Source organism: Lolium perenne, chromosome 1 (genome assembly GCF_019359855.2).
Source record: "Lolium perenne isolate Kyuss_39 chromosome 1, Kyuss_2.0, whole genome shotgun sequence".
Classification (NCBI taxonomy): Eukaryota; Viridiplantae; Streptophyta; class Magnoliopsida; order Poales; family Poaceae; genus Lolium; species Lolium perenne.
The window spans coordinates 13,746,952-13,819,040 of NC_067244.2; the positions used below are offsets into that span (position 1 = coordinate 13,746,952).

General features: G+C 51.8%; 1 protein-coding gene and 1 pseudogene across 1 annotated transcript; both read left to right on the forward strand.

The window, feature by feature from the left end:
• Window positions 1-33,672: 33,672 nt before the first annotated feature.
• On the forward strand, window positions 33,673-35,499 carry LOC139836036 (putative disease resistance protein RGA1). The gene has a single exon (XM_071826149.1). It carries the CDS (start codon window positions 33,673-33,675, stop codon window positions 35,332-35,334), a length of 1,662 nt encoding a protein of 553 aa, XP_071682250.1. The 3' UTR covers window positions 35,335-35,499.
• A 1,741-nt stretch (window positions 35,500-37,240) lies between these two features.
• Window positions 37,241-40,107, forward strand: LOC139831464 (uncharacterized; annotated as a pseudogene).
• The last annotated feature ends 31,982 nt before the right edge of the window (window positions 40,108-72,089 follow it).

The window sequence follows — 72,089 nt, forward strand, 5'->3', positions numbered from 1 at the left end:
GGTATGATCCTTGTTTCCACATGTACCTATGACCTAACCAAGCTCAAACGTAGGGCATACGCCACCGGGGACCACCGATGGGATGCGGTCAAAGGGGTAGACTAACAAGGCGGGTCAACAGTAACTAGGGTTTCGTCGAGAAATCGAGCATCGGACCTAGGGAATGGCCCCAAAAGTTGTGTGTGTGTTCACATGGCATGCACAAAAGTGATTTGAGATGGTTCTATATCCAATGCTACCCCTCCGGGTGTGCCCGGCTCCTCGGACATGGGGTTCCTACACTTAGGCAGATTCTCGCATGTATAGTAGGGAACTCCTGAGGTGAACCGGAGAGAACCTTTGGGATCATAGGGGCTGATCCTTGTTTCCACATGTACCTATGACATAACCAAGCTCAAACGTAGGCATACGCCCACCGGGGGACCCCCGATGGGATGCGCTCAAAGGGTAGACGGCGCGGTCACCGTAACTAGGGTTTCGTCGAAATCGAGCATCGACCTAGGGAATGGCCCCAAAAGTTGTGTGTGTCCACATGGCATGCACAAAAGTGATTTGAGATGGTTCTATATCCAATGCTACCCTCCTGGTGTGCCCGGCTCCTCGGACATGGGGTTCCTCACACTTAGGCGTATTCCCGCATGTATGTGGAACTCCTGGAGGTGAACCTAGAGAGAACCTTGGGATCATAGGGTATGATCCTTGTTTCCACATGTACCTATGACCTAACCAAGCTCAAACGTAGACATACGCCCACCGGGGACCCCGATGGGATGCAATCAAAGGGGTAGACGGCGCGGTCAACGTAACTAGGGTTTCGTCGTAAATCGAGCATCGGACCTAGGGAATGGCCCCAAAAGTTGTGTGTGTCCACATGGCATGCACAGTAAGTGATTTGAGATGGTTCTATATCCAATGCTACCCCTCCTGTGTGTGCCCGGCCTCCTCTGGACATGGGGTTCCTACACTTAGGCAGCATTCCGCATGCATAGGTGGAACTCCCTGGAGGTGAACCGAGAGAACCTTGGGATCATAGGGTATGATCCTTGTTTCCACATGTACCTATGACCTAACCAAGCTCAAACGTAGGCATACGCCCACTGGGAGGACCCCGATGGGATGCAGTCAAAGGGGTAGACTGGCGGTCAATGTAACTAGGGTTTCGTCGTAAATCGAGCATCGGACCTAGGGAATGGCCCCAAAGTTGTGTGTGTCCACATGGCATGCACAAAAGTGATTTGAGATGGTTCTATATCCAATGCTACCCTCCGGGTGTGCCCGCTCCTGGACATGGGGTTCCTACACTTAGGCAGATTCGCATGTATAGTGTGAACTCCCTCGAGGTGAACCTGAGAGAACCTTGGGATCATAGGGTATGATCCTTGTTTCCACATGTACCTATGACCTAACCAAGCTCAAACGTAGGCATACGCCTCACCGGGGACCCGATGGGATGCAGCCAAAGGGGTAGACTAAGCGCGGTCACCGTAACTAGGGTTTCGTCGTAAATCGAGCATCGGACCTAGGAATGGCCCCAAAAGTTGTGTGTGTCCACATGGCATGCACAAAAGTGATTTGAGATGGTTCTATATCCAATGCTACCCCTTCGGGTGTGCCCTCCTCGGACATGGGGTTCCTACACTTAGTGCGGTCTCGCATGTATAGGGGAACTCCTGAGGTGAACCGGAGAGAACCTTGGGATCATAGGGTATGATCCTTGTTTCCACATGTACCTATGACCTAACCAAGCTCAAACGTAGGCATACGCCCACCGGGGACCCCGATGGGATGCAACAAAGGGGTAGACGGCGCGGTCAATGTAACTAGGGTTTCGTCGTAAATGGAGCATCGGACCTAGGGAATGGCCCCAAAAGTTGTGTGTGTCCACATGGCATGCACAAAAGTGATTTGAGATGGTTCTATATCCAATGCTACCCTCCGGGTGTGCCCGCTCCTCGGACATGGGGTTCCTACACTTAGGCAGCATTCTCGCATGTATAGGTGAACTCCTCGAGGTGAACCGGAGAGAACCTTGGGATCATATGGGCTGATCCTTGTTTCCACATGTACCTATGGATCTAACCAAGCTCAAACGTAGGCATACGCCACCGTGGGGACTGATGGGATGCAACAAAGGGGTAGACTGCCGCGGTCAACGTAACTAGGGTTTCGTCAAATCGAGCATCGGACCTAGGAATGGCCCCAAAGCTGTGTGTGTGTCCACATGGCACGCACAAAAGTGATTTGAGATGGTTCTATATCCAATGCTACCCCCTCCGGTGTGCCCGGCTTCTGGACATGGGGTTCCTACACTTAGGCGATTCCCGCATGTATAGGGGAACTCCCTGAGGTGAACCGGAGAGAACCTTGGGATCATAGGGTATGATCCTTGTTTCCACATGTACCTATGACCTAACCAAGCTCAAACGTAGGCATACGCCACCGGGGACCACCGATGGGATGCACAAAGGGGTAGACTACATGTCAACGTAACTAGGGTTTCGTCGTAAATCGAGCATCGGACCTAGGGAATGGCCCCAAAAGTTGTGTGTGTCCACATGGCATGCACAAAAGTGATTTGAGATGGTTCTATATCCAATGCTACCCTCCGGTGTGCCCGGCTCTCTGACATGGGGTTCCTACACTTAGGCAGATTCGCATGTATAGTGGGGAACTCCCCTGAGGTGAACCGGAGAGAACCTTGGGATCATAGGGTATGATCCTTGTTTCCACATGTACCTATGACCTAACCAAGCTCAAACGTAGGCATACGCCCACCGGGGACCCCGATGGGACGCAAGCCAAAGGGGTAGACGGCGCGGGTCAACGTAACTAGGGTTTCGTCGTAAATCGAGCACGGACCTAGGGAATGGCCCCAAAAGTTGTGTGTGTCCACATGGCATGCACAAAAGTGATTTCAGATGGTTCTATATCCAATGCTACCCTCCTCCGGTGTGCCCGCCTGGACATGGGGTTCCTACACTTAGGCGCATTCGCATGTATAGGGGAACTCCCTGAGGTGAACCGGAGAGAACCTTGGGATCATAGGGTATGATCCTTGTTTCCACATGTACCTATGACCTAACCAAGCTCAAACGTAGGTATACGCCCACCGAGGGACCACCGATGGGATGCACTCAAAGGGGTAGACTACACGGTCAACGTAACTAGGGTTTCGTCGAGAAATCGAGCATCGGACCTAGGGAATGGCCCCAAAAGTTGTGTGTGTCCACATGGCATGCACAAAAGTGATTTGAGATGGTTCTATATCCAATGCTACTCCTCCGGTGTGCCCGGCTCCTCTGGACATGGGGTTCCTACACTTAGGCAGATTCGCATGTATAGGGGAACTCCCTGAGGTGAACCTGAGAGAACCTTGGGATCATAGGGGCTGATCCTTGTTTCCACATGTACCTATGACATAACCAAGCTCAAACGTAGGCATACGCCCACCGGGACCCCGATGGGATGCACTCAAAGGGGTAGACGGCGCGGTCACCGTAACTAGGGTTTCGTCGTAAATCGAGCACGGACCTAGGGAATGGCCCCAAAGTTGTGTGTGTCCACATGGCATGCACAAAAGTGATTTGAGATGGTTCTATATCCAATGCTACCCTCCGGTGTGCCCGGCTCCTGGACATGGGGTTCCTACACTTAGGCAGATTGTGCATGTATAGGGGAACTCCCTGAGGTGAACCGGAGAGAACCTTGGGATCATAGGGTATGATCCTTGTTTCCACATGTACCTATGACCTAACCAAGCTCAAACGTAGGCATACGCCCACCGGGGACCCGATGGGATGCGCTCAAAGGGGTAGACTACATGGTCAACGTAACTAGGGTTTCGTCGTAAATCGAGCATCTGACCTAGGGAATGGCCCCAAAAGTTGTGTGTGTCCACATGGCATGCAAGGTAAGTGATTTTAGATGGTTCTATATCCAATGCTACCCTCCGGGTGTGCTCCGCCTTCTGACATGGGGTTCCTACAATTAGGCAGACTCGCATGTATAGGGGGGAACTCCCTCGGAGGTGAACCGGAGAGAACCTTGGGATCATAAGGTATGATCCTTGTTTCCACATGTACCTATGACCTAACCAAGCTCAAACGTAGGCATACGCCCACCGGGGGACCACCGATGGGATGCAGTCAAAGGGGTAGACGGCGCGGTCAACGTAATCTAGGGTTTCGTCGAAATCGAGCATCGGACCTAGGGAATGGCCCCAAAAGTTGTGTGTGCCCACATGGCATGCACAAAAGTGATTTCAGATGGTTCTATATCCAATGCTACCCCTCCGGTGTGCCCGGCTCCTGACATGGGGTTCCTACACTTAGTGCAGATTCTCGCATGTATAGGGGGAACTCCCTGGGAGGTGAACCGGAGAGAACCTTGGGATCATAGGGGCTGATCCTTGTTTCCACATGTACCTATGACATAACCAAGCTCAAACGTAGGCATACGCCCACCGGGGACCCCGATGGGATGCAACAAAGGGGTAGACGGCGCGGTCAACAATAACTAGGGTTTCGTCAGAATCGAGCATCGGACCTAGGGAATGGCCCCAAAAGTTGTGTGTGTCCACATGGCATGCACAAAAGTGATTTGAGATGGTTCTATATCCAATGCTACCCTCCGGGTGTGCCCGGCTTCCTCGGACATGGGGTTCCTACACTTAGGCGATTCTCGCATGTATAGTAACTCCTGAGGTGAACCGGAGAGAACCTTGGGATCATAGGGTATGATCCTTGTTTCCACATGTACCTATGACCTAACCAAGCTCAAACGTAGGCATACGCCCACCGGGGACCCCGATGGGATGCACCAAAGGGGTAGACGGCGCGGTCCAACGTAACTAGGGTTTCGTCGAAATCGAGCATCTGGACCTAGGGAATGGCCCCAAAAGTTGTGTGTGTCCACATGGCATGCACAAAAGTGATTTGAGATGGTTCTATATCCAATGCTACCCTCCGGGTGTGCCCGGCTTCTGACATGGGGTTCCTACACTTAGGCGTATTCGCATGTATAGGGGGTAACTCCCTGAGGTGAACCTGGAGAGAACCTTGGGATCATAGGGTATGATCCTTGTTTCCACATGTACCTATGACCTAACCAAGCTCAAACGTAGGCATACGCCCACCGGGGGACCCCCGATTGGAGGCAGTCAAAGGGTTAGTCTGCGCGGTCAAGAGAACTCGGGTTTCGTCATAAATCGAGCATCGGACCTAGGGAATGGCCCCAAAAGTTGTGTGTGTCCACATGGCATGCACAAAAGTGATTTGAGATGGTTCTATATCCAATGCTACCCTCCGGGTGTGCCCGCCTCCTCGGACATGGGGTTCCTACACTTAGGCGTATTCTCGCATGTATAGGGGGAACTCCTCTGAGGTGAACCTGAGAGAACCTTGGGATCATAGGGGCTGATCCTTGTTTCCACATGTACCTATGACATAACCAAGCTCAAACGTAGGCATACGCCCATCGGGGACCCCCGATGCGGATGCAGTCAAAGGGGTAGACGGCGCGGTCAACGTAACTAGGGTTTCATCGAAATGGAGCATCGGACCTAGGGAATGGCCCCAAAAGTTGTGTGTGTCCACATGGCATGCACAAAAGTGATTTGAGATGGTTCTATATCCAATGCTACCCCCTCCGGGTGTGCCCGGCTACTCGGACATGGGGTTCCTACACTTAGGCAGATTCTGCATGTATAGGGGAACACCCTGGGAGGTGAACCGGAGAGAACCTTGGGATCATAGGGTATGATCCTTGTTTCCACATGTACCTATGACCTAACCAAGCTCAAACGTAGGCATACGCCCACCGGGGGACCCCCGATGGGATGCAGTCAAAGGGGTAGACGGCGCGGTCAACAGAACTAGGGTTTCGTCGTAGAATCGAGCATCGGACCTAGGGAATGGCCCCAAAGTTGTGTGTGTCCACATGGCATGCACAAAAGTGATTTGAGATGGTTCTATATCCAATGCTACCTCCTCCGGTGTGCCCGGCCTTTCGGACATGGGGTTCCTACACTTAGGCATTCCCGCATGTATAGTGGAACTCCCTGAGGTGAACCTGGAGAGAACCTTGGGATCATAGGGTATGATCCTTGTTTCCACATGTACCTGGCATGACCTAACCAAGCTCAAACGTAGGCATACGCCACCGGGGACCTCTGATGGGATGCGCTCAAAGGGGTAGACGACGCGGTCAACGGTAACTAGGGTTTCGTCGTAAATCGAGCATCGGACCTAGGGAATGGCCCCAAAAGTTGTGTGTGTCCACATGGCATGCACAGAAGTGATTTAGATGGTTCTATATCCAATGCTACCCCCTCCGGGTGTGCCCGCTTCCTCGGACATGGGGTTCCTACAATTGTGCGCATTCCCGCATGTATAGGGGGAACTCCTGAGGTGAACCGGAGAGAACCTTGGGATCATAGGGTATGATCCTTGTTTCCACATGTACCTATGACCTAACCAAGCTCAAACGTAGGCATACGCCCACCGGGGACCACCGATGGGATGCACTCAAAGGGGTAGACGGCGCGGTCACCGTAACTAGGGTTTCGGCTGTAAATCGAGCATCGGACCTAGGGAATGGCCCCAAAAGTTGTGTGTGTTCACATGGCATGCACAAAAGTGATTTGAGATGGTTCTATATCCAATGCTACCCCTCCTGGGTGTGCCCGGCCCTCGGACATGGGGTTCCTACACTTAGTGCAGATTCGCATGTATAGGGGGAACTCCCCTCGGAGGTGAACCGGAGAGAACCTTGGGATCATAGGGGCTGATCCTTGTTTCCACATGTACCTATGACATAACCAAGCTCAAACGTAGGCATACGCCCATCGGGGACCCCGATGGGATGCGCTCAAAGGGGTAGATCGCGCGTCACAATGAACTAGGGTTTCGTCGTAAATCGAGCACTCGGACCTAGGAATGGCCCCAAAAAGTTGTGTGTGTCCACATGGCATGCACAAAAGTGATTTGAGATGGTTCTATATCCAATGCTACCCCTCCGGTGTGCCCTGGAAGCTGACATGGGGTTCCTACACTTAGCAGCATTCTCGCATGTATAGGTGGAACTCCTCGGAGGTGAACCCAGAGAACCTTGGGATCATAGGGTATGATCCTTGTTTCCACATGTACCTATGACCTAACCAAGCTCAAACGTAGGCATACGCCCACCGGGGGACCCCCCGATGGGATGCGATCAAGGGGTAGACGCGCGGTCAATGTAACTAGGGTTTCGTCAAATCGAAAGCATCGGACCTAGGGAATGGCCCCAAAAGTTGTGTGTGTCCACATGGCATGCACAAAAGTGATTTGAGATGGTTCTATATCCAATGCTACCCTCCGGTGTGCCCGCTTCTGACATGGGGTTCCTACACTTAGGCAGATTCAGCATGTATAGGGGGAACTCCTTCTGAGGTGAACCGGAGAGAACCTTGGGATCATAGGGTATGATCCTTGTTTCCACATGTACCTATGACCTAACCAAGCTCAAACGTAGGCATACGCCCACTGGGACCCCGTTGGGATGCATACAATGGGGTAGACGACGCGGTCAACAGAACTAGGGTTTCGTCAGAAATCGAGCATCGGACCTAGGGAATGGCCCCAAAAGTTGTGTGTGTCCACATGGCATGCACAAAAGTGATTTGAGATGGTTCTATATCCAATGCTACCCCCTCCGGGTGTGCCCGGCTCCTCGGACATGGGTTCCTACACTTAGGCGATTCTCGCATGTATAGTGGAACTCCCTGAGGTGAACCGGAGAGAACCTTGGGATCATAGGGGCTGATCCTTGTTTCCACATGTACCTATGACATAACCAAGCTCAAACGTAGGCATACGCCCACCGGGGGACCCCCGATGGGATGCAGTCAAAGGGGTAGACGGCGCGGTCAACAGAACTAGGGTTTCGCCGTAAATCGAGCATGGACCTAGGGAATGGCCCCAAAAGTTGTGTGTGTCCACATGGCATGCACAAAAGTGATTTGAGATGGTTCTATATCCAATGCTACCCCCTCCGTGTGCTCCGCTCCTGGGACATGGGGTTCCTACACTTAGGCGCATTCGTGCATCTATGGGGGAACTCCCTGAGGTGAACCGAGAGAACCTTGGGATCATAGGGTATGATCCTTGTTTCCACATGTACCTATGACCTAACCAAGCTCAAACGTAGGCATACGCCCACCGGGGGACCCCCGATGGGATGCAGTCAAAGGGGTAGACGGCCATGGTCAATGTAATCCAGGGTTTCGTCGTAAATCGAGCATCGGACCTAGGAATGGCCCCAAAAGTTGTGTGTGTCCACATGGCATGCATGTAAGTGATTTTAGATAGTTCTATATCCAATGCTACCCCCTCCGGTGTGCCCTGCTTCTGGACATGGGGTTCCTACAATTAGGCAGATTCTGCATGTATAGTGTGAACTCCCTCGAGGTGAACCGGAGAGAACCTTGGGATGATAGGGTATGATCCTTGTTTCCACATGTACCTATGACCTAACCAAGCTCAAACGAGGGCATACGCCCACCGGGGACCACCGATGGGATGCAACAAGGGGTAGACGAGGCACAAGGTCAACGTAACTAGGGTTTCGTCGGGAAATCGAGCATCGGACCTAGGGAATGGCCCCAAAAGTTGTGTGTTCACATGGCATGCACAAAAGTGCGATTTGAGATGGTTCTATATCCAATGCTACCCTCCTCCGGTGTGCCCTGGCTCCTCGGACATGGGGTTCCTACACTTAGGCAGATCTCGCATGCATAGGGGAACTCCCTGAGGTGAACCGGAGAGAACCTTGGGATCATAGGGGCTGATCCTTGTTTCCCACATGTACCTATGACATAACCAAGCTCAAACGTAGGCATACGCCCACCGGGGGACCGATGGGATGCAACCAAAGGGGTAGATTGCTGAAGGTCACCGTAACTAGGGTTTCGTCGTAAATCGAGCATCGGACCTAGGGAATGGCCCCAAAAGTTGTGTGTGTCCACATGGCATGCACAAAAGTGATTTGAGATGGTTCTATATCCAATGCTACCCCCTCCGGGTGTGCCCGGCCTCCTGGACATGGGGTTCCTACACTTAGGCGCATTCTCGCATGTATAGGGGGAACTCTCTGAGGTGAACCGGAGAGAACCTTGGGATCATAGGGTATGATCCTTGTTTCCACATGTACCTATGACCTAACCAAGCTCAAACGTAGGCATACGCCCACCGGGGACCCCGATGGGATGCAACAAAGGGGTAGACGGCGCGGTCACCGTAACTAGGGTTTCGTGAAATCGAGCATCGGACCTAGGGAATGGCCTCCCAAAAGTTGTGTGTGTCCACATGGCATGCACAAAAGTGATTTGAGATGGTTCTATATCCAATGCTACCCTCCGGGTGTGCCCGCTTCTCGGACATGGGGTTCCTACACTTGAGCGTATTCTCGCATGTATAGTGGGAACTCCTGAGGTGAACCGGAGAGAACCTTGGGATCATAGGGTATGATCCTTGTTTCCACATGTACCTATGACCTAACCAAGCTCAAACGTAGGCATACGCCCATCGGGGACCCCCGATGGGATGCAACTCAAAGGGGTAGACGGCGCTGGTCAACGTAACTAGGGTTTCGTCAGAATCGAGCATCTGACCTAGGGAATGGTCCCAAAAGTTGTGTGTGTCCACATGGCATGCACAAAAGTGATTTGAGATGGTTCTATATCCAATGCTACCCCCTCCGGTGTGTGCCCGCTCCTCGGACATGGGGTTCCTACACTTAGGCAGAGCATTCTCCGCATGTATAGGGGGGAACTCCCTGAGGTGAACCGGAGAGAACCTTGGGATCATAGGGGCTGATCCTTGTTTCCACATGTACCTATGACATAACCAAGCTCAAACGTAGGCATACGCCATCGGGGACTTCCCGATGGGATGCGCTCAAAGGGGTAGACTTGCGGTCAACGTAATCCAGGGTTTCGTCGTAAATCGAGCATCTGGACCTAGGGAATGGCCCCAAAAGTAGTGTGTGTCCACATTGCATGCACAAAAGTGATTTGAGATGGTTCTATATCCAATGCTACCCTCCGGTGTGCCCGCTCCTCGGACATGGGGTTCCTACACTTAGGCAGATTGTGCATGTATAGGGGGAACTCCCTGAGGTGAACCGGAGAGAACCTTGGGATCATAGGGTATGATACTTGTTTCCACATGTACTCTATGACCTAACCAAGCTCAAACGTAGGCATACGCCCACCGGGTGACCCCGATGGGATGCGAGTCAAAGGGGTAGACGGCGCTGGTCACCGTAATCTAGGGTTTCGTCGAGGAAATCGAGCATCGGACCTAGGGAATGGCCCCGAAAAGTTGTGTGTGTCCACATGGCATGCACATAAGTGATTTTAGATGGTTCTATATCCAATGCTACCCTCCTGGGTGTGCCTGGCTTCGGACATGGGGTTCCTACAATTAGGCGATTCTGCATGTATAGGGGGAACTCCCTGAGGTGAACCGGAGAGAACCTTGGGATCATAGGGTATGATCCTTGTTTCCACATGTACCTATGACATAAACAAGCTCAAACGTAGGCATACGCCACCGGGACCACCGATGGGATGCGATCAAAGGGGTAGACGGCGCGTCAACAGTAACTAGGGTTTCGGCTGTAAATCGAGCATCGGACCTAGGGAATGGCCCCAAAAGTTGTGTGTGTTCACATGGCATGCACAAAAGTGATTTGAGATGGTTCTATATCCAATGCTACCCTCTCCGGTGTGCCCCGCCTCCTCGGACATGGGGTTCCTACACTTAGGCGATTCTCGCATGTATAGGGGGAACTCCCTGAGGTGAACCGGAGAGAACCTTGGGATCATAGGGGCTGATCCTTGTTTCCACATGTACCTATGACATAAACAAGCTCAAACGTAGGGCATACGCCCACCGGGACCTCCCGATGGGATGCGATCAAAGGGGTAGACGGCCGCTGGTCAATGTAACTAGGGTTTCGTCACAAATCGAGCATCGGACCTAGGGAATGGCCCCAAAAGTTGTGTGTGTCCACATGGCATGCACAAAAGTGATTTGAGATGGTTCTATATCCAATGCTACCCCTCCGGGTGTGCCCGGCTCCTCGGACATGGGGTTCCTACACTTAGGCGCATTCTCGCATGTATAAACTCCCCTGAGGTGAACCGGAGAGAACCTTGGGATCATAGGGTATGATCCTTGTTTCCACATGTACCTATGACATAACCAAGCTCAAACGTAGGCATACGCCCACCGGGGACTCGATGGATGCGCTCAAAGGTAGACGGGCGCGTCAACAGAACTAGGTTTCTTTGGCTGTGAATCGAGCATCGGACCTAGGGAATGGCCCCAAAAGTTGTGTGTGTTCACATGGCATGCACAAAAGTGATTTGAGATGGTTCTATATCCAATGCTACCTCCTCCGGTGTGCCCGCTTCTCGGACATGGGGTTCCTACACTTAGGCAGATTCTCGCATGTATAGGAACTCCCCTGAGGTGAACCGGAGAGGAACCTTGGGATCATAGGGTATGATCCTTGTTTCCACATGTACCTATGACCTAACCAAGCTCAAACGAGGCACACGCCCACCGGGGACCCCCGATGGGATGCAACAAAGGTAGACTAAGCGCGGCCAACGTAACTAGGGTTTCGTCGTAGAATCGAGCATCGGACCTAGGGAATGGCTCCCAAAAGTTGTGTGTGTTCACATGGCATGCACAAAAGTGATTTGAGATGGTTCTATATCCAATGCTACCCCCTCCGGTGTGCCCGGCCTCGGACATGGGGTTCCTACACTTAGGCGTATCGCATGTATAGGGGGAACTCCCTGAGGTGAACCTGAGAGAACCTTGGGATCATAGGGGCTGATCCTTGTTTCCACATGTACCTATGACATAACCAAGCTCAAACGTAGGCATACGCCCACCGGGGGACCCCGATGGGATGCAACAAAGGGTAGACGGCGCGGTCAATCTAACTAGGGTTTCACGTAAATCGAGCACTGACCTAGGAATGGCCCCAAAAGTTGTGTGTGTCCACATGGCATGCACAAAAGTGATTTGGAGATGGTTCTATATCCAATGCTACCCCCTCCGGGTGTGCCCGGCTCCTCGGACATGGGGTTCCTAAGCACTTGTGCGTATCTGCATGTATAGGGGGAACTCCTTCTGAGGTGAACCCAGAGAACCTTGGGATCATAGGGCTGATCCTTGTTTCCACATGTACCTATGACATAACCAAGCTCAAACGTAGGTACACGCCCACCGGGGACCCGATGGGATGCAGTCAAAGGGGTAGACGGCGCGGTCACCGTAACTAGGGTTTCGTCGTGAAATCGAGCATCGGACCTAGGGAATGGCCCCAAAAGTTGTGTGTGTTCACATGGCATGCACAAAAGTGATTTGAGATGGTTCTATATCCAATGCTACCCTCCTCCGGGTGTGCCCGGCCTCCTCGGACATGGGGTTCCTACACTTAGGCAGATTCTCGCATGTATAGGTGGAACTCCTCGGAGGTGAACCGAGAGAGAACCTTGGGATCATAGGGGCTGATCCTTGTTTCCACATGTACCCATGACATAACCAAGCTCAAATCGTAGGCATACGCCACCGGGGACCGATGGGATGCACAAAGGGGTAGACGGGCGCGGTCAATGTAATCTAGGGTTTCGTCAGAAATCGAGCATCTGGACCTAGGGAATGGCCCCAAAAGTTGTGTGTGTCCACATGGCATGCACAAAAGTGATTTGAGATGGTTCTAAATCCAATGCTACCCCCTCCGGGTGTGCCCGCTCCTGGACATGGGGTTCCTACACTTAGCATTCGCATGTATAGGTGGAACTCCCTCGGAGGTGAACCGGAGAGAACCTTGGGATCATAGGGTATGATCCTTGTTTCCACATGTACCTATGACCTAACCAAGCTCAAACGTAGGCATACGCCCACCGGGGGACCCCGATGGGATGCAATCAAAGGGGTAGATGGCGCGGTCAACGTAATCTAGGGTTTCGCCGTAAATCGAGCATCGGACCTAGGGAATGGCCCCAAAAGTTGTGTGTGTCCACATGGCATGCACAAAAGTGATTTGAGATGGTTCTATATCCAATGCTACCCCTCCGGGTGTGCCCTGGCTTCTGGACATGGGGTTCCTACACTTAGGCAGATTCTCCGCATGTAGGGGGAACTCCCCGGAGGTGAACCGAGAGAACCTTGGGATCATAGGGTATGATCCTTGTTTCCACATGTACCCATGACCTAACCAAGCTCAAACGTAGGCATACGCCCACCGGGACCCTTCGATGGGATGCAGTCAAAGGGGTAGACTACGCGGTCAACGTAACTAGGGTTTCGTGTAAATCGAGCATCGGACCTAGGGAATGGCCCCAAAAGTTGTGTGTGTCCACATGGCATGCACAAAAGTGATTTGAGATGGTTCTATATCCAATGCTACCCCTCTGGTGTGCCCGGCTCCCTGGACATGGGGTTCCTACACTTAGGGCAGCATTCTCTGCATGCATAGTGTGAACTCCTCTGAGGTGAACCGGAGAGAACCTTGGGATCATAGGGGCTGATCCTTGTTTCCACATGTACCTATGACATAACCAAGCTCAAACGTAGGCATACGCCCACCGGGGACCCGATGGGATGCGATCAAAGGGGTAGACGGCGCGGTCAACGTAATCTAGGGTTTCGCCGTAAATCGAGCATCTGGACCTAGGGAATGGCCCCAAAAGTTGTGTGTGTCCACATGGCATGCACAAAAGTGATTTGAGATGGTTCTACATCCAATGCTACCCCCTCCGGGTGTGCCCGGCTCCTCGGACATGGGGTTCCTACACTTAGCAGACTCGCATGTATAGTGGGAACTCCCTGAGGTGAACCGGAGAGAACCTTGGGATCATAGGGGCTGATCCTTGTTTCCACATGTACCCATGACATAACCAAGCTCAAACGTAGGCATACGCCCACCGGGACCCCGATGGGATGCAAACAAAGGGGTAGACGCGCATGTCCAACGTAACTAGGGTTTCGCTGTAAATCGAGCATCGGACCTAGGGAATGGCCCCAAAAGTTGTGTGTGTCCACATGGCATGCACAAAAGTGATTTGAGATGGTTCTATATCCAATGCTACCCCTCCGGGTGTGCCCGCTCCTCGGACATGGGGTTCCTACACTTAGGGCAGATTCTCGCATGTATAGTGGGAACTCCCTGGAGGTGAACCGGAGAGAACCTTGGGATCATAGGGTATGATCCTTGTTTCCACATGTACCTATGACCTAACCAAGCTCAAACGTAGGCATACGCCACCGGGGGACCCCGATGGGATGCGAGTCAAAGGGGTAGGCGCACAATGTAATCTAGGGTTTCGTCGAAAATCGAGCATCGGACCTAGGGAATGGCCCCAAAAGTTGTGTGTGTCCACATGGCATGCACAAAAGTGATTTGAGATGGTTCTATATCCAATGCTACCTCCCTCCGGTGTGCCCGGCTCCTCGGACATGGGGTTCCTACACTTAGGCGATTCCGCATGTATAGGTGGAACTCCCTGAGGAACCGGAGAGAACCTTGGGATCATAGGGTATGATCCTTGTTTCCACATGTACCTATGACCTAACCAAGCTCAAACGTAGGCATACGCCTCACCGGGGGACCCGATGGGATGCAACAAAAGCGGGTAGACGACGCGGTCACCGTAACTAGGGTTTCGTCGTAAATCGAGCATCGGACCTAGGGAATGGCCCCAAAAGTTGTGTGTGTCCACATGGCATGCACAGTGATTTAGATGGTTCTATATCCAATGCTACCCCTCCGGGTGTGCCCTGCTTCTGGACATGGGGTTCCTTGGCAATTAGGCGATTCTCGCATGTATAGGGGGAACTCCCTGAGGTGAACCGGAGAGAACCTTGGGATCATAGGGTATGATCCTTGTTTCCACATGTACCCATGACCTAACCAAGCTCAAACGTAGGCATACGCCACCGGGGACCACCGATGGGATGCGCTCAAAGGGGTAGACGGCGCGGTCAACGTAACTAGGGTTTCGTCAAATCGAAGCATCGGACCTAGGGAATGGCCCCAAAAGTTGTGTGTGTTCACATGGCATGCACAAAAGTGATTTGAGATGGTTCTATATCCAATGCTACCCCTCCGGGTGTGCCGCTCCTCGGACATGGGGTTCCTACACTTAGGCAGCATTCTCGCATGTATAGGCAGGGAACTCCCCTGAGGTGAACCGGAGAGAACCTTGGGATCATAGGGGCTGATCCTTGTTTCCACATGTACCTATGACATAACCAAGCTCAAACGTAGGCATACGCTCACCGGGACTTCGATGGGATGCAGTCAAAGGGGTAGACGGCGCTGGTCAATGTAACTAGGTTTCGTCGTAAATGGAGCATCAGACCTAGGGAATGGCCCCAAAAGTTGTGTGTGTCCACATGGCATGCACAAAAGTGATTTGAGATGGTTCTATATCCAATGCTACCCCTCCGGTGTGCCCGGCTCCTCGGACATGGGGTTCCTACACTTAGGCATTCTCGCATGTATAGGGGAACTCCTGAGGTGAACCGGAGAGAACCTTGGGATCATAGGGTATGATCCTTGTTTCCACATGTACCTATGACCTAACCAAGCTCAAACGTAGAGCATACGCCCACCGGGGGACCCCGATGGGATGCAGTCAAAGGGGTAGACACACGCTATCACCGTAACTAGGGTTTCGTCGTAAATCGAGCATCTGACTTCTAGGGAATGGCCCCAAAAGTTGTGTGTGTCCACATGGCATGCACAAAAGTGATTTGAGATGGTTCTATATCCAATGCTACCCCCTCGGTGTGCCCGCTCCTCGGACATGGGGTTCCTACACTTAGGCGGTGTATTCGCATGTATAGGGAGTGGAACTCCTCGAGGTGAACCGGAGAGAACCTTGGGATCATAGGGTATGATCCTTGTTTCCACATGTACCTATGACCTAACCAAGCTCAAACGTAGGCATACGCCCACCGGGGACCACCGATGGGATGCGTCAAAGGGGTAGACGACGCGTCACCGAGAACTAGGGTTTCGTCGTAAATCGAGCATCTGACCTAGGGAATGGCCCCAAAAGTTGTGTGTGTCCACATGGCATGCACAAAAGTGATTTAGATGGTTCTATATCCAATGCTACCCCCTCCGGCGTGCCCGCTTCTGACATGGGGTTCCTACAATTAGGCAGATTCTCGCATGTACAGTGGGGAACTCCCTCGAGGTGAACCTGAGAGAACCTTGGGATCATAGGGTATGATCCTTGTTTCCACATGTACCTATGACCTAACCAAGCTCAAACGTAGGCATACGCCACCGGGGGACCACCGATGGGATGCAACAAAGGGGTAGACTACGCTGGTCAATGTAACTAGGTTTCCGTAAATCGAGCATCGGACCTAGGGAATGGCCCCAAAAGTTGTGTGTGTTCCACATGGCATGCACAAAAGTGATTTGAGATGGTTCTATATCCAATGCTACCCCTCCGGTGTGCCCTGGCTCCTCGGACATGGGGTTCCTACACTTAGGCGGGTTCTCGCATGTATAGGGGAACTCCCTGAGGTGAACCGGAGAGAACCTTGGGATCATAGGGGCTGATCCTTGTTTCCACATGTACCTATGACATAACCAAGCTCAAACGTAGGCATACGCCCACCGGGGACCCCAGATGGGATGCAACAAAGGGGTAGACTCGCGGTCACAATGTAACTAGGGTTCGTCCAAAATCGAGCACCTGGACCTAGGGAATGGCCCCAAAAGTTGTGTGTGTCCACATGGCATGCACAAAAGTGATTTGAGATGGTTCTATATCCAATGCTACCCCTCCGGTGTGCCCGCCTCCTCGGACATGGGGTTCCTACACTTAGGCATTCTCGCATGTATAGGGGGAACTCCTCGAGGTGAATCCGAGAGAACCTTGGGATCATAGGGTATGATCCTTGTTTCCACATGTACCTATGACCTAACCAAGCTCAAATGTAGGCATACGCCCACCGGGGACCCGATGGGATGCAACAAAGGGGTAGATTGCGCAGTCAATGTAACTAGGGTTTCGCTGTCGAATCGAGCATCGGACCTAGGGAATGGCCCCAAAAGTTGTGTGTGTCCACATGGCATGCACAAAAGTGATTTGAGATGGTTCTATATCCAATGCTACCCCTCCGGTGTGCAGCTTCTCGGACATGGGGTTCCTACACTTAGGTGTATTCTCGCATGTATAGGGGAACTCCTCTGAGGTGAACCGGAGAGAACCTTGGGATCATAGGGTATGATCCTTGTTTCCACATGTACCTATGACCTAACCAAGCTCAAACGTAGGCATACGCCCACCGGGGACCCCGATGGGATGCGACAAAGGGGCAGACTACAAGCGTGTCAATGTAACTAGGGTTTCGTCGTAAATCGAGCATCGGACCTAGGAATGGCCCCAAAAGTTGTGTGTGTCCACATGGCATGCACAAAAGTGATTTGAGATGGTTCTATATCCAATGCTACCCCCTCCGGGTGTGCCCGGCTCCTCGGACATGGGGTTCCTACACTTAGGCGTATTCTCGCATGTATAGGGGAACTCCTCGAGGTGAACCGGAGAGGAACCTTGGGATCATAGGGTATGATCCTTGTTTCCACATGTACCTATGACCTAACCAAGCTCAAACGTAGGCATACGCCCACCGGGACCACCGATGGGATGCAAACAAAGGGGTAGACGACGCGGTCAACAGAACTAGGGTTTCGTCGAAATCGAGCATCGGACCTAGGGAATGGCCCCAAAAGTTGTGTGTGTCCACATGGCATGCATGATTTAGATGGTTCTATATCCAATGCTACCCCTCCAAGGCGTCTTGGCTTCGACATGGGGTTCCTACAATTAGGCAGATTCTCGCATGTATAGAGGGAACTCCCCTGAGGTGAACCGGAGAGAACCTTGGGATCATAGGGTATGATCCTTGTTTCCACATGTACCTATGACCTAACCAAGCTCAAACGTAGGCATACGCCCACCGGGGACCACCATGGGATGCATCAAAGGGTAGACTTGCCACATGGTCAACAGAACTAGGGTTTCGTCGTAAATCGAGCATCGGACCTAGGGAATGGCCCCAAAAGTTGTGTGTGTTCACATGGCATGCACAAAAGTGATTTGAGATGGTTCTATATCCAATGTTACCCTCCGGGTGTGCCCGGCCCTCGGACATGGGGTTCCTACACTTAGGCAACATTCCCGCATGTATGGGGAACTCCCTGAGGTGAGTAACCGAGGAGAACCTTGGGATCATAGGGGCTGATCCTTGTTTCCACATGTACCTATGACATAACCAAGCTCAAACGTAGGCATACGCCCACTGGGGACCCCGAGGGGATGCGCTAAAGGGGTAGACGGCGCGGTCACCGTAACTAGGGTTTCACGAAATCGAGCATCTGACCTAGGGAATGGCCCCAAAAGTTGTGTGTGTCCACATGGCATGCACAAAAGTGATTTGAGATGGTTCTATATCCAATGCTACCCCTCCGGGTGTGCCCGCCTCTGGACATGGGGTTCCTACACTTAGGCAGATTCTCGCATGTATAGGGGAACTCCTGAGGTGAACCTGGAGAGAACCTTGGGATCATAGGGTATGATCCTTGTTTCCACATGTACCTATGACCTAACCAAGCTCAAATGTAGGCATACGCTCACCGGGGGACCCCCGATGGGATGCGATCAAAGGGGTAGACGGCGGTCAACCGTAACTAGGGTTTCGTCGTAAATCGAGCATCTGACCTAGGGAATGGCCCCAAAAGTTGTGTGTGTCCACATGGCATGCACAAAAGTGATTTGAGATGGTTCTATATCCAATGCTACCCCTCCGGTGTGCCCCTGCTTCTGGACATGGGGTTCCTACACTTAGGCAGATTCTCGCATGTATAGGGGAACTCCCTCGGAGGTGAACCGGAGAGGAACCTTGGGATCATAGGGTATGATCCTTGTTTCCACATGTACCTATGACCTAACCAAGCTCAAACGTAGGCATACGCCCACCGGGGACCCTGGATGGGATGCAACAAAGTGGGTAGACGGCGTTGTCAATGTAATCTAGGGTTTCGTCAGAATCGAGCATCTGACTCTAGGGAATGGCCCCAAAAGTTGTGTGTGTCCACATGGCATGCACAAAAGTGATTTGAGATGGTTCTATATCCAATGCTACCCCCTCCGGTGTGCCCGCCTCCTGGGACATGGGGTTCCTACACTTGTGCATTCTGCATGTATAGGTGAACTCCCTGGAGGTGAACCTGAGAGAACCTTGGGATCATAGGGTATGATCCTTGTTTCCACATGTACCTATGACCTAACCAAGCTCAAACGTAGGCATACGCCCACCGGGGACCACCGATGGGATGCACGTCAAAGGGGTAGACGACGCGGTCAATGTAACTCAGGGTTTCGTCGTAAATCGAGCATCGGACCTAGGGAATGGCCCCAAAAGTTGTGTGTGTCCACATGGCATGCACAGGTAAGTGATTTAGATGGTTCTATATCCAATGCTACCCCTCCGGGCGTGCCCGGCTTCTCGGACATGGGGTTCCTACAATTAGGCAGATTCCCGCATGTATAGGGGGAACTCCCTGAGGTGAACCTGAGAGAACCTGGGATCATAGGGTATGATCCTTGTTTCCACATGTACCTATGACCTAACCAAGCTCAAACGTAGGCATACGCCCACCGGGGGACCACCGATGGGATGCAGTCAAAGGGGTAGACGGCGCGGTCAACAACTAGGTTTCGTCGTAAATCGAGCATCTGGACCTAGGGAATGGCCCCAAAAGTTGTGTGTGTTCACATGGCATGCACAAAAGTGATTTGAGATGGTTCTATATCCAATGCTACCCCTCCGGTGTGCCCGGCTCCTCGGACATGGGGTTCCTACACTTAGGCAGATTCCCGCATGTATAGGGGGAACTCCCTGGGAGGTGAACCGGAGAGAACCTTGGGATCATAGGGGCTGATCCTGTTTCCACATGTACCTATGACATAACCAAGCTCAAACGTAGGCATACGCCCACCGGGGACCCCGATGGGATGCGATCAAAGGGGTAGACGGCGCGGTCAATGTAACTAGGGTTTCACAATCGAGCATCGGACCTAGGGAATGGCCCCAAAAGTTGTGTGTGTCCACATGGCATGCACAAAAGTGATTTGAGATGGTTCTATATCCAATGCTACCCCCTCCGGTGTGCTCCTGCTCCTCGGACATGGGGTTCCTACACTTAGGCAACATTCTATGGGATAGGGTGGAACTCCCCTGAGGTGAACCGGAGAGAACCTTGGGATCATAGGGTATGATCCTTGTTTCCACATGTACCTATGACCTAACCAAGCTCAAATGTAGGCATACGCCCATCGGGACCCCGATGGGATGCAATCAAAGGGTAGACTACGCGGTCAACGTAACTAGGGTTTCGTCGTAAATCGAGCATCAGACCTAGGGAATGGCCCCAAAAGTTGTGTGTGTCCACATGGCATGCACAAAAGTGATTTGAGATGGTTCTATATCCAATGCTACCCCCTCCGGGTGTGCCCGCTTCTCGGACATGGGGTTCCTACACTTAGGCAGATTTTGCATGTATAGGGGGAACTCCTTGGAGGTGAACCGGAGAGAACTCTTGGGATCATAGGGTATGATCCTTGTTTCCACATGTACCTATGACCTAACCAAGCTCAAACGTAGGCATACGCCCACCTGGGAGACCCCCGATGGGATGCAATCAAAGGGGTAGACGACGCGGTCAATGTAACTAGGGTTTCGTCGTAAATCGAGCATCTGACCCAGGGAATGGCCCCAAAAGTTGTGTGTCCACATGGCATGCACAAAAGTGATTTGAGATGGTTCTATATCCAATGCTACCCCTCCGGTGCCCTGCTCCTCGACATGGGGTTCCTACACTTAGGCGCATTCTCGCATGTATAGGGGAACTCCTGAGGTGAACCGGAGAGAACCTTGGGATCATAGGGGCTGATCCTTGTTTCCACATGTACCTATGACATAACCAAGCTCAAACGTAGGGCATACGCCCACCTGGGACCCCGATGGGATGCGTCAAAGGGGTAGACTCGCGGTCACCGTAACTAGGGTTTCGTCGGAAATCGAGCATCGGACCTAGGGAATGGCCCCAAAAGTTGTGTGTGTCCACATGGCATGCACAAAAGTGATTTGAGATGGTTCTATATCCAATGCTACCCCCTCCGGTGTGCCCGGCTCCTCGGACATGGGGTTCCTACACTTAGGCGCATTCTCGCATCTATAGTGGGAACTCCCTGAGGTGAACCGGAGAGAACCTTGGGATCATAGGGTATGATCCTTGTTTCCACATGTACCTATGACCTAACCAAGCTCAAACGTAGGCATACGCCACCGGGGACCCCGATGGGGATGCAACAAAGGAGTAGACGGCGCGGTCACCGTAACTAGGGTTTCGTCAGAATCGAGCATCTGGACCTAGGGAATGGCCCCAAAAGTTGTGTGTGTCCACATGGCATGCACAGAAGTGATTTTAGATGGTTCTATATCCAATGCTACCCCCTCCGGGTGTGCCCGGCTTCTGGACATGGGGTTCCTACAATTAGGCGATTCCCGCATGTATAGCAGGGAACTCCCTGAGGTGAACCTGAGAGAACCTTGGGATGATAGGGTATGATCCTTGTTTCCACATGTACCTATGACCTAACCAAGCTCAAACGTAGGCACACGCCCACCGGGGGACCACCGATGGGATGATCAAAGGGGTAGACGGCGCGGTCAACGTAACTAGGGTTTCGTCGAAATCGAGCATCGACCTAGGAATGGCCCCAAAAGTTGTGTGTGTTCACATGGCATGCACAAAAGTGATTTGAGATGGTTCTATATCCAATGCTACCCTCCGGGTGTGCCCTGGCCTCTCGGACATGGGGTTCCTACACTTAGGCGATTCGCATGTATAGTGAGGAACTCCCTGAGGTGAACCGGAGAGAACCTTGGGATCATAGGGGCTGATCCTTGTTTCCACATGTACCTATGACATAACCAAGCTCAAACGTAGGTATACGCCCACCGGGGACCCCCGATGGGATGCAACAAAGGGGTAGACGGGCGCGGTCAACGTAACTAGGGTTTCGTCGTAAATCGAGCATCGGACCTAGGGAATGGCCCCAAAAGTTGTGTGTCCACATGGCATGCACAAAAGTGATTTGAGATGGTTCTATATCCAATGCTACCCCTCCGGGTGTGCCCGGCTCCTCGGACATGGGGTTCCTACACTTAGGCGCATTCTCGCATGTATAGTGGGAACTCCCTGAGGTGAACCTGAGAGAACCTTGGGATCATAGGGTATGATCCTTGTTTCCACATGTACCTATGACCTAACCAAGCTCAAACGTAGGCATACGCCTTCACCGGGGGACCCCGATGGGGATGCGATCAAAGGGGTAGACGGCGCGGTCCAATGTAACTAGGGTTTCGTCGGAAATCGGGCATCGGACCTAGGGAATGGCCCCAAAAGTTGTGTGTGTCCACATGGCATGCACAAAAGTGATTTGAGATGGTTCTATATCCAATGCTACCCTCCGGGTGTGCCCGCTTGGCTTGGACATGGGGTTCCTACACTTAGGCAGATTCTCGCATGTATAGTGGGAACTCCCTGGGAGGTGAACCGGAGAGAACCTTGGGATCATAGGGTATGATCCTTGTTTCCACATGTACCTATGACCTAACCAAGCTCAAACGTAGGCATACGCTCATCGGGACCCCGATGGGATGCAACAAAGTGGGTAGACGGCGCGGTCAATAGAACTAGGGTTTCGTCGCTTAAATGGAGCATCTGACCTAGGGAATGGCCCCAAAAGTTGTGTGTGTCCACATGGCATGCACAAAAGTGATTTGAGATGGTTCTATATCCAATGCTACCCCTCCGGTGTGCCCTGGCTCCTGGACATGGGGTTCCTACACTTAGGCGATTCCCATGTATAGGGGAACTCCTCTGAGGTGAACCGGAGAGAACCTTGGGATCATAGGGGCTGATCCTTGTTTCCACATGTACCTATGACATAACCAAGCTCAAACGTAGGCATACGCCCACCGGGGACCCCGATGGGATGCAACAAGGGGGTAGACTACGCGGTCACCGTAACTAGGGTTTCGTCGTAAATCGAGCATCGGACCTAGGGAATGGCCCCAAAAGTTGTGTGTGTCCACATGGCATGCACAAAAGTGATTTGAGATGGTTCTATATCCAATGCTACCCCTCCGGGTGTGCCCGGCTCCTCGGACATGGGGTTCCTACACTTAGCAGATTGTGCATGTATAGGGGGAACTCCTCGAGGTGAACCTGAGAGAACCTTGGGATCATAGGGTATGATCCTTGTTTCCCACATGTACCTATGACCTAACCAAGCTCAAACGTAGGCATACGCCCACCGGGGGACCGATGGGATGCAAGCCAAAGGGTAGACTACGCGGTCAACGTAACTAGGGTTTCGTCGTAAATCGAGCATCGGACCTAGGAATGGCCCCAAAAGTTGTGTGTGTCCACATGGCATGCACATAAGTGATTTTAGATGGTTCTATATCCAATGCTACCCCTCCGGTGTGCCCTGGCTCGGACATGGGGTTCCCACAATTAGGCAGGTTCTCCCGCATGTATAGGTAACTCCCTGAGGTGAACCGGAGAGAACCTGGGATCATAGGGTATGATCCTTGTTTCCACATGTACCTATGACCTAACAAAGCTCAAACGTAGGCATACGCCACCGGGGACCACCGATGGGATGCCAAAGGGGTAGATCACAGTCAACGTAACTAGGGTTTCGTCGTAAATCGAGCATCAGACCTAGGGAATGGCCCCAAAAGTTGTGTGTTCTCATGGCATGCACAAAAGTGATTTGAGATGGTTCTATATCCAATGCTACTCCTCCGGTGTGCCCGCCTCCTCGGACATGGGGTTCCTACACTTAGTGGCATTCTCGCATGTATAGGGGAACTCCCTGAGGTGAACCGGAGAGAACCTTGGGATCATAGGGGCTGATCCTTGTTTCCACATGTACCTATGACATAACCAAGCTCAAACGTAGGCATACGCCCACCGGGGACCCCGATGGGATGCAACAAAGGGGTAGACGCGCGCCGTCCAACGTAACTAGGGTTTCGTCGTAAATCGAGCATCGGACCTAGGGAATGGCCCCAAAAGTTGTGTGTGTCCACATGGCATGCACAAAAGTGATTTGAGATGGTTCTATATCCAATGCTACCCCTCCGGGTGTGCCCGGCTCCTGGACATGGGGTTCCTACACTTGTGCAGATTCTCGCATGTATAGTGGGAACTCCCTGAGGTGAACCTGAGAGAACCTTGGGATCATAGGGTATGATCCTTGTTTCCACATGTACCTATGTCCTAACCAAGCTCAAACATAGGCATACGCCCACCGGGGACCCCGATGGGATGCAACAAAGGGGTAGACGGCACGGTCAATGTAACCAGGGTTTCGTCGTAAATCGAGCATCCTGACCTAGGGAATGGCCCCAAAAGTTGTGTGTGTCCACATGGCATGCACAAAAGTGATTTGAGATGGTTCTATATCCAATGCTACCCCCTCCGGTGTGCCCGGCTTCTCTGACATGGGGTTCCTACACTTAGGCGCATTCTCCGCATGTATAGGGGGAACTCCCTGAGGTGAACCGGAGAGAACCTTGGGATCATAGGGTATGATCCTTGTTTCCACATGTACCTATGACCTAACCAAGCTCAAACGTAGGGGCATACGCCCACCGGGGGACCGATGGGATGCAACCAAAGGGGTAGATTTTCCAAGGGCCAATGTAACTAGGGTTTCATATTAAATCGAGCATCGGACTAGGGAATGGCCCCAAAAGTTGTGTGTGTCCACATGGCATGCACAAAAGTGATTTGAGATGGTTCTATATCCAATGCTACCCCCTCCGGGTGTGCCCGGCCTCTGACATGGGGTTCCTACACTTAGGCGCATTCTCGCATGTATAGGGGGAACTCCCTGAGGTGAACCGGAGAGAACCTTGGGATCATAGGGGCTGATCCTTGTTTCCACATGTACCTATGACATAACCAAGCTCAAACGTAGGCATACGCCCACCGGGGGACCCCCGATGGGAAGCAGTCACAGGGGTAGACCGAGCGGTCAACAACTAGGGTTTCGTTTAAATGGAGCATCTGACCTAGGGAATGGCCCCAAAAGTTGTGTGTGTCCACATGGCATGCACAAAAGTGATTTGAGATGGTTCTATATCCAATGCTACCCCCTCCGGGTGTGCCCGGCTCCTGACATGGGGTTCCTACACTTAGGCGTATCTCGCATGTATAGGGGAACTCTCGTGAGGTGAACCGGAGAGAACCTTGGGATCATAGGGTATGATCCTTGTTTCCACATGTACCTATGACCTAACCAAGCTCAAACGTAGGCATACGCCCACCGGGGGACCCCCGATGGGATGCGCCTCAAAGGGGTAGACGGCGCGGTCAACGTAACTAGGGTTTCGTCGTAAATGGAGCATCGGACCTAGGGAATGGCCCCAAAAGTTGTGTGTGTCCACATGGCATGCACAAAAGTGATTTGAGATGGTTCTATATCCAATGCTACCCTCCGGTGTGCCCGGCTCCTGGACATGGGGTTCCTCAAGCACTTAGCAACATTCCCAGATGTATAGGTGTAACTCCCTGAGGTGAACCGGAGAGAACCTTGGGATCATAGGGTATGATCCTTGTTTCCACATGTACCTATGACTCTAACCAAGCTCAAACGTAGGCATACGCCCACCGGGGACCCCGATGGGATGCAACAAAGGGGTAGACGGCGCGGTCACCGTAACTAGGGTTTCGTCGTAAATCGAGCATCTGACCTAGGGAATGGCCCCAAAAGTTGTGTGTGTCCACATGGCATGCACAAAAGTGATTTTGAGATGGTTCTATATCCAATGCTACCCCTCCGGGTGTGCCCGGCCTCCTCGGACATGGGGTTCCTACACTTAGGCATTCCCGCATGTATAGGGTGTGAACTCCCCTGAGGTGAACCGGAGAGAACCTTGGGATCATAGGGTATGATCCTTGTTTCCACATGTACCTATGACCTAACCAAGCTCAAACGTAGGCATACGCCCACCGGGGACCACCGATGGGATGCAACAAAGGGGTAGACGACGCGGTCAACAGAACTAGGGTTTCGTCAGTAATCGAGCATCGGACGTAGGGAATGGCTCCCAAAAGTTGTGTGTGTCCACATGGCATGCACAGAAGTGATTTAGATGGTTCTATATCCAATGCTACCCTCCGGCGTGCCCGCTTCTGACATGGGGTTCCTACAATTAGGCGTATCTCCGCATGTATAGGGTGGAACTCCCTGAGGTGAACCGGAGAGAACCTTGGGATCATAGGGTATGATCCTTGTTTCCACATGTACCTATGACCTAACCAAGCTCAAACGTAGGCATACGCCACCGGGGACCACCGATGGGATGCAATCAAAGGGGTAGACTCGTGGGTCAACGTAACTAGGGTTTCGTCGTAAATCGGAGCATCGGACCTAGGGAATGGCCCCAAAAGTTGTGTGTGTTCACATGGCATGCACAAAAGTGATTTGAGATGGTTCTATATCCAATGCTACCCTCCGGGTGTGCCCGGCTCCTCGGACATGGGGTTCCTACACTTAGGCAGATTCTCGCATGTATAGCAGGAACTCCCTGAGGTGAACCGGAGAGAACCTTGGGATCATAGGGGCTGATCCTTGTTTCCACATGTACCTATGACATAACCAAGCTCAAACGTAGGCATACGCCCCACCGGGGACCCCGATGGGATGCAGTCAAAGGGGTAGAGACACGGTCAATGTAACTAGGGTTTCGTCAAATCGAGCATCGGACCTAGGGAATGGCCCCAAAAGTTGTGTGTGTCCACATGGCATGCACAAAAGTGATTTGAGATGGTTCTATATCCAATGCTACCCTCCGGGTGTGCCCTGCCTCCTGGACATGGGGTTCCTACACTTAGTGCACATTCTGCATGTATAGGGGAACTCCTGAGGTGAACCGAGAGAACCTTGGGATCATAGGGTATGATCCTTGTTTCCACATGTACCTATGACCTAACCAAGCTCAAATGTAGGCATACGCCCACCGGGGACCTCGATGGGATGCGATCAAAGGGGTAGACGGCGCGGGTCAATGTAACTAGGGTTTCGTCGTAAATCGAGCATCTGACCTAGGGAATGGCCCCAAAAGTTGTGTGTGTCCACATGGCATGCACAAAAGTGATTTGAGATGGTTCTATATCCAATGCTACTCCTCCGGTGTGCCCGGCTTCGACATGGGGTTCCTACACTTAGGCATTCTCGCATGTATAGGGGGAACTCCCTGAGGTGAACTTGAGAGAACCTTGGGATCATAGGGTATGATCCTTGTTTCCACATGTACCTATGACCTAACCAAGCTCAAACGTAGGCATACGCCCACCGGGGACCCCGATGGGATGCAGCCAAAGGGGTAGACTACGCGGTCAATGTAACTAGGGTTTCGTCAAATCGAGCATCGGACCTAGGGAATGGCCCCAAAAGTTGTGTGTGTCCACATGGCATGCACAAAAGTGATTTGAGATGGTTCTATATCCAATGCTACCCCTCCGGGTGTGCCCGGCTCCTCGGACATGGGGTTCCTACACTTAGGCAGATTCCTGCATGTATAGTAGGGAACTCCCTGGAGGTGAACCGAGAGAACCTTGGGATCATAGGGTATGATCCTTGTTTCCACATGTACCTATGACCTAACCAAGCTCAAACGTAGGCATACGCCACCGGGGACCACCGATGGGATGCGGTCAAAGGGGTAGACGACGCGGTCACCGTAACTAGGGTTTCGTCGTAAATCGAGCATCTGGACCTAGGAATGGCCCCAAAAGTTGTGTGTGTCCACATGGCATGCACAGGAAGTGATTTAGATGGTTCTATATCCAATGCTACCCTCTCCGGGCGTGCCCGGCTTCTCGGACATGGGGTTCCTACAATTAGGCGTATTCTCGCATGTATAGGGGAACTCCTGAGAGGTGAACCGGAGAGAACCTTGGGATCATAGGGTATGATCCTTGTTTCCACATGTACCTATGACCTAACCAAGCTCAAACGTAGGCATACGCCCACCGGGGACCACCGATGGGATGCAGTCAAAGGGGTAGACGCTGCCATGGCCAACGTAACTAGGGTTTCGTCAGAACGAGCACTCCGACCTAGGGAATGGCCCCAAAAGTTGTGTGTGTTCACATGGCATGCACAAAAGTGATTTGAGATGGTTCTATATCCAATGCTACCCCTCCGGTGTGCCCGGCTCCTCGGACATGGGGTTCCTACACTTAGGCAGCATTCTCGCATGTATAGGGAACTCCTGAGGTGAACCGGAGAGAACCTTGGGATCATAGGGGCTGATCCTTGTTTCCACATGTACCTATGACATAACCAAGCTCAAACGTAGGCATACGCCCACCGGGAGGACCCCGATGGGATGCGATCAAAGGGGTAGACTGGCGCGGTCAATGAACTAGGGTTTCGTCGTAAATCGAGCATCTGACCTAGGGAATGGCCCCAAAAGTTGTGTGTGTCCACATGGCATGCACAAAAGTGATTTGAGATGGTTCTATATCCAATGCTACCCCTCCGGGTGTGCCCGGCTTCTGGACATGGGGTTCCTACACTTAGGCATTCTCGCATGTATAGTGGAACTCCCCTGAGGTGAACCGAGAGAACCTTGGGATCATAGGGTATGATCCTTGTTTCCACATGTACCTATGACCTAACCAAGCTCAAATGTAGGCATACGCCCACCGGGGACCCCCGATGGGATGCAACAAAGGGGTAGACTGCCATGGGTCAACGTAACTAGGGTTTCGTCGTAAATCGAGCATCTGGACCTAGGGAATGGCCCCAAAAGTTGTGTGTGTCCACATGGCATGCACAAAAGTGATTTGAGATGGTTCTATATCCAATGCTACCCTCCGGTGTGCCCGGCTTCTCGGACATGGGGTTCCTACACTTAGGCAGCATTTTGCATGCATAGGGGGAACTCCCTTGGAGGTGAACCTGAGAGAACCTTGGGATCATAGGGTATGATCCTTGTTTCCACATGTACCTATGACCTAACCAAGCTCAAACGTAGGCATACGCCCACCGGGGACTCCCGATGGGATGCAAATAAAGGGGTAGACGACGCTGGTCAACCGTAACTAGGTTTCGTCTGGGAAATCGAGCATCTGACCTAGGGAATGGCCCCAAAAGTTGTGTGTGTCCACATGGCATGCACAAAAGTGATTTGAGATGGTTCTATATCCAATGCTATCCTCCGGGTGTGCCCGGCCTCGGACATGGGGTTCCTACACTTAGGCAAGATTCTCGCATGTATAGTGTGGAACTCCCTGAGAGGTGAACCGAGAGAACCTTGGGATCATAGGGGCTGATCCTTGTTTCCACATGTACCTATGACATAACCAAGCTCAAACGTAGGGCATACGCCCACCGTGGGGACCCCCGATGGGATGCAACAAAGGGGTAGACGGCTAAGGTCAACAGAACTAGGGTTTCGTCAGAAATCGAGCATCTGACCTAGGGAATGGCCCCAAAAGTTGTGTGTGTCCACATGGCATGCACAAAAGTGATTTGAGATGGTTCTATATCCAATGCTACCCCCTCCGGGTGTGCCCGGCTTCTCGGACATGGGGTTCCTACACTTAGGCAGATTCTCGTGATCTATAGTGGGGAACTCCCTGAGGTGAACCTGAGAGAACCTTGGGATCATAGGGTATGATCCTTGTTTCCACATGTACCTATGACCTAACCAAGCTCAAACGTAGGCATACGCCCACCGGGGGACCCCGATGGGATGCAATCAAAGGGGTAGACTCACATGTCCAATGTAACTAGGGTTTCGTCAGAAATCGAGCATCGGACCTAGGGAATGGCCCCAAAAGTTGTGTGTGTCCACATGGCATGCACAGAAGTGATTTTAGATGGTTCTATATCCAATGCTACCCCCTCCGGGTGTGCCCGGCTTCTCGGACATGGGGTTCCTACAATTAGGCAGATTCTGCATGTATAGTGGAACTCCTGAGGTGAACCGGAGAGAACCTTGGGATGATAGGGTATGATCCTTGTTTCCACATGTACCTATGACCTAACCAAGCTCAAACGTAGGCATACGCCACCGGGGACCACCGATGGGATGCGCCTCAAAGGGGTAGACGGCGCATGGTCAATGTAACTAGGGTTTCGTCGTAAATCGAGCATCGGACCTAGGGAATGGCCCCAAAAGTTGTGTGTGTTCACATGGCATGCACAAAAGTGATTTGAGATGGTTCTATATCCAATGCTACCCCTCCGGTGTGCTCCGCTCCTCGGACATGGGGTTCCTACACTTAGGCATTCTCGCATGTATAGGGGGAACTCCTGAGGTGAACCGGAGAGAACCTTGGGATCATAGGGGCTGATCCTTGTTTCCACATGTACCTATGACATAACCAAGCTCAAACGTAGGCATACGCCCACCGGGGACCCCGATGGGATGCAACAAAGGGGTAGACGGCGCGGTCACCGTAACTAGGGTTTCGTCGTAAATCGAGCATCGGACCTAGGGAATGGCCCCAAAAGTTGTGTGTGTTCACATGGCATGCACAAAAGTGATTTGAGATGGTTCTATATCCAATGCTACCCCCTCCGGGTGTGCCCGGCTCCTCGGACATGGGGTTCCTACACTTAGGCAAGATTCTCGCATGTATAGGGGAACTCCCTCGGAGGTGAACCGGAGAGAACCTTGGGATCATAGGGGCTGATCCTTGTTTCCACATGTACCTATGACATAACCAAGCTCAAACGTAGGCATACGCCCACCGGGGGACCCCCGATGGGATGCAGTCAAAGGGGTAGACGACGCGGTCAACAGAACTAGGGTTTCGTCAGAAATCGAGCATCGGACCTAGGGAATGGCCCCAAAAGTTGTGTGTGTCCACATGGCATGCACAAAAGTGATTTGAGATGGTTCTATATCCAATGCTACCCCTCCGGGTGTGCCCGGCTCCTCGGACATGGGGTTCCCACACTTAGGCAGATCTGCATGTATAGGGGGAACTCCCTGAGGTGAACCGGAGAGAACCTTGGGATCATAGGGTATGATCCTTGTTTCCACATGTACCTATGACATAACCAAGCTCAAACGTAGGCATACGCCCACCGGGGGACCCCCGATGGGATGCAGTCAAAGGGGTAGACGGCGCGGTCAATGTAACTAGGGTTTCGTCGTAAATCGAGCATCGGACCTAGGGAATGGCCCCAAAAGTTGTGTGTGTCCACATGGCATGCACAAAAGTGATTTGAGATGGTTCTATATCCAATGCTACCCCCTCCGGGAGTGCCCGGCTCCTCGGACATGGGGTTCCTACACTTAGGCAGATTCTGCATCTATAGGGGGGAACTCCCTCGGAGGTGAACCGGAGAGAACCTTGGGATCATAGGGTATGATCCTTGTTTCCACATGTACCTATGACCTAACCAAGCTCAAACGTAGGCATACGCCCACCGGGGGACCCCCGATGGGATGCAGTCAAAGGGGTAGACGGCGCGGTCAACAGAACTAGGGTTTCACGTAAATCGAGCATCGGACCTAGGGAATGGCCCCAAAAGTTGTGTGTGTCCACATGGCATGCAATGTAAGTGATTTTAGATGGTTCTATATCCAATGCTACCTCCTCCGGTTGTGCCCTGCTTCTTTGGACATGGGGTTCCTACAATTAGGCAGATTCTCGCATGTATAGGGGAACTCCCTGGAGGGTGAACCGGAGAGAACCTTGGGATCATAGGGTATGATCCTTGTTTCCACATGTACCTATGACCTAACCAAGCTCAAACGTAGGCATACGCCCACCGGGGACCCCGATGGGATGCAACAAAGGGGTAGACGACGCGGTCACCGTAACTAGGGTTTCACGAAATCGAGCATCGGACCTAGGGAATGGCCCCAAAAGTTGTGTGTGTCCACATGGCATGCACAAAAGTGATTTGAGAAGGTTCTAAATCCAATGCTACACACACCCGGTCTGCCCGGCATCTCGGACATGGGGTTCCTACAATTAGGCAGATTCCCGCATGTATAGGGGGGAACTCCCTGAGGTGAACCTGAGAGAACCTTGGGATCATATGGTATGATCCTTGTTTCCACATGTACCTATGGACCTAACCAAGCTCAAACGTAGGCATACGCCCACCGGGGACCCCCGATGGGATGCGCTCAAAGGGGTAGACTACGCGGTCAATGGTAACTAGGGTTTCGTCGTAAATCGAGCATCTGGACCTAGGAATGGCCCCAAAAGTTGTGTGTGTTCACATGGCATGCACAAAAGTGATTTGAGATGGTTCTATATCCAATGCTACCCCTCCGGGTGTGCCCGGCTCCTCGGACATGGGGTTCCTACACTTTGGCAGATTCTGCATGTATAGGGGGGAACTCCCCTGAGGTGAACCGAGAGAACCTTGGGATCATAGGGGCTGATCCTTGTTTCCACATGTACCTATGGACCTAACCAAGCTCAAACGTAGGCATACGCCCACCGGGGGACCCCGATGGGATGCAACAAAGGGGTAGACAGCGCGGTCAACGTAACTAGGGTTTCGTCGTAAATCGAGCAAGGGACCTAGGGAATGGCCCCAAAAGTTGTGTGTGTCCACATGGCATGCACAAAAGTGATTTTAGATGGTTCTATATCCAATGCTACCCCCTCCGGTGTGCCCGGCCTCGGACATGGGGTTCCTACACTTAGGCGTATTCTCGCATGTATAGGGGGAACTCCCTCGGAGGTGAACCGGAGAGAACCTTGGGATCATAGGGTATGATCCTTGTTTCCACATGTACCTATGACATAACCAAGCTCAAACGTAGGCATACGCCCACCGGGGGACCCCCGATGGGATGCAGTCAAAGGGGTAGACGGCGCGGTCAACAGAACTAGGGTTTCGTCAGAAATCGAGCATCTGACCTAGGGAATGGCCCCAAAAGTTGTGTGTGTCCACATGGCATGCACAAAAGTGATTTGAGATGGTACTATAGCCAATGCTACCCCTCCGGGTGTGCCCGGCTCCTCGGACATGGGGTTCCTACACTTAGGCGTATTCCTGCAGATCTATAGGTGGGAACTCCCTCTGAGGTGAACCTGAGAGAACCTTGGGATCATAGGGTATGATCCTTGTTTCCACATGTACCTATGACCTAACCAAGCTCAAACGTAGGCATACGCCTCACCGGGGACCCCGATGGGATGCGATCAAAGGGGTAGACTAGCGCGGTCACCGTAACTAGGGTTTCGTCAGAAATCGAGCATCGGACCTAGGGAATGGCCCCAAAAGTTGTGTGTGTCCACATGGCATGCACAGAAGTGATTTTAGATGGTTCTATATCCAATGCTACCCCCTCCGGGTGTGCCCGGCTTCTCGGACATGGGGTTCCTACAATTAGGCAGATTCTGCATGTATAGGGGGGAACTCCCTCGGAGGTGAACCGGAGAGAACCTTGGGATGATAGGGTATGATCCTTGTTTCCACATGTACCTATGACCTAACCAAGCTCAAACGTAGGCATGAAAGAATGGACAGATGTACTGACCAGAAGCAACACTTGCAATGAGAAGAGAGGAATTTTACCTATACTCAAGCTCAGCTACGATGACTTGCCACCACACATGAAACAATGCTTTGCTTTTTGTGCTGTATTTCCCAAAGATTATGATATTGATGTGGAAATTTTAATCCAGCTATGGATGGCGCAAGATTTCATACAGCTGAAGGAAGGCGACAACCTTGAAAAGGCGGGCAGAGAAATTTTTGACGAGCTAACTTGGAGGTCATTCTTTCAAGATGTCAAGCAAAAACCTCAAAGAGAAAAGTGGCAGCTCCGTTCTAGTAGAACAGTATGCAACATACACGATCTTATGCATGACATTGCCTTATCTGTCATGGGAAAAGATTGTGTTACTATTGGTTATGGGACTAATAAGAAGGAGCTGTTGTCGGCAGGCCCTACTCGTCACCTGTTCGTATCATATAGTAATATCAGAGCTCTTTTGGATGATTATGTGAAGAAACATTCTCCAGCTCTCCAGACACTGTTATATACAGATTATTCCACTTTTGGCTCAGCACCACACATGTCGCTACGAGCACTGAAATATGAATTGAGAAAGTTTCCACTGACACCAAGGCACTTACTGCACCTGAGATATCTTGATCTCTCAAATAACTGGTATATGAAAGATCTTCCGAAGGAAATAAGCATACTGTATCATCTACAGACTCTTAACCTTTCTAATTGCAAGTGTCTTGTTCGACTTCCAAAGGATATGAAGTATATGACAAATCTCTGTCACCTCTATACTAATGGATGCAGATCACTGGAGTGCATGCCTCCAGACCTCGGGCAACTCACTTCTCTACAGACTCTAACGTATTTTGTGGTGGGTTCTAGTTCTGGTTGTAGTACTATTGGGGAACTACAGGAGTTAAATATTGGCGGTGAATTAGTGCTATCTCGTCTTGAGCATGTAACTGAAGACCATGCCAAAGCATCCAGCCTTGGAAATAAAGAGAACCTAACACATTTATCTCTTGAATGGAGCGATGACAACAGTGAGGAACTGGACCAGCAAAGGAATGTGCTTGATGCTCTCAAACCTCATGCTGGGCTGCAGTTTCTAAAAATACACTCCTACAGAGGTACTGGCTTTCCATCATGGGTGACAAGTCTTACTTCTCTGCAGCATCTGACCGAGCTCCACCTAGATGGTTGTACGATGTGTGAGGAATTTCTGCAATTCGGTCAAGTTAAGGCTCTCAAAGTCCTTGTTTTGAGAAATTTGAGCAAATTGCAAAGCTTATGCAGTCACGATTCATCTGCAGCATTTTCAGCATTAAAAGACCTCACATTAGAAAATTTGGAAATTCTTGAGAGATGGGTGGCAATAGATGGAGAAGAGTTAACATTTCCTCTACTTGAGAATGTTAGAATTAAGAAATGCCCAAAGCTAACAACTCTGCCTGAAGCACCAAAACTCAAAGTTATGCAGCTAATAGAAGACAAGGTTCATCTATCCTTATCAGTATTTAGAGCATCTCCAGCCGCGTCCCCCAAACCGTCCCCCAAACCGCGCCGGATTGAGCGTTTGGGGGACGTGTTTTGTTCGTGCCGCGTTTGGGGGACGTCGCTCCCCAGCCGCGTCCCCCAAACGCCGCCCCCAAACATTTAAAATAATTTTTTTAGCACATAAACCATTTATATCAAATGTAGCATATGAAAAAAAATGTTTTCGAGGATTGTTTTCAAATTAAATTACAACAAACAATAAAACAAGTAATCAAATATAATAAAAAGTGCTAGATGATACATCAAGGTGCCACGGTATTTCCTTTGATCCTCCACAAATGCTCAACGAGATCAGCTTGAAGTTGCTCATGCACATTGCTGTCACGGATCTCTGCGTGCATGGCGAGAGAATCAGCAAAATCTGCAGGCAACTCATGATCAACCTCCGCGAGAGGGCCTTGACACTCATAGGGACCAACATGTGACCTAACATGATTCTTGCGGTCATCCTCGATGATCATGTTGTGCATGATCACACAAGCCTCGCATCACCTCCCACATTTGGTCGTGAGACCAGCTTAGAGCAGTGTACCTGGGACAATGGCAAATTGTGCTTGAAGCACACCAAATGCCCGCTCGACATCCTTCCTGCAAGCCTCTGTCGTGTAGCAAAGTGAGAATTCTTCAGACCTGATGGATTCGAGATTGTTTTGACAAAAGTGGCCCATTTTGGATATATACCATCGGCTAGATAATAGCCTTTGGTATATTGGTGGCCATTGATCTCATAGTTGCATGGTGGAGCATGCCCCTTCCACTAGTCTCACGAACACCGGAGACCGCTGCAATACGTTGATGCCATTGTGTGATCCCGCCATGCCAAAGAAAGAATGCCAAATCCACAGGTCATAATCTGCCACAGCTTCCAAGCACCACACCGCAATATCCATGACGCCTTTGTATATACCTTGCCAAGCAAACGGGCAGTTCTTCCATGCCTGCATGCAATCGATGCTTCCAAGCATTCCAGAAATCCTCTCGCAGCATTTTGTGCCATGATCCTTGCGATCTCTTCCTCAGTTGGCCCTCTCAAGTAGTATTTGCCAAACTTTCCCACCACAGCTTGGCAAAACTTGTACATGCACTCAATGGCAAGTAGACTCACTCATGCGAAGGTAGTCGTCCCGTGTATCGGCGTGTGCTCCGTATGCAAGCATCCTCATGGCGGCGGTGCACTTCGAATGGATGAGAACCCGAGAACGCCTACAGCTGGCCGACCTTGAGCTTGAAGTAGGGGTCGAACTCTCGAACGCCGTGGAGGATATTCATGAACAGGCCCTTGCTCATCCACACCACGGCGCGAAAATTGTCGGCATGTGTTGCCCCGTCGGCGAAGTAGTCGTTACTGCGGCATGGCATGCCCCTCCATCCTCCCGTGGCTTCACTTCCTTCTTCCCGGCCTTGATCCTCCGCGGCGCGGCCTCTTCCTCTTCTCCGCCTCAGCGTCAAGCATGCCCTGGAGGGACGCGATGATCAGCAAATGCTCCGCAGGTCGTCGCCGTCGAACGCTTGCTCGCCCTCCACAGCCAGCAGGCAACCATCTCATCGTCGTCGTCCATGGCTAAAGCAAAATCAATGGTTAAAATTGCGCCGGTGCGGTGCACGACGCAACAAACAGGCGACCAATCGCGCTTACTCGGCAAGTCGTCGAGCACCTTAACGTGCGCGAGGAGGTGAGAGGCGGATTTGACGGCGCGTTCGGGAGGCGCCCGGCGCACGCGGCGGCGGCGCACGACCGGCGGGAGCCCCGGCCGCGACAACGGTGCTGACTCGCAAAGACAGATCGGGACGCCCAAACGGCCGGGAAATCCAGCGGCGGCGGTGGGGTGGGAGGCGCGGGAAGGAAGGAGCGACGAGAAAAGAGGCGCGAACCAACGGTTTATGCAAATAGTCGCCGACATGTGGGAGCCATATAAGCAGTTGTGTCGGCGTCCTCGGAGCGTCCCTCAGTGGGACGGGACGGGCTCGGGGCGCCGGACACCCGGGAGTCGTATAGGCGCCGGACAAAAATGGGCTTTGGGGACGCGGTTGAACGCTTTTGTCCGGCGCGCCCCAAATCCCTTTGGGGACGCTTTGGGGACGCGACCGGAGATGCTCTTAGATCGAGGTGCATGTCTTACTTGTCCGACTTATTACTCGATATCATGGATACCAAGCAACACCAGCACTAATGCTTGATCAAGATCATGAAGTGTGTATTTGACAATGCAGCTGATTCATTGCAGCGTTTTGTTCTCCTCAAATCCATTGCAGCCAACAGTTGGGGTCTGGAAATGGTTTCATCAGCTTGTGGATTTGAAGATTATAGGTTGCCACATGCTCATCTGCTGGCCTGAAGAAGAGTTCCGAAGCTTGGTATCATTGAAGAAATTGTCAGTTTCTATTTGCAGCAAGCTAATAGGCCCCACCAAAGTGAAAGGAAACTGTACTTCGAGGAAGGATCAGCTCCTGTCAAATCTTAAAGAGCTACAAATAATCAATTGTGAAAGCTTGACAGAGCTTTTCGTTCTTCCCCCCATCTCTCACTCGTATTACCATTATATCCTGTGATAGTCTTGAGTTCATACCGGGGCGGGATGATAGAGAGTTGGAGAGTCTACAACATTTCGATACACCAGCGTCGGCGGAAAACTGCAATGACCTTACAACCACAAGTATGACAGAGCAGTCTGCTTCACCTAGAACTAATCCTTTGCCATGTCTCGTGTCTTTAGATATATCTGGCTGTCCGAAACTTCGTTTGGTGTCAGCGCAGTTGGATGCACTCATAGATTTAAGTTTTATGGAATGTAGTGGTCTGGAGTCACTGGACTGTTTGGGAGACCTACCATCACTTGAATCACTACTTCTTGGGAAATGCAGACATCTGAAGTCCTTACCAGGTAGACTTGGAAATTACTCAGCCCTTCAGAAGCTCACCGTTAGATACTGCCCAGCTATAAATATGAAGCCAATTTATGGACACCTCCAACACCGGCTCAATAGCCTTGAATACAAGGATATATCTCATGTTTGTTCAAGCGATCCTGACGAAGGTAACTTTAATTTTAATTTAGTTTATTTTTTCCTTGTCTATTCTCTTACAAATGTACTACAACTTAATAACTTATGGTCTGCAGTTTGAAATATTATTCAACTCCAAGTGTATTTTCACTTTTGGAAACACATTTGGTACATCTATTTCATTAACTCAATGATAAGAAGGTTGTCAATTGCTTTTTCGCATGTCAGGAGGTTTTCTTTCAATATAAAGCTTATTAACTTTGATTCGATAAACTTAAATCATGCCTATATCATCCTTTACCGCCTATGTCCCATTTGCAGTGTTTCCACACAACAAATATGCATACAGTTAAGCAGTACTATTGATGACATACTTTCTATAATTTGGTCACAGTATTTACCATGGGAGTATGTTGTCTTGTGTACACGATTGTGAAATATCAGTTACTAGCACAATACCAAGTGCGTTGCTACGGGTGAACAAAATTTTATAACATCTTTATAAAAAAGAAAAACGCTGAGCACGGGCATCGAAAATCTTATGTCACCTGGGTTGCTTCGACCGCCTCTTCACCACCGTGTCCTCACTCCTCTCAAGCAACATCAACTGACTACCTAGTCATAGGGTCTCAGCAAACATATCCACAAGCAGTGAAAAGCATATTTTCACATCGACATACAACTAAAGAACGTCTACCGTGTTGGCGCCCCCATCAGCTGCCGAGTATATGATTCCTGCATCATCCAAATTTGATGAACCTGACATGGACGCTACTTCCCTTTTCCTCAGCCAAACAACCTTCTTCCATTGATCATTTCCTTAAATTAAGTACCAGGAGAGTTATCTTTGGAGAAATTATATTGCGAGCAGAGTAGCGTACATTAATAGCTTAGAAAATTCTCCTTACATATTTGGGTTTAGCAGAAATTCAGCACTATCACAGTCCAAAAACTCTGAAGAAATTGTAGTCAGTTGTTCTTCCGAGCATGAGGTTATAATTGTAGTCAGTTGAACTGCTTTGAAGTGCGCTTTTGTTTTGACAAATAAGATACCCTTCCAATCTTATTTTCCTAACTCCTACAAGTTGTAGTGGCACAATACAAATGATACTTCCGTGGCCCTTCATACAAAACAAAATTCGTTCGTCCGTGTTCATGTCGGGGAGGGCTGATGTGTTGAGCAAGTTCAGGTTGATCAGAAATATCGAAATAAGAGGGAGAAATTGGAAGCAAACTCCCTGCACAAGAATAACGGTTGTACGAAATTTTGACGAAAGGCCAGAATCGATGTAGATTCCGTAGGTGTCGGCGCCGGTAGAGCCGTAGAGGCATTGATGTGGTGCATCCTTCTAATTTTTAAAACACACGTAACAGACTTAGTTGGCTTGAGCATTACGTAGCTAGGTGTGCGCTTGATTTCAATCTCTACGGATAGCATGTGTACACGTAGAGGCCGAGCCGCTGCACAGAGACGTGACCGGAGCAGCCACAGCCTGAGCGACGTTTGGGCATGGCTAGCACGACCACAACTTCTCCGTCTTTGGACCGGACACCCGGGCGCGGCGCAGTGCCCCTGTCAACTCTCGACCTGGACTCTTTTTCGAGCGAAACCAGCAGATCGGCCCATGGATGGATCGAGCGAGCGGCCCATGGGTGCGATCGATCGATGACGAGCGAGCGACTGGACGGGAGGACGTACCACGGTCGTATTGACATTTAATAGTAAAGATTTGTATCATTCTGTAATTTTGACTTGGATGCCGTTAATTTTCATAGAGATGTGCTGACATGGTTTTTCATGTACAGGGCCGAAACTATGGGAACCAAAATCTTGGAAATATGCTATTCATCGACGTCACTGAGCCGGCTGCTTCACTCGACTAATGAACAGAGGCAAGCACACCATTTATGTTTGTGGAAATAATTTTTGATTCTTAAATTCTACAAGTTTGATATGATAAAATATTGATTTTTCTACGTCCCATATTTCTTGGACTGATTGTGTGAATTCATTGCAGGATTGCTCCCGCACATACAGCATTTTTCGATAAAGTAAATATATTAATATCAAGCCTCTGCAACTACACAATACTCTAATGGTAGTACGGATGCACACAGCCAAAAAAAAACTAAGAAACGAAAAGTCCCGCTATGGTGTTCCAGCCGTAGCAGCAACAATACATCCACCACCATGACAACATCTAAACTTTAGACTCTCCAAAAAGCGACACCTCCAAGAAGAAAACAATGCACAAGCGCCGTCGTCGTCCAATCAAAAGATCTTAGTGCACATACATATGGCCAACATAAGTGATAATTTCCCTCTTCAAGGAAATCCTTTGAGTCTTAAGTTTACTAGATGACCTGGTCGCGCCCGGCCACATGACAAATGCAAGACAAGACTATAACCATAAGTTTTCACTACGGGAGAAACGCCGTGTGCCGACGGCCAAATGTCTGGGGCCGTCGCATGTAAGCGTTGGTCGATCGGGCGACGGAGCTGCCCGTCGGCGCATAAGCCACCGCTTCGGCACAGCCGCTGCGACACCGATTAAGTCACTGGCGCCAAATGGACCGTCGACACGAAGCTAGTGCTCAAGGTCACCGTCGGCATTGTGACGGCCGCTTCGGTACATGCGCCGACACGTGGCTCCGGCCGTTAATCGTCACGGAGCCGTCACCGAATCAGTGGCCGATTTGGTAGTCTCCTGGCTGCGGTGGCCGTCAGCACATAGACGATCGACAGGTGGGTCTTTCTAATGTTGTGCCGACGGTGACCCTCGGCGCAACGCCAGTCGTCGGCACATAGAATGATATGCACATTTTTGTTTTTCCATTTTTTTTGCATCAAAGAGATAATTATTACCCATATAATTATTAATCCCAATCATTTTTTTTGTTTATTTATTTCTCAGTGCTATTTTGGCGAACCCCTTTGCGGGAAACCTATATATATGTATAAGGGCGGTATAGAACCCTTCGCGTAAATCGAACCCTGAGGGGGTGAATGGCCCCAAAACTTGTGTGTGTACACATGGCATGCATAAAAGTGATACATTTAAGAACTTAAGACCCACACACGATACAAAATACTTAAATAACTAGACTCACACACATACCAAAGCGCTTACAGAACTAGACCCACACACGAACCGAAACAGTTAAAGAACTACACCCACACAGAGGAAGCAAAACACTTAAAGAAACTACACCCACACACATGAACCAAAACACTTAAAGAACTAGACCCACACACAAACCAAAGCATTTAAAGAACTAAACCCACACACGAAAAAAGCACTTAACACTGGTCGACACATGACCCGCTAGACACACGGACTCGACACACACACATATTAATCGAGAGAAGTCGAAATCTTCATCCTCGCTGGGGTGTCCTCTGAAGCGGTGGTTGCGAGGTTCCACAACCACCGCTTCATCATTCTCCCCCCATGTCGACGCCTCTCTTTGGCGCACTCGCTTCAACCTCGCCTTTCTTCGCCGCTTCCGCCCTCCTCTCTCTCGCGTACGTCCGCTTCTCCTTCCGTAACGCGCGTTGCCTCGACGTCTCCGGGATGGTCTCTCGCGCCACCGTGCCATGAATCGCTCGTCCGCCCCGGTGGTATCAACCGCCGGCCAGCCCCCGCATCGCCGCGCTTCACCCCGTGAGCGAAGTAGTGGCTCGCAGAGAGACTCTCGAGCTTCCGTCGTAGACCTGACCTCCGGAAGTTCATTTCGTGGCGCGGCCGGCCAAACCTCCAAGCCACAACGTCGTATGCGCGGCAGCAGCCTCCTTCGTGTAGAAGGTGCCGAGCCACACACGCGTACCACCGGCGGTGATTTCACCGCGAAATGTCCCGCAGCCGGCAGCGAACGCCGATGAAGCCCGTGTTGCTACGGCGACGAGGAGCCATCTCAGCGGCAGCTCTCAGCTCGTAGAGATTTTGTGGTTCTATTGGATGAGAGAAGTGATGAAGGGAGAAATGTTGTGGTGCTTGTTAGTGGAGAAGCCATGGCTATATATAGGCCGACGAGGGGCTGAAACGGCGGGAAAACATGGCGGGAGAGAATGGGCGGGAAAGGGTGGGAAAAAGGGCGGGAGAGAAGCAAATGGGAAAGGGTGGGCGGGAAAAAAGGGCGGGAGAGAAGCAATGTGGGAAAAGGGTGGGCGGGAAAAAAAGGTGGAGAGATTCTCGCATGTATAGGGGGGAACTCCTCGGAGGTGAACCGGAGAGAACCTTGGGATCATAGGGTATGATCCTTGTTTCCACATGTACCTATGACCTAACCAAGCTCAAACGTAGGCATACGCCCACCGGGGGACCCCGATGGGATGCAACAAAGGGGTAGACGGCGGTCACCGTAACTAGGGTTTCGTCAGAAATCGAGCATCGGACCTGTGGAATGGCCCCAAAAGTTGTGTGTGTCCACATGGCATGCACAGAAGTGATTTGAGATGGTTCTATATCCAATGCTACCCTCCTGGTGTGCCCGGCTCCTGGACATGGGGTTCCTACACTTAGGCGTATTCCGCATGTATAGGAACTCCCTGAGGTGAACCGGAGAGAACCTTGGGATCATAGGGTATGATCCTTGTTTCCACATGTACCTATGACCTAACCAAGCTCAAACGTAGGCATACGCCCACCGGGGACCCCGATGGGATGCAACAAAGGGTAGACTGCCATGTCAACAGAACTAGGGTTTCGCTGTGAAATCGAGCATCTGGACCTAGGGAATGGCCCCAAAAGTTGTGTGTGTCCACATGGCATGCACAAAAGTGATTTGAGATGGTTCTATATCCAATGCTACCCCTCCGGTGTGCCCGGCTCCTCTGACATGGGGTTCCTACACTTAGCAGATTCCCGCATGTATAGGTGAACTCCTGGAGGTGAACCGGAGAGAACCTTGGGATCATAGGGTATGATCCTTGTTTCCACATGTACCTATGACCTAACCAAGCTCAAACGTAGGCATACGCCCACCGGGGGACTACGATGGGATGCAACAAAGGGGTAGACTACGCGGTCACCGTAACTAGGGTTTCCCGAAATGGAGCATCTGGACCTAGGGAATGGCCCCAAAAGTTGTGTGTGTCCACATGGCATGCACAAAAGTGATTTGAGATGGTTCTATATCCAATGCTACCCCTCCGGTGTGCCCGCTTCCTCGGACATGGGGTTCCTACACTTAGGCGCATTCTCGCATGTATAGGTGGGAACTCCCTGAGGTGAACCTGAGAGAACCTTGGGATCATATGGGCTGATCCTTGTTTCCACATGTACCTATGGATCTAACCAAGCTCAAACGTAGGCATACGCCCACCGGGGGACCCCGATGGGATGCGCTCAAAGGGGTAGACGGCGCGGTCACCGTAACTAGGGTTTCGTCAGAAATCGAGCATCTGACCTAGGGAATGGCCCCAAAAGTTGTGTGTGTCCACATGGCATGCACAAAAGTGATTTGAGATGGTTCTATATCCAATGCTACCCTCCGGTGTGCCCGGCTTCGGACATGGGGTTCCTACACTTAGGCAGCATTCGCATGTATAGGGGGGAACTCCCTGAGGAGGTGAACCTGGAGAGAACCTTGGGATCATAGGGTATGATCCTTGTTTCCACATGTACCTATGACCTAACCAAGCTCAAACGTAGGCATACGCTCACCTGGGACCACCGATGGGATGCAACAAAGGGGTAGACGGCGCGGTCAACGTAACTAGGGTTTCACGTAAATGGAGCATCTGGACCTAGGGAATGGCCCCAAAAGTTGTGTGTGTCCACATGGCATGCACAAAAGTGATTTGAGATGGTTCTATATCCAATGCTACCCCTCCGGTGTGCCCGGCTCCTCGGACATGGGGTTCCTACACTTAGCAGATTCTCGCATGTATAGTAACTCCCTGAGGTGAACCGGAGAGAACCTTGGGATCATAGGGTATGATCCTTGTTTCCACATGTACCTATGACCTAACCAAGCTCAAACGTAGGCATACGCCCACCGGGGGACCCCGATGGGACGTCAAAAAGGGGTAGACGGCGCGGTCACCGTAACTAGGGTTTCACGAAATCGAGCATCGGACCTAGGGAATGGCCCCAAAAGTTGTGTGTGTCCACATGGCATGCACAAAAGTGATTTCAGATGGTTCTATATCCAATGCTACCCCTCCGGTGTGCCCGGCTTCTGACATGGGGTTCCTACACTTAGGCAGATTCTGATGTATAGGGGGAACTCCCTGAGGTGAACCTGAGAGAGAACCTTGGGATCATAGGGTATGATCCTTGTTTCCACATGTACCTATGACCTAACCAAGCTCAAACGTAGGCATACGCCCACCGAGGGACCACCGATGGGATGCGCTCAAAGGGGTAGACGGCGCGGTCAACGTAACTAGGGTTTCGTCGTAAATCGAGCATCGGACCTAGGGAATGGCCCCAAAAGTTGTGTGTGTCCACATGGCATGCACAAAAGTGATTTGAGATGGTTCTATATCCAATGCTACCCCTCCGGGTGTGCCCGGCTCCTGGACATGGGGTTCCTACACTTAGGCAGATTCTCGCATGTATAGGTGGGAACTCCTGAGGTGAACCGGAGAGAACCTTGGGATCATAGGGGCTGATCCTTGTTTCCACATGTACCTATGACATAACCAAGCTCAAACGTAGGCATACGCCCACCGGGGACCCCGATGGGATGCAACAAAGGGGTAGACTACGCGGTCAACGTAACTAGGGTTTCACGTAAATGGAGCATCTGGACCTAGGGAATGGCCCCAAAAGTTGTGTGTGTCCACATGGCATGCACAAAAGTGATTTGAGATGGTTCTATATCCAATGCTACCCCTCCGGTGTGCCCGGCTCCTGGACATGGGGTTCCTACACTTAGGCGTATTCTCGCATGTATAGGAACTCCCTGAGGTGAACCGGAGAGAACCTTGGGATCATAGGGTATGATCCTTGTTTCCACATGTACCTATGACCAAACCAAGCTCAAACGTAGGCATACGCCCACCGGGGACCCCGATGGGATGCAACAAAGGGGTAGACTCGCGCGGTCAATGTAACTAGGGTTTCGTCGTAAATCGAGCATCTGACCTAGGGAATGGCCCCAAAAGTTGTGTGTGTCCACATGGCATGCACAGAAGTGATTTTAGATGGTTCTATATCCAATGCTACCCTCCGGTGTGCCCGCTTCTCGGACATGGGGTTCCTACAATTAGGCAAATTCGCATGTATAGGGGGAACTCCCTGAGGTGAACCGGAGAGAACCTTGGGATCATAGGGTATGATCCTTGTTTCCACATGTACCTATGACCTAACCAAGCTCAAACGTAGGCATACGCCACCGGGGACCACCGATGGGATGCAACAAAGGGGTAGACGTCGCTGTCAACATAACTAGGGTTTCGTCAGAAATCGAGCATCTGACCTAGGGAATGGCCCCAAAAGTTGTGTGTGTCCACATGGCATGCACAAAAGTGATTTGAGATGGTTCTATATCCAATGCTACCCCTCCGGGTGTGCCCGCTTCTCGGACATGGGGTTCCTACACTTAGGCAGCATTCCCGCATGTATAGGGGGAACTCCCTGAGGTGAACCGGAGAGAACCTTGGGATCATAGGGTATGATCCTTGTTTCCACATGTACCTATGACCCAACCAAGCTCAAACGTAGGCATACGCCCACCGGGGACCACCGATGGGATGCAACAAAGGGGTAGACGGCGCGTCAACGTAACTAGGGTTTCACGTAAATCGAGCATCTGACCTAGGGAATGGCCCCAAAAGTTGTGTGTGTCCACATGGCATGCACAAAAGTGATTTGAGATGGTTCTATATCCAATGCTACCCCTCCGGTGTGCCCGGCTCCTCGGACATGGGGTTCCTACACTTAGTGCAGATCTCGCATGTATAGGGGAACTCCTGGAGGTGAACCGGAGAGAACCTTGGGATCATAGGGTATGATCCTTGTTTCCACATGTACCTATGACCTAACCAAGCTCAAACGTAGGCATACGCCCACCGGGGACCCCGATGGGACGCAGTCAAAGGGGTAGACGGCGCGGTCAATGTAACTAGGGTTTCGGCTGTAAATCGAGCATCTGGACCTAGGGAATGGCCCCAAAAGTTGTGTGTGTCCACATGGCATGCACAAAAGTGATTTCAGATGGTTCTAAATCCAATGCTACCCCTCCGGGTGTGCCCGCTTCTCGGACATGGGGTTCCTACACTTAGGCAGATTCTGCATGTATAGGGGGAACTCCCTGAGGTGAACCGGAGAGAACCTTGGGATCATAGGGTATGATCCTTTGTTTCCACATGTACCTATGACCTAACCAAGCTCAAACGTAGGGATACGCCCACCGAGGGACCACCGATGGGATGCAACAAAGGGGTAGACGGCGCGGTCAACGTAACTAGGGTTTCGTCGTAAATCGAGCATCTGGACCTAGGGAATGGCCCCAAAAGTTGTGTGTGTCCACATGGCATGCACAAAAGTGATTTGAGATGGTTCTATATCCAATGCTACCCCTCCGGTGTGCCCGGCTCCTCTGGACATGGGGTTCCTACACTTAGGCGCATTCTCGCATGTATAGGGGGAACTCCTCGAGGTGAACCGGAGAGAACCTTGGGATCATAGGGGCTGATCCTTGTTTCCACATGTACCTATGACATAACCAAGCTCAAACGTAGGCATACGCCACCTTGGGACCCCTGATGGGATGCGGTCAAAGGGGTAGACGGCGCGGTCACCGTAACTAGGGTTTCGTCGTAAATGGAGCATCGGACCTAGGGAATGGCCCCAAAAGTTGTGTGTGTCCACATGGCATGCACAAAAGTGATTTGAGATGGTTCTATATCCAATGCTACCCCCTCCGGTGTGCCCGCTCCTGGACATGGGGTTCCTACACTTAGGCGCATTGTGCATGTATAGGGGGAACTCCCTGAGGTGAACCGGAGAGAACCTTGGGATCATAGGGTATGATCCTTGTTTCCACATGTACCTATGACCTAACCAAGCTCAAACGTAGGCATACGCCCACCGGGGGACCCCGATGGGATGCAACAAAGGGGTAGACGGCGCGGTCAACGTAACTAGGGTTTCGTCGTAAATCGAGCATCGGACCTAGGGAATGGCCCCAAAAGTTGTGTGTGTCCACATGGCATGCACAGAAGTGATTTTAGATGGTTCTATATCCAATGCTACCCCTCCGGTGTGCCCGGCTTCTCGGACATGGGGTTCCTACAATTAGGCGTATTCTCGCATGTATAGGGGGAACTCCTGAGGTGAACAGGAGAGAACCTTGGTATCATAGGTATGATCCTTGTTTCCACATGTACCTATGACCTAACCAAGCTCAAACGTAGGCATACGCCCACCGGGGGACCACCGATGGGATGCAGTCAAAGGGGTAGACTACAAGGTCACCGTAACTAGGGTTTCGTCGTAAATCGAGCATCGGACCTAGGGAATGGCCCCAAAAGTTGTGTGTGTTCACATGGCATGCACAAAAGTGATTTCAGATGGTTCTATATCCAATGCTACTCCTCCGGTGTGCCCGCTCTCGGACATGGGGTTCCTACACTTAGGCATTCTCGCATGTATAGTAGGGAACTCCCTGAGGTGAACCGGAGAGAACCTTGGGATCATAGGGGCTGATCCTTGTTTCCACATGTACCTATGACATAACCAAGCTCAAACGTAGGCATACGCCCACCGGGGACCCGATGGGATGCGATCAAAGGGTAGACTGCGCGGTCAATGTAACTAGGGTTTCGTCAAATCGAGCATCGGACCTAGGGAATGGCCCCAAAAGTTGTGTGTGTCCACATGGCATGCACAAAAGTGATTTGAGATGGTTCTACATCCAATGCTACCTCTCCGGGTGTGCCCGGCTTCCTCGGACATGGGGTTCCTACACTTAGGCAGATTCTCGCATGTATAGGGGGAACTCCTCTGAGGTGAACCGGAGAGAACCTTGGGATCATAGGGTATGATCCTTGTTTCCACATGTACCTATGACCTAACCAAGCTCAAACGTAGGCATACGCCCACCGGGGGACCCCGATGGGATGCAACAAAGGGGTAGACGGCGCGGTCAATGTAACTAGGGTTTCGTCGTAAATCGAGCATCGGACCTAGGGAATGGCCCCAAAAGTTGTGTGTGTCCACATGGCATGCACAAAAGTGATTTGAGATGGTTCTATATCCAATGCTACCCTCCGGTGTGCCCGCTTCTCGGACATGGGGTTCCTACACTTAGGCGCATTCTCGCATGTATAGGGGGAAACTCCCTGAGGTGAACCGGAGAGAACCTTGGGATCATAGGGTATGATCCTTGTTTCCACATGTACCTATGACCTAACCAAGCTCAAACGTAGGCATACGCCCACCGGGGACCCCGATGGGATGCAGTCAAAGGGGTAGACGGCGCGGTCAACGTAATCTAGGGTTTCGCTGAAATCGAGCATCGGACCTAGGGAATGGCCCCAAAGTTGTGTGTGTCCACATGGCATGCACAAAAGTGATTTGAGATGGTTCTATATCCAATGCTACCCCCTCCTGGTGTGCCCGCTCCTGGACATGGGGTTCCTACACTTAGGCGCATTCCCGCATGTATAGGGGAACTCCCTGAGGTGAACCTGAGAGAACCTTGGGATCATAGGGGCTGATCCTTGTTTCCACATGTACCTATGACATAACCAAGCTCAAACGTAGGCATACGCCCACCGGGGGACCCCGATGGGATGCAACAAAGGGGTAGACGGCGCGTCAATGTAACTAGGGTTTCGTCGTAAATGGAGCAACGGTCCTAGGGAATGGCCCCAAAAGTTGTGTGTGTCCACATGGCATGCACAAAAGTGATTTGAGATGGTTCTATATCCAATGCTACCCCCTCCGGTGTGCCCGGCTCCTCGGACATGGGGTTCCTACACTTAGGCAGATTCTCGCATGTATAGGGTGAACTCCCTGGAGGTGAACCGGAGAGAACCTTGGGATCATAGGGTATGATCCTTGTTTCCACATGTACCTATGACCTAACCAAGCTCAAACGTAGGCATACGCCACCGGGGGACCCCGATGGGATGCAGTCAAAGGGGTAGACTACGCGGTCAATGTAACTAGGGTTTCGCTGGGAATCGAGCATCGGACCTAGGGAATGGCCCCAAAAGTTGTGTGTGTCCACATGGCATGCACAAAAGTGATTTGAGATGGTTCTATATCCAATGCTACCTCCTCCTGTGTGTGCCCGGCTCCTCGGACATGGGGTTCCTACACTTGTGCGTATTCTCGCATGTATAGGGGGAACTCCCTGAGGTGAACCTGAGAGAACCTTGGGATCATAGGGTATGATCCTTGTTTCCACATGTACCTATGACCTAACCAAGCTCAAACGTAGGCATACGCCCACCGGGGACCCCGATGGGATGCGATCAAAGGGGTAGACGACGCGGTCACCGTAACTAGGGTTTCGTCGTAATCGAGCATCTGGACCTAGGGAATGGCCCCAAAAGTTGTGTGTGTCCACATGGCATGCAATGTAAGTGATTTGAGATGGTTCTATATCCAATGCTACCCTCCGGTGTGCCCGCTTCTCGGACATGGGGTTCCTACAATTAGGCAGATTCTGCATGCATAGGGTAACTCCCTGAGGTGAACCGGAGAGAACCTTGGGATCATAGGGTATGATCCTTGTTTCCACATGTACCTATGACCTAACCAAGCTCAAACGTAGGCATACGCCACCGGGGACCACCGATGGGATGCAGTCAAAGGGGTAGACGGCGCGGTCAACGTAACTAGGGTTTCATCGTAAATCGAGCATCGGACCTAGGGAATGGCCCCAAAAGTTGTGTGTGTTCACATGGCATGCACAAAAGTGATTTGAGATGGTTCTATATCCAATGCTACCCTCCTGGTGTGCCCGCTTCCTGGACATGGGGTTCCTACACTTTGTGCGTATTGTGCATGTATAGGGGGAACTCCCTGAGGTGAACCGGAGAGAACCTTGGGATCATAGGGGCTGATCCTTGTTTCCACATGTACCTATGACATAACCAAGCTCAAACGTAGGCATACGCCCACCGGGGACCCCGATGGGATGCAACAAAGGGGTAGACTACGCGGTCAATGTAACTAGGGTTTCGTCGTAAATCGAGCATCTGGACCTAGGGAATGGCCCCAAAAGTTGTGTGTGTCCACATGGCATGCACAAAAGTGATTTGAGATGGTTCTATATCCAATGCTACCACCTCCGGTGTGCTCCGGCCTCCTGACATGGGGTTCCTACACTTAGGCGTATTCTCGCATGTATAGGGGGAACTCCCTGAGGTGAACCGGAGAGAACCTTGGGATCATAGGGTATGATCCTTGTTTCCACATGTACCTATGACCTAACCAAGCTCAAACGTAGGCATACGCCCACCGGGGACCCCCGATGGGATGCAACAAAGGGGTAGACGCGCGGTCAATAACTAGGGTTTCGTTTCGTAAATCGAGCATCGGACCTAGGGAATGGCCCCAAAAGTTGTGTGTGTCCACATGGCATGCACAAAAGTGATTTGAGATGGTTCTATATCCAATGCTACCCTCCGGTGTGCCCGCTTCTCGGACATGGGGTTCCTACACTTAGCGCATTCTCGCATGTATAGGGGGAACTCCTGAGGTGAACCTGAGAGAACCTTGGGATCATAGGGTATGATCCTTGTTTCCACATGTACCTATGACCTAACCAAGCTCAAACGTAGGCATACGCCCCACCGGGGACCCCGATGGGATGCGATCAAAGGGGTAGACGACGCGGTCAACGTAACTAGGGTTTCGTCGTAAATCGAGCATCGGACCTAGGGAATGGCCCCAAAAGTTGTGTGTGTCCACATGGCATGCACAAAAGTGATTTGAGATGGTTCTATATCCAATGCTACCCCCTCGGGTGTGCCCGCTCCTGGACATGGGGTTCCTACACTTAGCAGCATTCTCGCATGTATAGGGGGAACTCCCTGAGGTGAACCTGAGAGAACCTTGGGATCATAGGGCTGATCCTGTTTCCACATGTACCTATGACATAACCAAGCTCAAACGTAGGCATACGCCCACCGGGGACCCCGATGGGATGCAATCAAAGGGGTAGACGGCATGTCCAACGTAACTAGGGTTTCGCCGAAATCGAGCATCTGGACCTAGGAATGGCCCCAAAAGTTGTGTGTGTCCACATGGCATGCACAAAAGTGATTTGAGATGGTTCTATATCCAATGCTACCCTCCGGGTGTGCCCGGCTCCTGACATGGGGTTCCTACACTTAGGCGATTCTCGCATCTATAGGGGGAACTCCCTGAGGTGAACCGAGAGAACCTTGGGATCATAGGGTATGATCCTTGTTTCCACATGTACCTATGACCTAACCAAGCTCAAACGTAGGCATACGCCCACCGGGGACCCTCGATGGGATGCAACAAAGGGGTAGACGGCGCGGTCAACGTAACTAGGGTTTCGCTTAAATCGAGCATCTGGACCTAGGGAATGGCCCCAAAAGTTGTGTGTGTCCACATGGCATGCACAGAAGTGATTTTAGATGGTTCTATATCCAATGCTACCCCTCCTGGTGTGCCCGGCTTCTCGGACATGGGGTTCCTACAATTAGGCAGATTCGCATGTATAGGGGGAACTCCCTGAGGTGAACCGGAGAGAACCTTGGGATGATAGGGTATGATCCTTGTTTCCACATGTACCTATGACCTAACCAAGCTCAAACGTAGGCATACGCCACCGGGGACCACCGATGGGATGCAACAAAGGGGTAGACGGCGCGGTCACCGTAACTAGGGTTTCGTCAGAAATCGAGCATCTGACCTAGGGAATGGCCCCAAAAGTTGTGTGTGTTCACATGGCATGCACAAAAGTGATTTGAGATGGTTCTATATCCAATGCTACCCTCCGGTGTGCTCCTGGCTCTGACATGGGGTTCCTACACTTAGGCAGCATTCTCGCATGTATAGGGGGAACTCCCTGAGGTGAACCGGAGAGAACCTTGGGATCATAGGGGCTGATCCTTGTTTCCACATGTACCTATGACATAACCAAGCTCAAACGTAGGCATACGCCCACCGGGGACCCCGATGGGATGCACCAAAGGGGTAGACTCGCGCGGTCACCGTAACTAGGGTTTCGTCGTAAATCGAGCATCGGACCTAGGGAATGGCCCCAAAAGTTGTGTGTGTCCACATGGCATGCACAAAAGTGATTTGAGATGGTTCTATATCCAATGCTACCCTCCGGTGTGCCCGGCTCCTCGGACATGGGGTTCCTACACTTAGGCGCATTCTCGCATGTATAGGGGAACTCCCCTGAGGTGAACCGGAGAGAACCTTGGGATCATAGGGTATGATCCTTGTTTCCACATGTACCTATGACCTAACCAAGCTCAAACGTAGGCATACGCCCACCGGGGACCCCGATGGGATGCAACTCAAAAGGTAGACGAGCGCGGTCAACTTAACTAGGGTTTCGTCAGAAATCGAGCATCGGACCTAGGGAATGGCCCCAAAAGTTGTGTGTGTCCACATGGCATGCACAAAAGTGATTTGAGATGGTTCTATATCCAATGCTACCCCTCCGGTGTGCCCGCTTCTCGGACATGGGGTTCCTACACTTGTGCGTATCTCGCATGTATAGGGGAACTCCCTGAGGTGAACCTGAGAGAACCTTGGGATCATAGGGTATGATCCTTGTTTCCACATGTACCTATGACCTAACCAAGCTCAAACGTAGGCATACGCCCACCGGGGACCCCGATGGGATGCAACAAAGGGGTAGACTAAGGCGGTCAACAGTAACTAGGGTTTCGTCGTAAATCGAGCATCGGACCTAGGGAATGGTCCCAAAAGTTGTGTGTGTCCACATGGCATGCACAAAAGTGATTTGAGATGGTTCTATATCCAATGCTACCCCCTCCGGGTGTGCCCTGGCTCCTCGGACATGGGGTTCCTACACTTAGGCGTATTCCCGCATGTATAGTGGGAACTCCCTGAGGTGAACCAGGAGAGAACCTTGGGATCATAGGGGCTGATCCTTGTTTCCACATGTACCTATGAAATAACCAAGCTCAAACGTAGGCATACGCCCACCGGGGACCCCGATGGGATGCGATCAAAGGGGTAGAGACGGCGCGGTCAACGTAACTAGGGTTTCGTCGTAAATCGAGCATCGGACCTAGGGAATGGCCCCAAAAGTTGTGTGTGTCCACATGGCATGCACAAAAGTGATTTGAGATGGTTCTATATCCAATGCTACCCTCCGGTGTGCCGGCTCCTCGGACATGGGGTTCCTACACTTAGGCAGATTGTGCATGTATAGGGGGAACTCCTGAGGTGAACCGGAGAGGAACCTTGGGATCATAGGGTATGATCCTTGTTTCCACATGTACCTATGACCTAACCAAGCTCAAACGTAGGCATACGCCCACCGGGGACCCCGATGGGATGCAAATAAAGGTGTAGACAGCGCGGTCAACCGTAACTAGGGTTTCGTCGAAATCGAGCATCGGACCTAGGGAATGGCCCCAAAAGTTGTGTGTGTCCACATGGCACGCACAAAAGTGATTTGAGATGGTTCTATATCCAATGCTACCCCCTCCGGGTGTGCCCGCTTCGACATGGGGTTCCTACACTTAGGCAGATTCCCGCATGTATAGGGGGAACTCCCTGAGGTGAACCGGAGAGAACCTTGGGATCATATGGGCTGATCCTTGTTTCCACATGTACCTATGATCTAACCAAGCTCAAACGTAGGCATACGCCCACCGGGGACCCCGATGGGATGCAACAAAGGTAGATGGCGCGGTCAACGTAACTAGGGTTTCGTCGTAAATCGAGCATGGACCTAGGAATGGCCCCAAAAGTTGTGTGTGTCCACATGGCACGCACAAAAGTGATTTGAGATGGTTCTATATCCAATGCTACCCTCCGGGTGTGCCCGGCTTCTGGACATGGGGTTCCTACACTTAGGCGCATTCGCATGTATAGGGGGAACTCCCTGAGGTGAACCGGAGAGAACCTTGGGATCATAGGGTATGATCCTTGTTTCCACATGTACCTATGACCTAACCAAGCTCAAACGTAGGCATACGCCCACCGGGGACCACCGATGGGATGCAACAAAGGGGTAGATTGCGCGGTCACCGTAACTAGGGTTTCGTCGTAAATCGAGCATCGGACCTAGGGAATGGCCCCAAAAGTTGTGTGTGTCCACATGGCATGCACAAAAGTGATTTGAGATGGTTCTATATCCAATGCTACCCCTCCGGTGTGTGCCCGGCTCCTCGGACATGGGGTTCCTACACTTAGGCGTATTCCCGCATGTATAGGGGAACTCCTGAGGTGAACCTGAGAGAACCTTGGGATCATAGGGTATGATCCTTGTTTCCACATGTACCTATGACCTAACCAAGCTCAAACGTAGGCATACGCGCCACCGGGACTCTCGATGGGACGCAACAAAGGGGTAGACGGCGCGGTCAACGTAACTAGGGTTTCGTCGTAAATCGAGCATCGGACCCAGAGAATGGCCCCAAAAGTTGTGTGTGTCCACATGGCATGCACAAAAGTGATTTCAGATGGTTCTATATCCAATGCTACCCTCCGGGTGTGCCCGCCTCGGACATGGGGTTCCTACACTTAGGCAGATTCTCGCATGTATAGAGGGGAACTCCCTGAGGTGAACCGGAGAGAACCTTGGGATCATAGGGTATGATCCTTGTTTCCACATGTACCTATGACCTAACCAAGCTCAAACGTAGGCATACGCCCACCGAGGGACCACCGATGGGATGCGATCAAAGGGGTAGACTTCAAGCGCGGTCAATGTAACTAGGGTTTCGTCGTAAATCGAGCATCGGACCTAGGGAATGGCCCCAAAAGTTGTGTGTGTCCACATGGCATGCACAAAAGTGATTTGAGATGGTTCTATATCCAATGCTACCCCCTCCGGTGTGCCCGGCCTCTCGGACATGGGGTTCCTACACTTAGGCAGATTCCGCATGTATAGGGGGAACTCCCTGAGGTGAACCGGAGAGAACCTTGGGATCATAGGGGCTGATCCTTGTTTCCACATGTACCTATGACATAACCAAGCTCAAACGTAGGCATACGCCCACCGGGGGACTCCCGATGGATGCAATCAAAGGGGTAGACGAGCGCGGTCAATGTAACTAGGGTTTCGTCGTAAATGGAGCATCTGGACCTAGGGAATGGCCCCAAAAGTTGTGTGTGTCCACATGGCATGCACAAAAGTGATTTGAGATGGTTCTATATCCAATGCTACCCCCTCCGGGTGTGCCCGGCTCCTCGGACATGGGGTTCCTACACTTAGGCGTATTCTCGCATGTATAGGGGGAACTCCCTGAGGTGAACCTGGAGAGAACCTTGGGATCATAGGGGCTGATCCTTGTTTCCACATGTACCTATGACATAACCAAGCTCAAACGTAGGCATACGCCCACCGGGGGACCCCCGATGGGATGCAACAAAGGGGTAGACTAAGCGCGGTCAACGTAACTAGGGTTTCGTCGTAAATGGAGCATCGGACCTAGGGAATGGCCCCAAAAGTTGTGTGTGTCCACATGGCATGCACAAAAGTGATTTGAGATGGTTCTATATCCAATGCTACCTCCGGGTGTGCCCGCTCCTCGGACATGGGGTTCCTACACTTAGGCAGATCTCGCATGTATAGGGGGAACTCCCTGAGGTGAACCGGAGAGAACCTTGGGATCATAGGGGCTGATCCTTGTTTCCACATGTACCTATGACATAACCAAGCTCAAACGTAGGCATACGCCCACCGGGGACCCCGATGGGATGCAACAAAGGGGTAGACGGCGCGGTCAATGTAACTAGGGTTTCGCTCGTAAATGGAGCATCGGACCTAGGGAATGGCCCCAAAAGTTGTGTGTGTCCACATGGCATGCACAAAAGTGATTTGAGATGGTTCTATATCCAATGCTACCCTCCGGGTGTGCCCGCCTCCTCGGACATGGGGTTCCTACACTTAGGCGCATTCTCGCATGTATAGGGGAACTCCCCTGAGGTGAACCGGAGAGAACCTTTGGGATCATAGGGTATGATCCTTGTTTCCACATGTACCTATGACCTAACCAAGCTCAAACGTAGGCATACGCCCACCGGGGGACCCCCGATGGGATGCAGTCAAAGGGGTAGACGGCGCGGTCAACCGCACGAGGGTTTAGTCATAAATCGAGCATCGGACCTTGGTAATGGCCACAAAAGTTGTGTGTGTCCACATGGCATGCACAAGTGATTTTAGATGGTTCTATATCCAATGCTACCCTCCGGTGTGCCCGGCTTCTGACATGGGGTTCCTACAATTAGGCGCATTCTCGCATGTATAGGGGGAACTCCCTCGGAGGTGAACCGGAGAACCTTGGGATCATATGGTCTGATAATTGTTTCCACATGTACCTCATGATCTAACCAAGCTAAAACGTAGGCATACGCCCACCGGGGACCCCCGATGGGATGCGATCAAAGGGGTAGACGGCGCGGTCAACGTAACTAGGGTTTCGTCGTAAATCGAGCATCGGACCTAGGGAATGGCCCCAAAAGTTGTGTGTGTTCAAATGGCATGCACAAAAGTGATTTGAGATGGTTCTATATCCAATGCTACCCCTCCGGGTGTGCCCGGCTCCTCGGACATGGGGTTCCTACACTTAGCGCATTCCCGCATGTATAGGGGAACTCCTGAGGTGAACCGGAGAGAACCTGGGATCATAGGGGCTGATCCTTGTTTCCACATGTACCTATGACATAACCAAGCTCAAACGTAGGCATACGCCCACCGGGGGACCCCCGATGGGATGCAGTCAAAGGGGTAGACGGCGCGGTCAACAGAACTAGGGTTTCACGTAAATCGAGCATCGGACCTAGGGAATGGCCCCAAAAGTTGTGTGTGTCCACATGGCATGCACAAAAGTGATTTGAGATGGTTCTATATCCAATGCTACCCCTCCGGTGTGCCCGCCTCCTCGGACATGGGGGTTCCTACACTTAGGCATTCTGCATGTATAGGGGGAACTCCCTGAGGTGAACCGGAGAGAACCTTGGGATCATAGGGTATGATCCTTGTTTCCACATGTACCTATGACCTAACCAAGCTCAAACGTAGGCATACGCCCACCGGGGACCCCGATGGGATGCGTCAAAAGGGGTAGATGGCGCGGTCAACGTAGACTAGGGTTTCGTCGTAAATCGAGGCATTCGGACCTAGGGAATGGCCCCAAAAGTTGTGTGTGTCCACATGGCATGCACAAAAGTGATTTGAGATGGTTCTATATCCAATGCTACCCCCTCCGGTGTGCCCGCTTCGGACATGGGGTTCCTACACTTAGCAATGCATTTTGCATGTATAGGAACTCCTGAGGTGAACCGGAGAGAACCTTGGGATCATAGGGTATGATCCTTGTTTCCACATGTACCTATGACCTAACCAAGCTCAAACGTAGGCATACGCCCACCGGGGACCCCCCGATGGGATGCGCTCAAAGGGGTAGACTACGCGGTCAACCGTAACTAGGGTTTCGTCAGAAATCGAGCATCGGACCTAGGGAATGGCCCCAAAAGTTGTGTGTGTCCACATGGCATGCACAGAAGTGATTTTAGATGGTTCTATATCCAATGCTACCCCCTCCGGGTGTGCCCGGCTTCTCGGACATGGGGTTCCTACAATTAGGCAGACTTACGCATGTATAGGGAACTCCCTGAGGTGAACCGGAGAGAACCTTGGGATCATATGGGCTGATCCTTGTTTCCACATGTACCTATGATCTAACCAAGCTCAAACGTAGGCATACGCCCACCGGGGGACCCCCGATGGGATGCGATCAAAGAGGGTAGACAGGCGCGGTCAACGTAACTAGGGTTTCGTCGTAAATCGAGCATCGGACCTAGGGAATGGCCCCAAAAGTTGTGTGTGTTCACATGGCATGCACAAAAGTGATTTGAGATGGTTCTATATCCAATGCTACTCCTCCGGGTGTGCCCGGCTTCGGACATGGGGTTCCTACAATTTGTGCGTATCTCGCATGTATAGGTAACTCCCTGAGGTGAACCGGGAGAGAACCTTGGGATCATAGGGGCTGATCCTTGTTTCCACATGTACCTATGACATAACCAAGCTCAAACGTAGGCATACGCCCACCGGGGGACCCCCCGATGGGATGCAACAAGGGGTAGACTAAGCAAGGTCAATGTAACTAGGGTTTCGTCGTAAATCGAGCACCTGGACCTAGGGAATGGCCCCAAAAGTTGTGTGTGTCCACATGGCATGCACAAAAGTGATTTGAGATGGTTCTATATCCAATGCTACCTCCTCCGGGTGTGCCCGGCTCCTCGGACATGGGGTTCCTACACTTAGGCAGATTCTCGCATGTATAGTGAACTCCTGAGGTGACCCGCAGAGACCGTTGGGATCATAGGGTCTGCTCCTTGTTTCCACATGTGCCTATGACCTAACCAAGCTCAAACGTAGGCATACGCCCACCGGGGGAGCCCCGATGGGTGGCAGTCAATGGGGTAGATGGCGCGGTCAACAACGTAACTAGGGTTTCGTCGTAAATCGAGCATCGGACTTAGGGAATGGCCCCAAAAGTTGTGTGTGTCCACATGGCATGCACAAAAGTGATTTGAGATGGTTCTATATCCAATGCTACCCTCCTGGTGTGCCCGCTTCTCGGACATGGGGTTCCTACACTTAGCAGCATTCTCGCATGTATAGGGGAACTCCCTCGAGGTGAACCGGAGAGAACCTTGGGATCATAGGGTATGATCCTTGTTTCCACATGTACCTATGACCTAACCAAGCTCAAACGTAGGCATACGCCCACCGGGGACCCCGATGGGATGCAATCAAAGGGGTAGACGGCGCGGCCAACGTAACTAGGGTTTCGTCGTAAATCGAGCATCGGACCTAGGGAATGGCCCCAAAAGTTGTGTGTGTCCACATGGCATGCACAAAAGTGATTTGAGATGGTTCTATATCCAATGCTACCCCCCTCCGGGTGTGCCCGGCTCCTCGGACATGGGGTTCCTACACTTAGCGCATTCGCATGTATAGGGGGAACTCCCTGAGGTGAACCGGAGAGAACCTTGGGATCATAGGGGCTGATCCTTGTTTCCACATGTACCTATGACATAACCAAGCTCAAACGTAGGCATACGCCCACCGGGGACCCCGATGGGATGCATCAAAGGGGTAGACGGCGCGGTCAACCGTAACTAGGGTTTCGTCGTGAAATGGAGCATCTGGACCTAGGAATGGCCCCAAAAGTTGTGTGTGTCCACATGGCATGCACAAAAGTGATTTGAGATGGTTCTATATCCAATGCTACCCCCTCCGGGTGTGCCCGGCTCCTCGGACATGGGGTTCCTACACTTAGGCGCATTCTCGCATGTATAGGGGGAACTCCCCTTGAGGTGAACCGGAGAGAACCTTGGGATCATAGGGTATGATCCTTGTTTCCACATGTACCTATGACATAACCAAGCTCAAACGTAGGCATACGCCCACCGGGGGACCCCCGATGGGATGCGATCAAAGGGTAGACTAAGCGCGGTCACCGTAGACTAGGGTTTCGCGTGCGTAAATCGAGCATCTGACTCTAGGGAATGGCCCCAAAAGTTGTGTGTGTCCACATGGCATGCACAAAAGTGATTTGAGATGGTTCTATATCCAATGCTACCCCTCCGGTGTGCCCGGCTCCTCGGACATGGGGTTCCTACACTTAGGCAGATTTCTTCGCATGTATGTGGGGGAACTCCCTCGTAGGTGAACCGGAGAGAACCGTGGGAACATAGGGTAAGATGCATGTTTACACATGTAACGAAGACCTAACCAAGCACAAACGTAGGCAAACCCCCACCCGGGGACCCCCCGATGGGATGCGATCAAAGGGGTAGACGACGCGGTCCAACGTAACTAGGGTTTCGTCGTAAATCGAGCATCTGACCTAGGGAATGGCCCCAAAAGTTGTGTGTGTCCACATGGCATGCACGTAAGTGATTTAGATGGTTCTATATCCAATGCTACCCTCCGGGTGTGCCCGCTTCTCGGACATGGGGTTCCTACAATTAGGCGTATTCGCATGTATAGGGGGAACTCCCTGAGGTGAACTCGAGAGAACCTTGGGATCATAGGGTATGATCCTTGTTTCCACATGTACCTATGACATAACCAAGCTCAAACGTAGGCATACGCCCACCGGGGACCACCGATGGGATGCAGTCAAAGGGGTAGACGGCGCGGTCAACAGAACTAGGGTTTCGTCAGAAATCGAGCATCGAACCTAGGGAATGGCCCCAAAAGTTGTGTGTGTTCACATGGCATGCACAAAAGTGATTTGAGATGGTTCTATATCCAATGCTACCCCTCCGGGTGTGCCCGGCCTATCGGACATGGGGTTCCTACACTTAGGCAGCATTCCCGCATGTATAGGGGGAACTCCCTGAGGTGAACCTGAGAGAACCTTGGGATCATAGGGGCTGATCCTTGTTTCCACATGTACCTATGACATAACCAAGCTCAAACGTAGGCATACGCCCACCGGGGGAACCCCGATGGGATGCAAACAAAGGGGTAGACTAGCGCGGTCAACGTAACCAGGGTTTCGTCGAAATCGAGCATCTGGACCTAGGGAATGGCCCCAAAAGTTGTGTGTGTCCACATGGCATGCACAAAAGTGATTTGAGATGGTTCTATATCCAAAGCTACCCCCTCCGGGTGTGCCCGGAACATCGGACATGGGGTTCCTACACTTAGGCAGATTCTGCATGTATAGGGGGAACTCCCTGAGGTGAACCGGAGAGAACCTTGGGATCATAGGGTATGATCCTTGTTTCCACATGTACCTATGACCTAACCAAGCTCAAACGTAGGCATACGCCCACCTGGGACCCCGATGGGATGCCAAAGGGGTAGACGGCGCGGTCAATTTAACTAGGGTTTCGTCGTAAATCGAGCATCGGACCTAGGGAATGGCCCCCAAAGTTGTGTGTGTCCACATGGCATGCACAGAAGTGATTTGAGATGGTTCTATATCCAATGCTACCCCCTCCGGGTGTGCCCTGCTCCTGACATGGGGTTCCTACACTTAGGCAGATTCTCGCATGTATAGGGGGAACTCCCTGAGGTGAACCTGAGAGAACCTTGGGATCATAGGGTATGATCCTTGTTTCCACATGTACCTATGACCTAACCAAGCTCAAACGTAGGCATACGCCCAACGGGGGAACCCCGATGGGATGCAGTCAAAGGGGTAGACGGCGCGGTCAACAGAACTAGGGTTTCGTCAGATATCGAGCATCGGACCTAGGGAATGGCCCCAAAAGTTGTGTGTGTCCACATGGCATGCACAAAAGTGATTTGAGATGGTTCTATATCCAATGCTACCCCTTCGGGTGTGCCCTGGGCTCCTCGGACATGGGGTTCCTACACTTAGGCACATTCTGCATGTATAGGAACTCCCCTGAGGTGAACCGAGAGAACCTTGGGATCATAGGGTATGATCCTTGTTTCCACATGTACCTATGACCTAACCAAGCTCAAACGTAGAGCATACGCCTCACCGGGGACCCCCCCGATGGGATGCACCAAAGGGGTAGACGGCGCGGTCAACGTAACTAGGGTTTCGTCGTAAATGGAGCATCTGGACCTAGGAATGGCCCCAAAAGTTGTGTGTGTCCACATGGCATGCACAAAAGTGATTTGAGATGGTTCTATATCCAATGCTACCCTCCGGGTGTGCCTGCTCCTCGGACATGGGGTTCCTACACTTAGGCAGAGATTCGCATGTATAGGGGAACTCCCTGAGGTGAACCGGAGAGAACCTTGGGATCATATGGGCTGATCCTTGTTTCCACATGTACCTATGATCTAACCAAGCTCAAACGTAGGCATACGCCCACGGGACCCCGATGGGATGCGATCAAAGGGGTAGACTACAAGGTCAACGTAACTAGGGTTTCGTCGTAAATCGAGCATCGGACCTAGGGAATGGCCCCAAAAGTTGTGTGTGTCCACATGGCACGCACAAAAGTGATTTGAGATGGTTCTATATCCAATGCTACCCTCCGGGTGTGCCCGGCTTCGGACATGGGGTTCCTACACTTGTGCGTATTCTCCGCATGTATAGGGGGAACTCCCTCGGAGGTGAACCGGAGAGAACCTTTGGGATCATAGGGTATGATCCTTGTTTCCACATGTACCTATGACCTAACCAAGCTCAAACGTAGGCATACGCCACCTGGGACCACCGATGGGATGCGCTCAAAGGGGTAGACGGCGCGGTCACCGTAACTAGGGTTTCGTCGTAAATCGAGCATCGGACCTAGGGAATGGCCCCAAAAGTTGTGTGTGTCCACATGGCATGCACAAAAGTGATTTGAGATGGTTCTATATCCAATGCTACCCCCTCCGGGTGTGCCCGCTCCTCTGACACGGGGTTCCTACACTTAGAGCTGCATTCTGCATGTATAGGGGGAACTCCTGAGGTGAACAGGAGAGAACCTTGGGATCATAGGGTATGATCCTTGTTTCCACATGTACCTATGACCTAACCAAGCTCAAACGTAGGCATACGCCCACCGGGGACCCCGATGGGACGCGATCAAAGGGGTAGACGGCGCGGTCAACCGTAACTAGGGTTTCGTCGTAAATCGAGCATCGGACCTAGGGAATGGCCCCAAAAGTTGTGTCCACATGGCATGCACAAAAGTGATTTCAGATGGTTCTATATCCAATGCTACCCCTCCGGTGTGCCCGGCTTCTCGGACATGGGGTTCCTACACTTAGGCAGCATTCTCGCATGTATAGGGGGAACTCCCTGAGGTGAACCGGAGAGAACCTTGGGATCATAGGGTATGATCCTTGTTTCCACATGTACCTATGACCTAACCAAGCTCAAACGTAGGTATACGCCCACCGAGGGACCACCGATGGGATGCAACAAAGGGGTAGACGGCGCGGTCAACAGAACTAGGGTTTCGTCAGAAATCGAGCATCGGACCTAGGGAATGGCCCCAAAAGTTGTGTGTGTCCACATGGCATGCACAAAAGTGATTTGAGATGGTTCTATATCCAATGCTACCTCCTCCGGGTGTGCCCGGCTCCTCGGACATGGGGTTCCTACACTTAGGCAGATTCTGCATGTATAGGGGGGGAACTCCCTGAGGTGAACCGGAGAGAACCTTGGGATCATAGGGGCTGATCCTTGTTTCCACATGTACCTATGACATAACCAAGCTCAAACGTAGGCATACGCCCACCGGGGGACCCCCGATGGGATGCAGTCAAAGGGGTAGACGGCGCGGTCAACAGAACTAGGGTTTCGTCAGAAATCGAGCATCGGACCTAGGAATGGCCCCAAAAGTTGTGTGTGTCCACATGGCATGCACAAAAGTGATTTGAGATGGTTCTATATCCAATGCTACCCCCTCCGGGTGTGCCCGGCTCCTCGGACATGGGGTTCCTACACTTAGGCAGATTGTGCATGTATAGGGGGAACTCCTGAGGTGAACCGGAGAGAACCTTGGGATCATAGGGTATGATCCTTGTTTCCACATGTACCTATGACCTAACCAAGCTCAAACGTAGGCATACGCCCACCGGGACCCCGATGGGATGCACAAAGGGGTAGACGACGCGGGTCAACGTAACTAGGGTTTCGCGTAAATCGAGCATCGGACCTAGGAATGGCCCCAAAAGTTGTGTGTGTCCACATGGCATGCACATAAGTGATTTTAGATGGTTCTATATCCAATGCTACCCCCTCCGGTGTGTGCCCGCTCTGACATGGGGTTCCTACACTTAGGCAAGATTCTCGCATGTATAGGGGGAACTCCCCTGAGGTGAACCGAGAGAACCTTGGGATCATAGGGTATGATCCTTGTTTCCACATGTACCTATGACCTAACCAAGCTCAAACGTAGGCATACGCCCACCGGGGACCCCGATGGGATGCGATCAAAGGGGTAGACTCGCGCGGTCAACGTAACTAGGGTTTCGTCGTAAATCGAGCATCGGACCTAGGGAATGGCCCCAAAAGTTGTGTGTGTCCACATGGCATGCACAGAAGTGATTTTAGATGGTTCTATATCCAATGCTACCCCCTCCGGGTGTGCCCGGCTTCTCGGACATGGGGTTCCTACAATTAGGCAGATTCTGCATGTATAGGGGGGAACTCCTGAGGAGGTGAACCGGAGAGAACCTTGGGATCATATGGGCTGATCCTTGTTTCCACATGTACCTATGATCTAACCAAGCTCAAACGTAGGCATACGCCCACGGGGACCCCGATGGGATGCGCCTCAAAGGGGTAGACGGCGGGTCACAATGTAACTAGGGTTTCGTCGTAAATCGAGCATCGGACCTAGGGAATGGCCCCAAAAGTTGTGTGTGTTCACATGGCATGCACAAAAGTGATTTGAGATGGTTCTATATCCAATGCTACCCTCCGGGTGTGCCCGCTCCTCGGACATGGGGTTCCTACACTTAGGCGTATTCCCGCATGTATAGGGGGAACTCCCTGGAGGTGAACCGGAGGAGAACCTTGGGATCATAGGGGCTGATCCTTGTTTCCACATGTACCTATGACATAACCAAGCTCAAACGTAGGCATACGCCCACCGGGGACCCCGATGGGATGCGATCAAAGGTAGACGGCGCGGTCCAACGTTAACTAGGGTTTCGTCGTAAATCGAGCACCGAGACCTAGGGAATGGCCCCAAAAGTTGTGTGTGTCCACATGGCATGCACAAAAGTGATTTGAGATGGTTCTATATCCAATGCTACCCCCTCCGGGTGTGCCGCTCCTCGGACATGGGGTTCCTACACTTAGGCGGTCTGCATGTATAGGGTGGAACTCCTCGGAGGTGAACCGGAGAGAACCTTGGGATCATAGGGTATGATCCTTGTTTCCACATGTACCTATGACCTAACCAAGCTCAAACGTAGGCATACGCCCACCGAGACCCCCGATGGGATGCATCAAAGGGGTAGATGGCGCGGTCCATGAAGAACTAGGGTTTCGTCGGAAATCGAGCATCGAGACCTAGGGAATGGCCCCAAAAGTTGTGTGTGTCCACATGGCATGCACAAAAGTGATTTGAGATGGTTCTATATCCAATGCTACCCCCTCCGGGTGTGCCCGGCTTCTCGGACATGGGGTTCCTACACTTAGGCGGTCTACATGTATAGGGGGAACTCCCTCGGAGGTGAACCGGAGAGAACCTTGGGATCATAGGGTATGATCCTTGTTTCCACATGTACCTATGACCTAACCAAGCTCAAACGTAGGCATACGCCCACTGGGGACCCCCGATGGGATGCGATCAAAGGGTAGACGGCGCGGTCAACGTAACTAGGGTTTCGTCAGAAATGGAGCATCGGACCTAGGGAATGGCCCCAAAAGTTGTGTGTGTCCACATGGCATGCACAAAAGTGATTTGAGATGGTTCTATATCCAATGCTACCCCCTCCGGGTGTGCCCGGCTCCTCGGCCTGGGGGTTCCTACACTTAGGCAGACTCGCATGTATAGGGGGAACTCCCTCGGAGGTGAACCGGAGAGAACCTTGGGATCATAGGGGCTGATCCTTGTTTCCACATGTACCTATGACATAACCAAGCTCAAACGTAGGCATACGCCCGCAGAGGACCCCGATGGGATGCGATCAAAGGGGTAGACGGCGCGGTCAACGTAACTAGGGTTTCGTCGAAATGGAGCATCGGACCTAGGGAATGGCCCCAAAAGTTGTGTGTGTCCACATGGCATGCACAAAAGTGATTTGAGATGGTTCTATATCCAATGCTACCCCCCCTCCGGTGTGCCCGCTCCTCGGACATGGGGTTCCTACACTTGTGCGCATTCTGCATGTATAGGGGGAACTCCCTAGGAGGTGAACTTGGAGAGAACCTTGGGATCATAGGGTATGATCCTTGTTTCCACATGTACCTATGACATAACCAAGCTCAAACGTAGGCATACGCCCACACAGGGGACCCCCGATGGGATGCAGTCAAAGGGATAGACGGCGAGGTCAATAGAACTAGGGTTTCGTCAGAAATCGAGCATCGGACCTAGGGAATGGCCCCAAAAGTTGTGTGTGTCCACATGGCATGCACAAAAGTGATTTGATATGGTGCAATATCCAATGCTACCCTCACGGGTGTGCCCGGCTCCTCGGACATGGGGTTCCTACACTTAGGCGGTCTCGCATGTATAGGGGGAACTCCCTCGGAGGTGAACGGAGAGAACCTTGGGATCATAGGGTATGATCCTTGTTTCCACATGTACCTATGACCTAACCAAGCTCAAACGTAGGCATACGCCCCCTCGGGACAGATGGGATGCAGTCAAAGGGGTAGACGACGCGGTCAACAGAACTAGGGTTTCGTCAGAAATCGAGCATCGGACCTAGGGAATGGCCCCAAAAGTTGTGTGTGTCCACATGGCATGCACAGAAGTGATTTAGATGGTTCTATATCCAATGCTACCCCCTCAGGTTGTGCCGCTTCTCGGACATGGGGTTCCTACAATTAGGCAGGTCTGCATGTATAGAGGGGAACTCCTCGGAGGTGAACCGGAGAGAACCTTGGTATCATAGGGTATGATCCTTGTTTCCACATGTACCTATGACCTAACCACGCTCAAACGTAGGCATACGCCCACCTGGGGACCACCGATGGGATGCAGTCAACTGTGTTGACTGCTCTGTCAACATAACTAGTGTTTCGTCAGAAATCGAGCATCGGACCTAGGGAATGGCCCCAAAAGTTGTGTGTGTTCAAATGGCATGCACAAAAGTGATTTGAGATGGTTCTATATCCAATGCTACCCCCTCCGGGTGTGCCCGGCTCCTCGGACATGGGGTTCCTACACTTAGGCAGATTCTGCATGTATAGGGGGGAACTCCCTCGGAGGTGAACCGGAGAGAACCTTGGGATCATAGGGGCTGATCCTTGTTTCCACATGTACCTATGACATAACCAAGCTCAAACGTAGGCATACGCCCACCGGGGGACCCCCGATGGGATGCGATCAAAGGGGTAGACGGCGCGGTCAACGAACTAGGGTTTCGTCGAAATCGAGCATCTGGACCTAGGGAATGGCCCCAAAAGTTGTGTGTGTCCACATGGCATGCACAAAAGTGATTTGAGATGGTTCTATATCCAATGCTACCCCTCCGGGTGTGCCCTTACTCCTCGGACATGGGGTTCCTACACTTAGGCGGGTCTCGCATGTATAGGGGAACTCCCTCGGAGGTGAACCGGAGAGAACCTTGGGATCATAGGGTATGATCCTTGTTTCCACATGTACCTATGACCTAACCAAGCTCAAACGTAGGCATACGCCATCGGGGACCCCGATGGGATGCGATCAAAAGGGGTAGACGACGCGGTCAACGAACTAGGGTTTCGTCGAAATCGAGCATCGGACCTAGGGAATGGCCCCAAAAGTTGTGTGTGTCCACATGGCATGCACAAGTGATTTGAGATGGTTCTATATCCAATGCTACCCCTCCCGGGTGTGCCCGCTCCTCGGACATGGGGTTCCTACACTTAGGCGGATTGCATGTATAGGGGAACTCCTCGGAGGTGAACCGGAGAGAACCTTGGGATCATAGGGTATGATCCTTGTTTCCACATGTACCTATGACCTAACCAAGCTCAAACGTAGGCATACGCCCATCGGGGACCCCGATGGGATGCGATCAAAGGGTAGACGGCGCGGTCAACGAGAACTAGGGTTTCGTCGAGAAATCGAGCATCGGACCTAGGGAATGGCCCCAAAAGTTGTGTGTGTCCACATGGCATGCACAAAAGTGATTTGAGATGGTTCTATATCCAATGCTACCCCTTCGGGTGTGCCCGGCTCCTCGGACATGGGGTTCCTACACTTAGGCAGACTTTCCCGCATGTATAGGGGGGGAACTCCCTCGAGGTGAACCGGAGAGAACCTTGGGATCATAGGGTATGATCCTTGTTTCCACATGTACCTATGACCTAACCAAGCTCAAACGTAGGCATACGCCCACCGGGGACCCCCGATGGGATGCGATCAAAGGGTAGACGAGGCGCGGTCAATGCAGTAACTAGGGTTTCGTCGGAAATCGAGCATCGGACCTAGGGAATGGCCCCCAAAAGTTGTGTGTGTCCACATGGCATGCACAAAAGTGATTTGAGATGGTTCTATATCCAATGCTACCCCTCACGGGTGTGCCCGACTCCTCGGACATGGGGTTCCTACACTTAGGCGGTCTGCATGTATAGGGGGAACTCCCTGAGGTGAACCGGAGAAGAACCTTGGGATCATAGGGTATGATCCTTGTTTCCACATGTACCTATGACCTAACCAAGCTCAAACGTAGGCATACGCCCACCGGGGACCCCGATGGGATGCGATCAAAGGGGTAGACGGGGCGCGGTCACCATGAACTAGGGTTTCGTCGTAAATGGAGCATCGGACCTCGGGAATGGCCCCAAGAGTTGTGGGTGTCCACATGGCAAGCCCGAAAGGGAATAGAGATGGTGCTATATCCAATGCTACCCCCTCCGGGGGGGCCCGGCTCCTCGGACATGGGGTTCCTACACTTAGGCGGGTCTGCATGTATAGGGGGAACTCCCTGAGGAGGTGAACCGGAGAGAACCTTGGGATCATATGGGCTGATCCTTGTTTCCACATGTACCTATGATCTAACCAAGCTCAAACGTAGGCATACGCCCACCGGGGGACCCCCGATGGGATGCAGTCAAAGGGGTAGACGGCGCGGTCAACAGAACTAGGGTTTCGTCAGAAATCGAGCATCGGACCTAGGGAATGGCCCCAAAAGCTGTGTGTGTCCACATGGCACGCACAAAAGTGATTTGAGATGGTTCTATATCCAATGCTACCCCCTCCGGGTGTGCCCGGCTCCTCGGACATGGGGTTCCTACACTTAGGCGGTCTGCATGTATAGGGGGAACTCCCTCGGAGGTGAACTTAGGGAGAGAACCTGGGATCATAGGGTATGATCCTTGTTTCCACATGTACCTATGACCTAACCAAGCTCAAACGTAGGCATACGCCCACCGGGGGACCACCGATGGGATGCGGTCAAAGGGGTAGACGAGCGCAGTCAACGTAACTAGGGTTTCGTCGTAAATCGAGCATCGGACCTAGGGAATGGCCCCAAAAGTTGTGTGTGTCCACATGGCATGCACAAGAAGTGATTTGAGATGGTTCTATATCCAATGCTACCCCCTCCGGGTGTGCACGGCTCCTCGGACATGGGGTTCCTACATGGCGGGTCTACGCATGTATAGGGGGAACTCCCTCGGAGGTGAACCGGAGAGAACCTTGGGATCATAGGGTATGATCCTTGTTTCCACATGTACCTATGACCTAACCAAGCTCAAACGTAGGCATACGCCCACCGGAGACCCCGATGGGACGCGATCAAAGGGGTAGACGGCGCAGTCCATGCAGAACTAGGGTTTCGTCGGGAAATCGAGCATCGGACCTAGGGAATGGCCCCAAAAGTTGTGTGTGTCCACATGGCATGCACAAAAGTGATTTCAGATGGTTCTATATCCAATGCTACCCCCTCGGGTGTGCCGGCTTCTCGGACATGGGGTTCCTACACTTAGGCGATTCTGCATGTATGAGGGGGAACTTCCTCGGAGGTGAACCGGAGAGAACCTTGGGATCATAGGGTATGATCCTTGTTTCCACATGTACCTATGACCTAACCAAGCTCAAACGTAGGTATACGCCCACGAGGGACCACCGATGGGATGCGATCAAAGGGTAGACGGCGCGGTCAACAGAACTAGGGGTTTCGTCAGAAATCGAGCATCGGACCTAGGGAATGGCCCCAAAAGTTGTGTGTGTCCACATGGCATGCACAAAAGTGATTTGAGATGGTTCTATATCCAATGCTACCCCCTCCGGGTGTGCCCGGCTCCTCGGACATGGGGTTCCTACACTTAGGCAGATTCTGCATGTATAGGGGGGAACTCCCTCGGAGGTGAACCGGAGAGAACCTTGGGATCATAGGGGCTGATCCTTGTTTCCACATGTACCTATGACATAACCAAGCTCAAACGTAGGCATACGCCCACCGGGGGACCCCCGATGGGATTGCAGTCAAAGGGGTAGACGGCGCGGTCAACAGAACTAGGGTTTCGTCGTAAATCGAGCATCGGACCTAGGGAATGGCCCCAAAAGTTGTGTGTGTCCACATGGCATGCACAAAAGTGATTTGAGATGGTTCTATATCCAATGCTACCCCCTCACGGGTGTGCCCGGCCTCCTCGGACATGGGGTTCCTACACTTAGGCAGATTGTGCATGTATAGGGGGGAACTCCCTCGGAGGTGAACCGGAGAGAACCTTGGGATCATAGGGTATGATCCTTGTTTCCACATGTACCTATGACCTAACCAAGCTCAAACGTAGGCATACGCCCAGAGGACCCCCGATGGGATGCAGTCAAAGGGGTAGACGGCGCGGTCAACAGAACTAGGGTTTCGTCAGAAATCGAGCATCGGACCTAGGGAATGGCCCCAAAAGTTGTGTGTGTCCACATGGCATGCACAGAAGTGATTTTAGATGGTTCTATATCCAATGCTACCCCCTCCGGGTGTGCCCGGCTTCTCGGACATGGGGTTCCTACAATTAGGCGGTCTCGCATGTATAGGGGGAACTCCTCGGAGGTGAACCGGAGAGAACCTTGGGATCATAGGGTATGATCCTTGTTTCCACATGTACCTATGACCTAACCAAGCTCAAACGTAGGCATACGCCTCACCGGGACCACCGATGGGATGCAGTCAAAGGGGTAGTCGTCGCGGTCAACAGAACTAGGGTTTCGTCAGAAATCGAGCATCGGACCTAGGGAATGGCCCCAAAAGTTGTGTGTGTTCACATGGCATGCACAAAAGTGATTTCAGATGGTTCTATATCCAATGCTACCCCCTCCGGGTGTGCTCCGCCTTCTCGGACATGGGGTTCCTACACTTAGGCAGATTCTGCATGTATAGGGGGGAACTCCCTCGGAGGTGAACCGGAGAGAACCTTGGGATCATAGGGGCTGATCCTTGTTTCCACATGTACCTATGACATAACCAAGCTCAAACGTAGGCATACGCCCAGAGAGACCCCAGATGGGATGCGGTCAAAGGGGTAGGCAGGCGCGGTCACCGTAACTAGGGTTTCGTCGGAAATCGAGCATCGGACCTAGGGAATGGCCCCAAAAGTTGTGTGTGTCCACATGGCATGCACAAAAGTGATTTGAGATGGTTCTATATCCAATGCTACCCCCTCCGGGTGTGCCCCGCTCCTCGGACATGGGGTTCCTACACTTAGGCAGATTCTCGCATGTATAGGGGGAACTCCCTCGGAGGTGAACCGGAGAGAACCTTGGGATCATAGGGTATGATCCTTGTTTCCACATGTACCTATGACCTAACCAAGCTCAAACTTAGGCATACGCCATAAGGGAGACCCCGATGGGATGCGATCAAAGGAGTAGACGGCGCAGGTCCAACGAGAACTAGGGTTTCGTCGAAGTGAAATCGAGCATCGGACCTAGGAATGGCCCCAAAAGTTGTGTGTGTCCACATGGCATGCACAAAAGTGATTTGAGATGGTTCTATATCCAATGCTACCCCCTCCGGGTGTGCCCGGCTCTCGGACATGGGGTTCCTACACTTGGCGGATCTGCATGTATAGGGGGAACTCCCTCGGGAGGTGAACCGGAGAGAACCTTGGGATCATAGGGTATGATCCTTGTTTCCACATGTACCTATGACCTA

Bases quoted from the DNA above. Each gene is read 5' to 3' on its own strand.
- LOC139836036 (XM_071826149.1), top strand. From the start codon at position 33,673: ATGAAAGAATGGACAGATGTACTGACCAGAAGCAACACTTGCAATGAG.